The 72089-nt window shown below is 39.4% G+C and overlaps 4 protein-coding genes and 2 long non-coding RNA genes across 7 annotated transcripts; 3 read left to right on the top strand and 3 right to left on the bottom strand.

Annotated features, from left to right (window-relative positions):
• Positions 1–13594: 13594 nt before the first annotated feature.
• Positions 13595–15056, top strand: LOC135717717 (uncharacterized). The gene is made up of 3 exons (XR_010520351.2): positions 13595–13852; positions 14368–14461; positions 14559–15056. It is a non-coding gene; the product is annotated as an uncharacterized lncRNA (long non-coding RNA).
• Positions 15057–33625: 18569 nt separating this feature from the next.
• Positions 33626–44577, top strand: LOC135717718 (uncharacterized). 2 transcript variants are annotated; one of them, XM_065239901.1, is made up of 2 exons: positions 33626–33686; positions 42715–44577. In XM_065239901.1, exon 2 carries the CDS (start codon positions 42743–42745, stop codon positions 43916–43918), a length of 1176 nt encoding a protein of 391 aa, XP_065095973.1. In that variant the 5' UTR covers positions 33626–33686; positions 42715–42742; the 3' UTR covers positions 43919–44577. The 2 variants fall into 2 exon arrangements, with proteins under 2 accessions (XP_065095973.1, XP_065095974.1); XM_065239902.1 differs by lacking the exon at positions 33626–33686 and adding an exon at positions 34888–34957.
• Positions 44578–49937: 5360 nt separating this feature from the next.
• On the bottom strand, positions 49938–55201 carry LOC135789161 (protein rapunzel-like). Its single transcript, XM_065298840.2, has 2 exons — positions 55117–55201; positions 49938–52534 (listed from the first exon to the last, which is right to left on the bottom strand). The coding sequence occupies exon 2, from the start codon at positions 52497–52499 to the stop codon at positions 51318–51320; it is 1182 nt and encodes a 393-aa protein (XP_065154912.1). The 5' UTR covers positions 52500–52534; positions 55117–55201; the 3' UTR covers positions 49938–51317.
• Positions 55202–57828: 2627 nt separating this feature from the next.
• On the top strand, positions 57829–58946 carry LOC135717719 (uncharacterized). Its single transcript, XR_010520352.2, has 3 exons — positions 57829–58077; positions 58354–58415; positions 58575–58946. It is a non-coding gene; the product is annotated as an uncharacterized lncRNA (long non-coding RNA).
• A 3293-nt stretch (positions 58947–62239) lies between these two features.
• On the bottom strand, positions 62240–71299 carry LOC135717721 (protein rapunzel). The gene is made up of 3 exons (XM_065239904.2): positions 71269–71299; positions 68217–68254; positions 62240–63252 (listed from the first exon to the last, which is right to left on the bottom strand). The coding sequence occupies exon 3, from the start codon at positions 63213–63215 to the stop codon at positions 62532–62534; it is 684 nt and encodes a 227-aa protein (XP_065095976.1). The 5' UTR covers positions 63216–63252; positions 68217–68254; positions 71269–71299; the 3' UTR covers positions 62240–62531.
• Positions 64041–67505, bottom strand: rpz2 (rapunzel 2). The gene is made up of 2 exons (XM_065239903.2): positions 67403–67505; positions 64041–65036 (listed from the first exon to the last, which is right to left on the bottom strand). Exon 2 carries the CDS (start codon positions 64996–64998, stop codon positions 64315–64317), a length of 684 nt encoding a protein of 227 aa, XP_065095975.1. The 5' UTR covers positions 64999–65036; positions 67403–67505; the 3' UTR covers positions 64041–64314.
• Positions 71300–72089: the final 790 nt, after the last annotated feature.

Here is a 72089-nt window from a genome sequence, read left to right as displayed (position 1 = left end):
GTATGCAGCCTGGAAATGCGACCTCTGGAGGCTGCAGCCTTCAGATTGAGAAACGGTCCCTGCCAAACTTCGTCAGGCGCCCGCGCGATCAACCTGCACGGACCATCAAAGGCTGGGGGGCATACTTTCTATACTAGAGCAATTAAATTATCTCGTTCCCCCTTTTTTGTAACATATACATGGATAAAAAGTGCCAAATAATATTTCTACAGGCTAATGAAATTCTATCAGCATTATAATTTTTTTTCATTAGGCTATTATTTTTGGTGCCCTCTCAGGACCTGGTGCCCTACGCACAGCGCGTGATGCGCGTTATGGGAGCAGCGGGGCTGTATATATATATATATATATATATATATATATATATATATATATATATATATATATATATATGTGTGTGTGTTTGTGTGCGTGTGTATAATTTTAAATGTTTTACTTTCCATAGAATTGTATAAAATTGTAGGGTTTTTATCCTAGGGTTTTTTTTCAACCCCTGAGGAGTCAGCTGACATTGGCTTAACTTAGCACGCTCTTCTATATGTTACATTATTATTATGCTCGCTAGTACGGTTTAATCTTAGCTGCTGTATTCTGCTGCTTATGTTGTCCATCGATTTTTCTGTGTTTTGTCCTGCATCTATTAATGTAAAGCTGCTTTGAAACAATGAAACAATTGTAAAAAAGCGCTATATAAATAAAATTGAATTGGAAAAAAAATCTACTACTACTACTTCAGTCACAATACTGTAGTGTTTTGCATTTTGGATATTGCCCTGGCAACTAATTAATGAGACTGATTAAGAAATGAGAAACACCAGGGCGCGCGCCGTGTTCTATGAGATGGTGTGGGAGAAGTTTTAATAGGAGCGGAAAAGACAATGCGAGCGGCTCGGTTCTAGTGACAGTGTGGATCACAAGACGGCGGTACTCACCTTTTGTTTGGGAGGGGGGTGTTGTTCGCGGTCGGTTAGGGCCGCCGGCGATGAAGATAGATAGAGAGAGGGTGCGGGGAAAGATTAGATAGAGATGGGAAGTTAGGAGTGCCGTCGTTATTGTTTTGATTCCGAATGCTAATATTATTACGAGCCCGGCTGGAGTTTGCCTTTTGGAAACGGACTTACGGCGGGATTTTCTATTTGTGAATTACTCTCTTATGCAAACGTGAATGCTGGTGTGACGACCCACCGCGGCGATACTGTTCATACCTCCCAGTTTATGAATGACTCCCCAAGGTCCACGTGAGTTATGATGTGACAACGACACACCGCAGTGATATTGTGTACTTTTTTGAACGTGTGGGAAATCCCCCCCCCCAGTAATTGGGAGGGGCAACGTCGCTGTGGGCGAGATAAGTGATGTTTTTAATGTTTCTACTTTTGACGTATTTATTAAACTGATGTATTAAATAAAGTTGTGCTTATAGTGATCGAGGGGGGGTAGTAAGGAGAGGTTGTACTAAATCTAAAAAGGTTTAAGGAACAGCCGTGAGTACCCATTGGTTTTGTTTGCACATGCATGAACTTGATGTTTTAAATAAGTTTTGAAGTGCCACTGTAATTGATTGTGGGTGTTGTCACCAATGAAATGAGTGAATGCACGTAGTACTCTGTGTAGTTCTACGGCTTTCTAGGTTAGGTTAGGCCTGTCCTTCTGGTCCCCTCTATTAATAAAACTGTATATTGTGATTAAAGCAGGTGGTGTGTTGTCTTCTCTTGCCAGACCATACTGGCTATAAATATTACACTGGTGGCAGCGGTGGAATACTTGTGTCCGTTATGTTAGACCAGGAGGGGGATAGCACACCATCAGCTTCTCATGATAGGGTGCCGGTTGGGCAAAGTTCGGGGTCTAGGATGGCAACAACACGACCAGTTTTTATGCCTGAAACATTTATAGGAGTCAATCGTGATTGGTCAGATTGGATAGGACAATTTGAAATGGCCGGAGAGGTGAATGGCTGGGATGATAGCTTGAAATTGAAGTTCCTCTCCTTATTGTTATCTGGTAGGGTTCGAGACATTTATTGTGGATTATCCACTGAGTCTCGAAGCAGTTATGCAGTATTAAAAGCATCATTAGGGAGGTGTTTGGAGCCATGTGATAGTGATTATTGGAACCGGGCTAGTTTTTTAGCCGTCGGCGATTGCATAGTGAGACTGCAAGGGAGTTTGGGAATGCTTTGCGTCGTTTGATTACTAAAGCTTACCCCTCTGCGGATAATAATACACGTGATCTATTTGCTCGTGACCATTTTATAGAACATGTGGGAAGTGGGGATTTGCGCGTCCAGCTTCGCAGTGCAAAACCATCTACCTTAGAAGAGGCCGTTAATTTGGCTTCTGAATTAGAATTGATTCAAAGTTTGGAGCGGAACTGCTCTGTTGCAGATACTAAAGTGCGGGCGGTGGCCGAAAATTTTACAGATAATAAGCAAATGGAGACACTTTTGGGAGTGGTTGAAGGGTTGAGGCAGGAAGTAAAAACCTTGCAGCAGACAGTTCAGTCACTACAGGCTTGTGTTGAGAGGCCACCATCTGGGAGGAGAAATGGTTCTCAGGAGGCTTGGGGACAGATAGGTGGAGCTATGGACCGGCCCTCTCTTGAGCGAGAGGCTTGTTGGGAGTGTGGGTGTAACCGCCATTTACGTCGAAATTGTCCCTATTTGCAGGGAAACTAGAGGGGGCGGACACAGAGGGCCAAATGCCTGGCCCCTCATTAGTGAAGTCAACGAGATTGGCCCGGTGTAACCAACCCAGTTCTGGAGTGTATCTCAATGCTAAGATAGGTGGGTCTGATGTACATTTGCTATTGGATACCGGGGCACAGGCCTCAATTATCCCTAAGCATGTGTGGTTACAGTTAACCGAGGGGGGGTGTAAATTGTTTGATTATGGGGGGGAGGCTTCTGCCGCTAATGGGGGCACTATGTACATTCTAGGCCGGTGGCAAACTATTTGTCAGTTTGGTTCCCTAGCGTTAATAAATGAGTTTCTTGTAGCTGACATAACTACTCCTGACATTTTGTTGGGGATGGATTTTTTGATTTGAGGGAAAAGTGCTGTTCAGTCATGGGCAGAAAGTTCCCCTTAATTTTATCGACTGATGCTGGACAGCCTAAGGCTGTCACTGTTCAAACAGACTCCATAATACAGCCGCGTAGTGAGGCTATTATTTCTGGGGTAGTAGAAGGGCTCCTTGCAGGACAGGTAGCGGGGATGGTGGAGCCCTCCTCCTCTTTATCAAAACACTGTGACCTTTTAGTGGCTCTAGTTGTTTGTAATGTGGGGCAAGGGGTTGTTCCTGTTAGGGTGATTAATGTAACTGATAACCCTCTCACCCTTAGACAGGGGACAAAGATTGGGACCTTGTCGACAGATGTAGTAGTTGGCTCTGAAGCAGTGGCTTGTAGCCAACAAAATGAGTTAGAGGTGCCTGAAAAGGGGTCCGTGGATGGTCTCTTAATGCAGTTTGGGTTAGATCAAAAGGGGCTTTCTATGGTTGAAATGCAGGCCATCCGTGAGTTGCTGGTGCAGTACGTTTCAGTATTTAGCACTGGAGATAATGACCTAGGGCGAACCCACTTGACCTTGCATCAGATTAATACAGGGGATGCAAAGCCAATTAAGATACCTCCACATCGGGTTCCATTGCATTTGCAACAAGAGGTACATGATTATATTAACCAAATGCAAGAAAATGGGATCATACAGCCCTCATGTAGTCCATGGGCCGCTCCGGTTTTCCCAGTAAGAAAGAAGGATGGTAGTTTGCGCTTTTGCGTAGACTACCGGAAGCTAAATGATGTTACAGCTAAAGATGCCTACCCCCTTCCCCGAATAGATGATGCCCTTGATAGTTTGACTAATGCAAAACTATTTTCCACCCTGGATCTGGCCAGTGGTTACTGGCAGGTCGAGGTAGATGCTAAAGATAAGTGCAAGACTGCTTTTTCCACAAGACAGGGGCTATTTGAATTTAACGTCCTAAGTTTTGACCTTTGTAACTCACCTAGCACTTTTCAGCGCTTAATGGATCTGGTCTTAGCTGACTTGCAATCGACTACATGTTTAGTATATTTGGACGACATTATAGTGTTTGGTCGTTCGTTTCAGGAGCATTTATCGAGATTGGGGGAAGTATTGGCTAAGTTGAAGGCTGCAAATCTGAAGGTAAAACCTTCTAAGTGTGATTTGTTTTCCTCCCGTGTCCAGTATCTAGGGCATGTCATTTCTGCGGAAGGAAATATGGCCGACCCTGCAAAGGTGGAAGCAGTGAGGGGGTGGCCTATCCCAAGGACGCAGACTGAAGTTAGGAGTTTTTTAGGTTTGGCCTCTTATTATAGACGGTTTGTAAGGGGGTTTGCAGATATAGCACGTCCATTGCATCAGTTGACCGAGAAGGGGAGGACTAATTACTTCCCCTGTGCTCGCTTATCCTGACCCCAATAAAACCTTTATACTGGACACTGATGCTAGTGATGTGGGGGTAGGAGCTGTGCTTTCACAAGAGGAGGGTGGGCTGGAACGAGTAATTGCCTATGCAAGTAGGGCCCTTACAAAAGAGGAACGCAAGTATGCTACTACAATGCAAGAGTTGTTGGCAATGGTGACTTTCACAAAATACTTTAAGAATTTTTTGTTAGGTAAGGAGTTTATGTTGCGCACAGACCATAACTCTTTGAGATGGTTGCATAACTTCCAGGGGTTAGAGGGACAGTTAGCTCGATGGGTGGAGCAATTGGCATGTTTTCAGTACAGAATTGTACATCGTCCTGGGAAGCAGCATGGCAATGCCGATGCCTTGTCACGGCTACCAGCTTATGGGGAAGCTAAGGAGCAAGAGGGTTCGATTCAAGGTCCAGCCATATCAGTGTGTGTTGTTAAGGAGGGCCCCCAAGTGGTGCTGAAGAGAACTAAGGTGGGGGTGGGTGATGATTTAGCACAGGCCCAGCAAGATGACCCAGAATTGGCCCTCTTAATTAATCTTAGACAGGACCCAGTGGATAAGGCAGTTGAAATACAACAAAATCCTGCCCTGAGGAAGTATAGCTTTGTTTGGGACCAATTGCGGTTGGAAGACCAGCGGTTGGTACGAGTGCCCCCTCCTTACTCCGATGCGTCTTCAAAAGTACAGGTGGTTCTCCCTAAGGTGCTGGTGGCATCTGTGTTAAATCAACTGCATAGTTCGGTTACGGGAGGCCATTTGGGTATTCAAAAATTGCAAGAGAAAGTAAGAGATCGTTTCAATTGGCCAGGTTGGTTTGCAGATGTAAGACAGTGGTGTAGGCAATGTGTTGACTGTGCTTCACGAAAGACACATGGGAAGGCCCCTTGTGCTCCAATGAATTCTTCAGTTACATCTCGTCTTCACGAACGTATCGCTTTGGACATCTTGGGACCTCTACCTGAAACACCTAGGAAAAATAAATATATCCTTGTTGTAAGCGATTACTTTTCGAAATGGACTGAAGCCTTTCCCCTTCCCAACCAGGAGGCACAGTCAGTGGCTTGTGTCCTGGTGGAGGAGTGGATATGTCGTTTTGGCACTCCCCGTAGTATTCATTCTGACCAGGGGCGGAATTTTGAGTCGGCCCTGTTTAAGGAATTGTGCCGACTGTTGGACATGAGTAAGACCCGTAGCTCCCCATACCATCCGCAATCGAATGGTTTGGTGGAACGGTTTAACCGTACCTTGCTGTCGATGTTGAGTTTGTTTGTGGACGAGAATCAATCTAATTGGGACTGCCTGTTGCCATATGTGTTGATGGCTTATCGGAGTAGTGTCCATGCCAGTACAGGGTTTACACCTTACAAGATCTTGTTTGGACAGGAAATTGTTCTTCCTCTGGACGTGATGCTGAATGTAGGTCATCTTGGGAAGTTTGTGTCCGCAAGTGAATATGTGACCGGGTTGGCGGACACATTGTCCACAGTGGTAGAGGCAGTAAAGAGACATCAGGCTAAAGCCTCTGGACAGCAGAAAGGGTCATTTGATCTTTGGGCTAATTTTCAGTTTTATTCTGTGGGGGAATTGGTGTGGGTACGGAATAAGGCAAAGAAAAAAGGCATTTGTCCGAAATTACAAAGGCGTTATCGGGGCCCCTATAAAGTTGTGGAACGTGTCTCGGATGTATTGTATCGTTTGGTGTCAGGAGATGGTAAATGGTAAATGGACTGCATTTATATAGCGATTTTAACAGACCTATGGCCATCCAAAGCGCTTTACAAGTTTTGCCTCACATTCACCCATTCACGCACACATTCATACACCAACGGCGGTGTCAGCCATGCAAGGCGCCATCCAGCTCGTCGGGAGCAGCTGGGGTTAGGTGTCTTGCTCAAGGACACCTCGACACTTGGTCCGGTCGAGCCGGGGATTGAACCACCAACCTTTCGGTTTGTAGACAACCTACATGAACCACTGAGCCACTGCCGCCGAGATGGGGGGGCAGAGATCGTGGTGCACTTTAACAGACTTAAACCATATGTTCTTCCTTCTCTCTTAGAAACCGCTGTACCCTTGGTCCTTCCTCAAGAGGGAGCTGAGTCTCAATGCTCAAGTCAGAGGGTGGCCGGCCAGCCGGATGTACCATTGGGGGCCAGCTGGGTTTCATCAAAGGTACTACTTCTCCCTCGTAATACGGAAGATCCAAAGGAAGGGTCAGCATCAGGGGCTACTGGTCCTGAACAACAGCCTGTCCAAGGGCCGGCTATACAACAAGAACCGGACGGACTGCAGGAGGGCTTTATGGTGGTGTTGCAGCAGCCAAAGTTGCGACGGCCAGTGCGAGAGTGACGTCAACCTGGGTGGACACAGGACTATGAGATGGATTTAGTATGACTCAGGGACGAGTCTGTTCCATTGGGGGAGGGGATAGTGTAGTGTTTTGCATTTTTGGTTTTTGCCCTGGCAACTAATTAATGAGACTGATTAAGAAATGAGAAACACCAGGGCGCGCGCCGTGTACTATGAGATGGTGTGGGAGAAGTTTTAAAAGGAGCGGAAAAGACAATGCGAGCGGCTCGGTTCTAGTGACAGTGTGGATCACAAGACGGCGGTACTTACCTTTTGTTTGGGAGGGGGGTGTCGTTCGCGGTCGGTTAGGGCCGCCGGCGATGAAGATAGACAGAGAGCGGGTGCGGGGAAAGATTAGATAGAGATGGGAAGTTAGGAGTACCGTCGTTACTGTGCTGATTCCGAATGCTAATATTATTACGAGCCCGGCTGGACTTCGCCTTTTGGAAACGGACTTACGGCGGGATTTTCTATTTGTGAATTACTCTCTTATGCAAACGTGAATCCTGGTTTGACGACCCACCGCGGCGATACTGTTCATACCTCCCAGTTTATGAATGACTCAAGGTCCACGTGAGTTATGATGTGACGACGACACACCGCAGTGATATTGTGTACTTTTTTGAACGTGTGGGAAATCCCCCCCCAGTAATTGGGAGGGGCAACGTCGCTGTGGGCGAGATAAGTGATGTTTTTAATGTTTCTACTTTTGACGTATTTATTAAACTGATGTATTAAATAAAGTTGTGCTTATAGTGATCGAGGGGGGGGTAGTAAGGAGAGGTTGTACTAAATCTAAAAAGGTTTAAGGAACAGCCGTGAGTACCCATTGGTTTTGTTTGCACATGCATGAACTTGATGTTTTAAATAAGTTTTGAAGTGCCACTGTAATTGATTGTGGGTGTTGTCACCAATGAAATGAGTGAATGCACGTAGTACTCTGTGTAGTTCTACGGCTTTCTAGGTTAGGTTAGGCCTGTCCTTCTGGTCCCCTCTATTAAAAAACTGTATATTGTGATTGAAGCAGGTGGTGTGTTGTCTTCTCTTGCCAGACCATACTGGCTATAATAATTAAAGGTGGTGGCAGCAGCTTATTAATAAGGACAAATATTATAATACTCCTTTTATGTTACTTGAAGGGCATATTTAAAAATATTTGTTTCTCTAAATCTGGTAAACACATTTTGAATCCTCATTTTCCCACGTCATAAAGAACATGTCAGTGCATGAGCTTTAATCAGAAGCTTGATGATGATATGACAGGATTGGTAAGTCTCAGAAAAACACTTTTGTCTGAAGTGTGAAAATTGCATGCATATGTGTCAGGCATACATGGTTTATGGGGACATTCCATAGACGTAATGCATTTTATACTGTATAAACTGTATATTCTATTCCCCTTACCTACCCCATTCCCTAACCCCAACCATTACAGGAACCCTTCTACTACTTCACATTTTCAAGAAACATCATTCTGTTTGATTTATAAGCTTGTTTCCTCAAGGGGACATAAAAATGTCAATTGGTCCCCACAACGTGATAATTACCAGGTACACACACACACACACACACACACACACACACACACACACACACACACACACACACACACACACACACACACACACACACACACACACACACACACACACACACACACACACACACACACAACACACACTCAACTCTTATAAACTTTCAAAAAACAATCACACTTCCACACATTGAGAAGGTGTTGGAAGTAGGGGTGTCAACAATAATCGATTCGGCGATGCATCGCAATGCGTGCATGCCCAATTCAGCATCGATGCAGCAAAGTGCCATAATCGATTATGTCACTGTTTATTTTTTGGCCTCGAGTGGACAATAAAAACGCACCCTTTTCCATAGAAAGCAGACATATGGGCACATTTCGGATTCTACGAAGTTAATGGGAAACTAGACAAGACTTACGCTGTGTGTAAAATTCTCATCTCAGGTATATAATTGTCATTGTCTTAAAGCTGCTAAGCTTCCGTTTTTGTTGAGAATAGTTGCACTTGACTTTACTACTTGACTGATGAAAAATTTGCCTTGTTGTGTACAGTAGAATTCTGATGCATCGCAATGCATTGTAGAATCGAATTGAATTGAATCGTTACCTGGTGAATCGTAATTGAATCGAATTGTGAGCGCAGTGCCAATGCACACCCCTAGTTGGAAGGGAAGTATATCTGTTGCAGAAGTGGCGTCAGAGCCACAGGTTAGATAAAACAATTGGCAACAAAAAAGATAAGAAAAGACCCTAAACTTATAAGAAAAGTAATCGTTTTTAAACATATAAATCAAGGGTTATGAATCAATCAATTATGACAATCATACATGAAGTATATGTTATAATGGGAACCAACACACAATTTAGGAATTGCCAGAACATCAACAGGAACAAACAATTTCGAACGGTTACTATAATGTCAACTCAACCAGAGGTCCTTAGCTTAAAGTTGAGATTTTAATAATTATATTTCTAAAAAAAATAAGCGTAAAAATAAAATCATTATGCTGCCATCAAGTCATTTTCACCTCCGTAATTTGGCTAAAGAAAAAAAGTATAGCTAATTTAAACACAATTGGTTAAAGAGGATTTACAGTTCCCAGCATGATTTTCCTGAGACTGCATTACACTCCTTAAATAAAATAAAATATAAAAAGAAAATAAAGGTGCTTAAAAGGTTCTTCACAGTGCGGCCATAAAATAATAATTTATTTTCTTTTCATAATTTAAAAAACCTTTTATAACTTTTTTGAAACAGAAAGTTTCTTTGGATGTAAAAGGTTCCTTAACCATTCAGCCGTATGGTTCTTCTATGGCAGGGATGGGCAACTTCGGTTCTGGAGGGCCGGTGTCCTGCAGAGTTTAGGTCCAACTTGCCTCAGCACACCTGCCTAAAAGTTTCTAGTATTATGCCTAGTAAGACCTTAATTTGCTTCAGGTGTGTTTAATTATGGTTGGAGCTAAACTATGCAGGACACCGGCCCTCCAGGACCGAAGTTGCCCATCCCTGCTCTATGGAATTGTGAAGTACCTTTAAGAGTGTATGAGAGTAAATGTGGGTGTCACATGTTTTTCAAGAAAAATAGACTTTCACAGTGCTTCAGAAACCATTTAGCTACAGCTTACCAAACATTTTTTAAATTAATCTAGGATTAGGCCATAGCTATATAAGCACATTTACAGTATACTGTAAAAAATTCCGTAGAAATTTGCAGCTGGGTTGCTGGTAACTTACCGTAGATTTAAATGTATGTTATTACTGGCAACATTTTGTTCAAAGTTAAATGAACATTAAACATTTACAAGTCTTTGTCTTTACAGAATAAAACTAGAAAAACAGCATCAAGCAAAACATTCTGGGAAACAAAATCTGAAGCAAAAAACTGAAAAAGTTTTATGATGATTTCTGGTTCCTAGAATGCTTTGCATGAGGCTGTTATTGTTATTGTATAGTATAGATGAAGACTTGTTAATATTTAAAATTTTATTCAACTTTGAACAAACTCTTGCCAGTAAATAACATAAATTTAAATCTACAGTAATTTACTGGCAACCCAGCTGCAATACCATTGTAATTTCTATGGATTTTTTTACAGTGATAGATTTTACAAACATACATTACAAAAAAAAACCAATACTGGTGTGCATCTTGAGACAAAACAATGGAACCAAAATATATTTCACATGATACATTATGTCAGTGCAAGACCTTAAACATGCATTTTAGTCTGGGACTACAATAACCCCTGTCCGCCCTGGAAACCTTTAGTGTCATTTCATGATTACTCCTTTGCAAAAGAGCATTGCTTGGTTAGGCTGTGGGATGTATATTGCAGCTGTTTGGCAGTTACTTACTGTAGATTCAAATGAGTTATTTATTGGCAACAGTTTGCTTAAAATTAAATGTGCATTAAACATTAACAAGTCTTTACAGAATAAAACTATAAAGTAACAGCTTCATGCAAAGCATTCTGGGAACAAGAAATCCTTAACAACCTTTTTCTTTTTGTCCTTTACATTTTGTTTCCCATAATGCTTTGCATGAGACATGCATTTTAGTTTTATTCTGTAAAGACAAAGACTTTTATAGTGTAATGTTCACTTTGAACAAACTGTTGCCAGTATATAACTGTACATTTAAATCTAAGTACAGTAAGTTACTGGGAAACAGCTTAACAGTGTACTCTAATAGGCAGCTTACATTAACTTAACTTATTTACAGTTTTTTTCAATCGCTAACAAGCGCTTACCCATACTTCAGATAATTTTTCTAAACACTTAACACAGAGTTCCACCTACAAAACACAATTGGCCAAATGCATAATTTTCTTCTCAAAAAGAAGAAATTAATAAATTAATAATTTTGTTAAATTAATACTAACTCTTCATTTATCTGCACATAATAACTTTACCAAAACACTGGAAATCTGACTCAAAATAAAATTATTCTTTCAAAGAATAACACTTCTTTTCACTTCACAAGGTACATGCAATCAATTAAAGTACACCAGGTTTCAAAATACTGGCTATTGTTGACATTACAAAACTGCATAGACTTTTATGTTTCAGTTTTACAGGTATTTGCATGCAAACCATGTTTTACGTTTACGTTTTTACGCTAAATGTCTTGGTTGGGAACTGTGTGCCCACGTGTACAGCAATGTTCACATTCAAAAGCATTTCAGTAAAAATCAGTTTTTCCACTTACTCTTGACTACAGGAGGTAAAGTAGAAACACAATATGATAGAACAGAAAAAAGTTTTACAGTATTGATCTTGATCATTTTTGAGGAGCTTTCCTCTTCTCCCAGAGGGTGGAAGACGTTGCATTCTTTAGAGGGACAAATTTTTTTACATATGCATTACTGTATGACCTTATTGACATGTCAAGTGAGAATAGAAACAATCCATGTAAAATGCAATACTTACCTGTTGGTTTGTTGAAAGATGTGTATAATGGAGGCAACCTCCTAAAATTGGGCTTCACTCTTTCACCAGCCTCTCTTACTGAAATCAATGAATTTCATCACTGACTACTGTTCTTGCAGCCCTTGGAATGCCACCAACATGCATTCTTACACCTCTACATTTCGCTCTCCTTGGGTCTGCTCTTCTCCCTGGCCCTGCTCCTCTCACTGCTCCTGCATCTCTCACTGCACCTCTCACTGCATCTCTCACTGCTCCTGCATTTCTCACTTCACCTCTCACTGGGCCTGCTCTTCTCCATGTGCCCCTTGCTTCAGGGGCGGAGTGGCAATCGGGAAAGTCGGGACTTTTCCCGGTGGGCCGGTAGTGTTTTAAGGCCGCGAAGGCGGGTCTGGTAATAGCCGTGCTTTCAGTCTTTAGTCGTGCACTCCGGCCACACTAAAACCTATTTATCATATATTTAATATGCTTCAGCGCTCAAAATGTATCTGGCCGCACCGCTCTCTCTATCAAGCCCGTCTCCCCTGGAGTTCTATCAGCCAATCAAAAAATAAAGAAAGAGGCTACACAATAGCCAATCAGAAAATAGGACTGTTGTATCTGGGTAAGATTTAACGCAACAACCAATAAAAAGCATAGCCTCGCACATCCATCGAGGAATGGAGCTCCGAGCATCACTTTGAGCAGCACAGAGTAAGTCTGATCTCCTGTTTTAATGTTACAACAAATGCACATCTTTGACACAAACAATGACAACTTGACTGCTGTTAGAGAATGTTTCCCAGATAATCAGCATCAGTTTTTCACGAGTGTATGTAACTTAGCCAACAGTTTACAGCCTGTTCACTGACAACACCTGCTCAGAACACGCAAGTTGCGTTATATTTTCGTTATCACACGATGACTGACATTTTGTCACATAAAACATATCTCTCCAAACAGGCTTAATAATTTTATAAGCAACTGCTTTACAACCATAGTAAGCTTAATCTTACTTAAAACTAGGGAACTGTTGTTGACTTTAAGATCTTTTAAATAATAGTTATTACACTTGGTATTTCATGTTGTTGTACAGTCATTTTATTGTAATTTTAGATTTCAGCATTTGCTTATTTTTTTTGACCATGGAGGGCTGGTGGTCTATGAAATTTCCCGGTAGATTTTTGGGTCCCACTCCGCCCCTGCCTTGCTTCCTCGTCCAGACATAACAGTGTTTGTCTGTTTCTGTTTTCAAAAACATCACTCCTCAAACTCCTGCTTTTACTGTATACTGTAAGTATCAATGTAAAAGAAAAAATAACCTAAGCCAGACTGGAATCAGCTGTGGTTGGCCCATTTACCCAATATAAAGGTTTTTATACTGTATCTATGGTTTGGAATATATTGGAAAACGACATGAAATGAATTAATGGTATGGCCACAAAAGACTGATGCTGTGCTAATTGTGTTTAGAGTTTTGAAAATGTGACAACTGATTGGACAAATGCTTGTTAGCGACTGAAAAAAACTGTAAGTTAATCACCTGAAAAAAAAAAGAATTAAAGAGCACCAATTATGAGAGACACGTTTTTAAACATCCTTTTGTGTGTTAGTGTGTATTAGTACATGCTAACGATATTCAAAAAGTACATACCTCAAAGAAAACGATGACGCGAGTTATCGTCTCTAACGTTCGAGGACTACAAAAAACACTCGGATTGTAGGCAACAGTTTACTTCCTGGGATTAGTGACGTAGATAAGACCAACATTATCATAGTTCAGCCCTCTCTGCTTTGCTTGGGTACGCCCTCAAAGACGGCGAAGAGAGCTAAAATGGCAGAGGTTGGGAGTCCCTGCTTTGACTCTGTTTGCAAACTCTTGTTTCATCGTTTAAGCGATTAAATCTCTCAAGTAGACACTGTCTCTTTAGATGTGAGGGCAAAATAGCACTTTATGGACTTCCACAGAGGACATCATGTTTAATACGGTTCCGGAAAAATCCAGTCAGAAGTTGTTCACGGAGTTTTCACAATAACTGCTTCTCATGAACCGAAGCTGGATTTGCGCGACGTCTCCTCCTGAAAGTTGGATTACCGTGCACTTCTGGATCACAGGCTGTAAGTATTCATGTTTATTATTTGCCTTTTACTGTAAGTTACGTTACCGGTATCTGGAGCTTAACATTATGTGCGGGTAGAGCTAAGCTTGCAAGCTAATTGCTTTGTGTTGTATAATGTATTTCATAAACAACGTACCATATTTACACACGTGTATGTTGAATTATGCAGACTATCGTTTTTATCGATGTTTATTTAGACGTGTTTACAAACTTGCTAAGCTGTTCCAGCTAAACTGTTACCGGTAAAGTTTGTTCTCATGATCAAACTCAAGAAACTCTAAGTACAGATGATTTGTTTAAAGTTATATGTATTTTACTGTTGTATTTACTTGAAGCTTTCTTAGATTTTGAAACGAAGTAAACACGTAATGTGTGTTGCTAATGTTGGGCCATGTAATATGTAATACATTAACGTTTTAATGAATAGTCTAACGATTTATAGTCGTTGTACTCTATTGTTATAATATGTCTTTTTGACTGAATACATGTTTGTTTTATTTGTCTATATCCTAGATTCGCAGCTGGACACATCCTTCTACACTGTATGCAAACATGCAACATCATTACACACAGTACAAGGAGTTAGACTGGCATATGAGGAGCAAAGGTATGTAACACATATGATGTATTTAGCTAGTGAAACCCCTACCAGTCTTAAATGTATAACTGATGATGACAAAGTTTTTTTCTCTGCATAATCATAGGAACCCAGGCAGTAGCATCGTTTCACAATGTTTCCATCACCATCATCAGTGGATGCCTTTGCCGTCCGTAGCCTGAGATTTCAGATTTGCAGCAAAAAATTAGATTTTCCCATTTATTGGAATGCTGTGCAGGTATTTAAGTATTTTAGTAACTGTGTTAAATAAAGTAGTATTTACTTTTACAATAAATGTATTGCTTGATGTAGCAATAAATCCATTACAATGTCACCAAGCCGTAACAAAAGCAGGAGAGGGAAAGTACAAGGCTATGTTCCCAAAACACACAAGCTACATACTGTAAGCAGTAATGTTTTATTTCAAATACATTCATAATTAAAAACTCAATGTATGAAGCAGGGAAATAAATGATCAAAACAAAAGATTTATTGACTGCAATATTTGTACAGTTATGTGGATGATGTGATCAGGCTTGTGTTTGATGAGGTATTTGAAGATAAGCTGAAGTAATGGACCTGGCATCACAGTTTGAGAGACCTTCAAAGGAGGATGTGATTGCATGCCATCTTCAGTGCAGGGGTCGTCGGAAGCCAGCATTGTGACCGATCTGATCAGGAAGCTCCAAGCATATCTGGAGAACAACACACGACAGGATGATAACCTTATAGTGTCGTCTTAAATAGCACCAGCTGACAAAGCTTTGATATGCCATTTATCTGAATAGATAGCTGTAAGAAATGAATTGAACAATTTTTGAAAGAAGAGCACAATATGGTTACTAAAGTATGTTTATTTGTATATTGTTTAACATTTAAATATATATTTGTTATAAATAAATAAACTTTTGACTGACTACTATATTTTCTTTAAAGTTACATCTTTTGTTCTTTTGGGTACTTTGTTACTAGCCTAGAAATCTAGACGCACCCTAGCGGCCGCAAAATATATTTGCTGCCAGGGTTTAGTCTAGGCACTCACAATACACTTAACCGGTCCAAAAACCAAAATTTGGTCAGGCCAATCACATCGTGTGTAGCGTCTGTGGGGCGGGCTTAACATGATGACGACAGAGCTGCAACGGTTCCTACTTGAAAACAGAGAATGGCTGCTGCTGCTGGCGAACAGCTATCTTTTGAAGCGGCTTTGGCCGCGACTCTGGAGGACTTAGACTTATGTTTTTCTTTGAGAGAAGAGCAAATAAACCCTACTGAAGTCCTTTTTAAGCAAGAAAGATGTGTTTGGAGTTTTGCCGACTGGTTACGGTAACTACGTCACCTTCTTCGTTGCTCTGATCCGTCATAGCGCTATCCTATTGCGTGCAGAGGCATTTTGAGGGACAACCTTATATCCCGCCCCTTGCATTGAGCCGTTTGTGTGAAGAGTTGCCAGACCTTACATCTTGATGTAGGTCTGGCTAACCAGGCTACTTTGTTACTATAATGATACTTAAGTGTTATTGGTTTAAAAATGTAATAAAACTTACTCTAGTCCTGCGCCTCAAAGGCTTATAGTCGGTACAATAAATGTTCTGTATGTAGGGATTTAGACAATTTGTGCAAAACCTTGATGATGAATCATGCAGGTAAGAGGCCCTGGAACCTGTTGCATTCTCCTTAAAACCTAATAAGTAAAAACATAGCACTTATAAGTAAGCAGTCTTTCATAATAAAGTTTACCATAGTGAAATAATGTAGAACATTCATTTCAATTAATACTTTCTTTGTGCTACATTTGGTGTTTCCATATAGTTTGCACAGTAAAATAGTACGTAAGCAGTCTTTTATAATAAAGTTTACTATAGTAAAATAATGTAGAAATTACCAAGTGAAATTGTTTTATAATCATTTCAATGAATACTTTCTATGTGCTACATTTGGTGTTTCCATATAGTTTGCAAAGTAATGTAGTACGTTATAATTACCTTTTGGATGTCTTTGCAACACATTTTCTTCTTCGTTCAGCATTCTGGCAGAGCTAAGGACACCTAAAAAAGTTAAATCCAATCGCGTTCATCGATGGAGATCGTTTATATCGTAACGGCCGTCTGAACTCTTTGGATCGAACTCGAAGTGGTAAGGCAGTACAGACACCATTGTTTATAGAGAAATATAACGCTTGTTTACGTTGCCTGTGACTCTCAGTCAGAACCGGAAAACCCACGCGTAGTCAGGGGCGTAACCTTTCAAACACACGCCGAACCCAGTTGACCAATAACAGCAGAGTTGGGTATAACGCGTTACTATGTAACGCATTACTGTACTCTAATTACTTTTCCTGATAACGCAGTAACGTAACGCTTTACATTTTAAATGTATGTAATTTGATTACAGTTACCAATGACAACAAAATTACGTTACTAGCGTTACAAATTAAGTGTTGAAAAATTAATTAAAATGTATTTTAAAATGACGTTTTGCCGTTGCTCAGCAACGTCTGTTAACGAGCATGCTCGCAGAGTCTGTTAACGAGCATGCGCGCAGCGTCAGTTAACGAGCATGTGCATAATCACTCGTCGGAGACGCAAGAAAATGGATGCTGTGTGAGCGGTGGTTGATCATTCAAGTGGAATACAGACAATACATGCCCAAGAAAGTGGGCTTTGCGCGATGACATCTGGTCTGCCAGAAACGATTGTAAAGGTGTGTTTTTAAATTACTAATGTACAATAAGGTTTTCTTTGTTAACATTATTTAACTATGTTATTTAATCATGAGCTCAATGCGTGCACTTGCATTAATTAATCATATGTTTATTTAAACAATTACCAAAACAACTTTTGATTGTTATATTTAACGAACTAACAGGAATATTACAGTTTTTTTCAATCGCTAACGAGCGCTTATCCATACTTCAGATAATTTTTCTAAACACTTAACACAGAGTTCCACCTACAAAACACAATTGGCCAAACGCATAATTTTCTTCTCAAAAACACATTTTGTTAAATAAATACTAACTCTTCATTTATCTGCACATAATAACTTTACCAAAACACTGGAAATCTGACTCAAAATGAAATTATTCTTTCAAAGAATAACACTTCTTTTCACTTCACAGGGAACATGCAATCAATTAAAGTACACCAGGTTTCAAAATACTGGCTATTGTTGACATTACAAAAACTGCATAGACTTTTATGTTTCAGTTTTACAGGTATTTGCATGCAAAACATGTTTTACGTTTACGTTTTTACGCTAAATGTCTTGGTTGGGAACTGTGTGCCCACGTGTACAGCAATGTTCACATTCAAAAGCATTTCAGTAAAAAGCAGTTTTTCCCCTTACTCTTGACTACAGGAGGTAAAGTAGAAACACGATATGATAGAACAGAAAAAGTTTTACAGTATTGATCTTGATCATTTTTGAGGAGCTTTCCTCTTCCCCCAGAGGGTGGAAGACGTTGCATTCTTTAGAGGGACAAATTTTTTTACATATGCAGTACTGTATGACCTTATTGACATGTCAAGTGAGAATAGAAACAATCCATGTAAAATGCAATACTTACCTGTTGGTTTGTTGAAAGATGCGTATAATGGAGGCAACCTCCTAAAATTGGGCTGCACTCTTTCACCAGCCTCTCTTACTGAAATCAGTGAATTTCATCACTGACTAATGTTTTTGCAGCCCTTGGAATGCCACCACCATGCATTCTTATACCTCTACATTGCCCTCTCACTGGCCCTGCTCTTCTCCCTGGCCCTGCTCCTCTCACTGCATCTGCATCTCTCACTGCACCTCTCACTGGCCCTGCTCCTCTCACTGCATCTCTCACTGCTCCTGCATCTCTCACTGCACCTCTCACTGCACCTCTCACTTCTCCTGCTCCTCTCACTGGGCCTGCACCTCTCACTGCACCTCTCACTGCACCTCTCACTGCTCCTGCACCTCTCACTGGGCCTGCTCTTCTCCATGTGCCCCTTGCTTGTATGCTTCCTCGTCCAGACATTACAGTGTTTGTCTGTTTCTGTTTTCAAAAACATCACTCCTCAAAGTCCTGCTTTTACTGTATAAGTATCAATGTAAAAGAAAAAATAACCAAAGCCAGACTGGAATCAGCTGTGGTTTACCCAATATAAAGGTTTTTATACTGTATCTATAGTTTGGAATATTGTTTTTGCTATTGTGGGATGTTGTGTGTAAGCATTTGTAAATACTACAAAAACAATCCATAATTTTGGTGGGAGGTATAGCTTGTCTGTTATGAAAATGTAAGCATTGTGGAAATGTGTTTACTGACTGCATATTGTGTGAAAACGACATGAAATGTGTTAATGGTATGGCCACAAAAGACCGATGCTGTGCCAATTGTGTTTAGAGTTTTGAAAATGTGACAACTGATTGGAAAAACGCTTGTTAGCGACTGAAAAAAACTGTAACATTCTTTAACTTGACCAAAAAGCCCTCGCGAATGCGATACGTGTTAAAACTCTAGTTTCTGTCTCCGCGACCGCGAATGAATGTGCATAGATAGATAGATAGATAGATAGATAGATAGATGTTAATAAATGTAGAATGTTTAATGAGAAATGTTAAACATGTGTAACTTATTATAAAAGCTACAAATATTTCTGCATCATTATGGCCAGCAATTTTAGGATAGTGCAAATCACACCAAAATAGCTTTAAGCATTCAAATATGACCTTCGGTGTCTCGTCTCTTGTCTCCGCCCCCTTCTTCTCCCTGTTAATAAATTAGTTCATTACCCTCACTCGTTTTCTCCTTATCCTGTTTAGTTTTTCATATTTAATGCCATTGTGTTCTTAGTCCTGTGCTCGTTCATTTTGTACTGTTACTGTGTGATTCTGTCTAGTGTTAGAATCATAGTCAAGTCTAGTTTAAGTCATTTGTCAGTATTCCGTGTTTGTTCTGCCCCCACGTGGGCTCTTGTCTTGTCTGTGTTATAATAAAGTGTTTTCTGTTCACCCCCTTCATCGCCTGCGTTTGGGTTCATCCGTCCTTGTTTCTGACAGTTTCACTTTGTAGCTTTTTTACATTTGATGTTGTCAAAGTAACTTAAAAATAAAGTAATTAGTAATTAGATTACTTTTTGCATGTAGTAATCAGTAATGTAATCAAATTACAATTTTAAAGTAGTAATTAGTAATTTGTAGTGGATTACTTTTTTTAAGTAACTTACCCAACACTGAATAACAGTTGAGTAATCATCTGACCAATCCGAGTACACTAGACATTTTGGGAGGCGGAGACAGGAACTAAATCCGAGCGTTTTCCAGACAGGGAGAATTCGGTGAGGTATGTAAGCAATTTATAAGACTCACAATGCATTAGTTCAAGTTTTAATAACATGTATGTACTATGGGATATTACAATAACGTGCTAACGTGCTAATTTATTAGCATAATAGGTGCTCTTTAATAAAGAAAGCTTATTGGCTTAAATTTATGGCGTAGCAAAATTGCATAATCTGAACACCCCTATTTATTAAGCTAAAATGGTAGAGACTTGTGTCACAGAGTGACTATTGGAGGGCGGAACCAAAAGTGACAGAGATTGGTTCCGCCTGAAGATGCATTTAACGACACACCAGTACTTCCTGGTTTCCAGGGCAACACAATCGGGACCTTACGAGCCACAGGTGCAACAAATTAAGTATGCAAATTGTGATTGGAGGCTGCGTGAGGATGAGGCACATAAATAGCTCTGCAGGAACACAAAGAGGCAAGCGATTGACACGGGGAAAGCTCCTTTTGCCAAGGGCAGATTGAAGACACGCACCTTTTGAAGAGCCCGAAGGCTCTGTTGATCCGGGTATCGCTGGGAAGCGAGCGGAAAGAGGACAGAGCCACAGGAGGCGAAAGAAAGGCATGCTGTGGACTATTTAAAGGAGCACCCCGAAAAAAGGTTCGAGGTTTGGTGCTGTTGTGCTTGTTGTTGTGCTGTTATTCTCTCAGGCTGAAAGCTGGCGTGGCTGTGTGGGACGAAGTAAGCCATAGTGGCTGGAAGACGATTGGAGACTACTGGAAACTGAAACGAAAGTAGAAGCGGAGTTAGCGTGAGTGTTTGCTATATTGAGGATATTGTGATATAAGTGAAATCATTGTGCAACCCTGTTGGGGGAAGAAACGCCTTGTTTTGTGGGACCGGAAATAATCGCCTGTGTGTATCAAAAAGGAGAGCATTAGAGAAGATCTTGCAGTGATTGTGAGTATGAAACCTTGAGTTTGGGACACACTGTATACTAACCTGTTTCATAGCGAACGACTCCAGGAAAAGGAGGAGGACGGCCCTACCCCTAAACAGTGTGGTGGGTGAGCCGGAGGAGGACAACTTGGGCTACTACAGCGGCGTGAATGTTTGACTGGGCCGTGCAAACAACGCCTAATGGGTCCCGGTGAAGTGGAGGAAGACAGGGCGTCCTAAGTGTTCACTTGAGTGCGGTGGGTGAGTCTGTGTTTACTGTGAAGAATACACTTTGAAGTGGTGCAGTGTCTCTTGCTGTGTGTGTATTGTCAGAAGAAACCCCCGCCTCCACCCCTTCGTCGTGGGAGCACGAAAAGGCTGCCGGTTTCAGTTGTTATTACCTGGCCTATGCTGTGAGTGAGCTCTGCTGTGGATATTACCGTGGTGATAGTCGGCAGCCTGTGGAGAGAGAGAGAAAGAGAACGAGGAAAACTTTTTCCTGTACCGTACTTACTGTACGTCGTCCCAAGTCGGGAGAGGTGAGAGAAACCAGCAGTTATAAATATCTGATCTTCTGTGTCCCAGTCAGCAGCCTGTGGAGAGAGAGAAAGAGAATGAGGAAAACTTTACCTGCACCGTACTTACTTCAGCAGCCTGTGGAGAGAGAGAGGAAGAGAGCGAGGAAACTTACCTGCACCGCACTTGTACTGCCTGAAACAGAAGAGAAAGTGAATCTGAAGAGGCCGATATTTTAAGTTCCCCTTCTTCCCTCCCCTATTTATCTTTTAAATAATTTAAATAAAGTGTATTTTAACTCTTTCCCCGCCATTGACGAGATATCTCGTCAATTAAGAGAAAACGCTTCCCCGCCAATGACGAGATTTTCCGTCTTTCCGCAATACCGCTATTATCCACCAGGTGGCGCCCTTCCGCAACTTTTTAAAACCGGAAGTATTGCACTATGGCAAGCTGCTGCATGTCTGTGTCTGTTTTAAAGATCGCTCTGAATGGGATCTCTATGAAAAGTCCGTCATAAAAATGGAATTATCTCTGCTTTTTGCTCAAAATATGGTGTTTTTGCAAAAACCTACCCATATTCAAAAGCTGATTGCAAAAGAACCACTAAAGGTAGGATGAAACGGTTTTTTTTGTTTGAAAGCAGAGGGTCTGTTCTTTCATTTGGTATATTGTATGTTTATATATTTAAAGAAGAACATTTTCTGGAAGGCATTAAACTTTGGTGAAAATCATGAAAAACGCTGGTGCTGGCTGGTAACTTTTTTAAAAACGCTGGCGGCGAAAGAGTTAAATTTTACTCTTACCTTGTATGTCTGGTCATTGGGGTGACTTTGGGAACCTCCTCGAGGTGGAACCTAGGAAAGGGGCGTGACCCTTTAGCTATCTCGGGTCTGCCCCCACCTGTGACACTTGTATTACTGGTTATCGCTCAGTAGACGTGCAGTCGTGACAGAGACTTTGGCGAAGGTGCCAGCAATCTGAGGTAAGACGAGTTGTTTTATCCAATGGCCAGGTCACTAATATACTGTATGGATGCATCGGATAATTTAGATGCACATTGGCTCTCATGCTTGTCAGCACACTTTAAAAAAATGAATGTGCTACAGTGCTATAGAGAAGAACCATTTTGGGTTAAAAAACCTTTAACATCTGAAGAACTGACATGATTTGAGAAAACAACGTTGTATGGCTTGATTAAATTGGGCCACTTGTTTTTTGTTGTACCATTGGCTGTTTTTGTTAGCGAAGTGCCTGTACTGACAAAGTCAGTACATGCAAGGCTCTGTGAAAAATAGAGAAAAATGTTAATAATAGAAAAATAAAACATTTTACATTTTAACATACTATAATCATAAAATATGTGGTTTCATGCGGTTTTAAGAGATTTTGGTTACACTTTCTTTTTTCATGTCTTTGGTACACATTACATGAGAAATGTGCCAAAGCACATTCTATTAATAGTCTAAATTGTAATATTTATTTATTACATATTTTTCACATTTATGTATTGTATTTAAATATGTTTACCTTCTGAAATTGAATTTAAGGTTTAAATGTTTTTTCTTTAGGTGAGCATTATCATTGATTCGTCCTTCTTCAGTCACAATGTCTGACGAAAAAAGCAGTTGGACAGAGAACCATAAGAAGGTTTTAAAGTTTGTATCCATGTTGTTTACAGCAGCCGCTCCTTTCTGTCCCATCATCGGTTTAGCTAAACCTTTCATCCAGGAAATACTGAATTCTGTGGACAATGGAGCTCTCAAGAAACTCAAGGACGAGTTCGGTAAAATGAATGATGGCCTCGATGAAATATTGCAGAACAGCTCAGAAATCCTGGAGGAGATCCAGATTGGCACAATTAAAACTCAGTTCAGCGATATTGATGAAAACAATATATATAAATATAGTATATTGAGCTTTGACAACTTGATTAGGTATTCTGATATCCGTTTGGTTCATAAAATTCTTAATGATGCTGCCCCACCACCATTAAAAACATTTGTACAGAGACGCTCGGAATTAACAAATAGAACTTTGAGGTCTGTATCTAGAGGTGATTGTGATGTTTCAAAAAGAAAGTCGGTTTTCTCTCAATCAGCCTTTTCGTATAAAGCCGCTAAGGAATGGAATGGTCTTCCGGACACTATAAAAAACAATGCAGATTTTTATAGTTTTTTCAAGGGCAGTTAAAGACTGGCTTTTAGAGCACCAGTCCTGCTCTCACTAATTAGTATTTTAAATTATTGTACTTAAATTACTGTACTTTTTATATTTATGTATTGGATGCTTGTGGTCAACAGCATTTTATTGTATTGATTGTTCTTGTTATATGAATATTTTCTATACTTAGTGTTTTGTTAGGTATTTTTAATTGTGTGATGTAATTTTAACTGTGTAGGACTACAGATGGAAAGTAGCTTTATGCTAAATCTGGTGCAGCCATCTTTTTAATGTAACTGCACATTGTCCTGAATAAACAAACTCAAACATTGTCTATCAGTACAACAAATACAAGGAAGTCATAATGGCAGAGCCAGGCAATCTGAAAAAGAAGATGGCGGAGTTTGTAGAATGTTGTGAGAATAGGAATACAGACAATAACATGCGCAACATTTACGATGTCGTAATGGGGAACACTATCTTCGGTAAGTAAAAAATATGCAGCATTTTTGTTAAATCAACTAACATTTTTTATGTTACTCTAACTTAAAAAAATTAAGTTAAACAATTTCAACTTGATTTTATAAGTTATGTCAACTTTTCACAAGCCAAAACTTAAAATAGTAAGTTGCAAAACCAAGTTGTTTTAACTTGCTGCACTTTTTTTTACAGTGAACCTGGAATATTCACATGTTAAAAAGGATGCAATGCAATACCTCTTGAAGCGCCTCAGCTGCCTCTTCTTCATTGGTTTTATCGCTATAATGGGCTACTATGCAGCCAAAGGAATTAACATTCAGTTTCAACGTGATCAGTGGCTGAAAAAGATGAGCGAAGTGCAGCAGAAGTTGCAGGAGAGAATGCTTAATATTCCAGCACGTATGCAACCAATGTCGTAAACAATCATTTTGTTGCTTTCTTGGATCCATTGACCTGAGGCATCTAACACAGCTTTACCCTTCTGGTGACTACAGGTTATGCAGATACACATAATGATGCGTCTAATTTACTATCCTCTATTTTTTCCTGATTAAAGATTTACCTTGGCTCAGTTTAACACTTTAAGACAAATACTGTATATTTTACACTTTATATCTAGCTACTGTTTAGTTGAAAATCTTCTGCTGTATAAGATTAATAACATCACTCAAGTGCTCTCTTGGTTTTAGCTGACAAGTCAGCTGGTCTTCAAGCCTGACCAACTAAAAACTAGCAAAACGAGCTGTGAAATCCCATGCTAAAACCAGCCTCCTATACCACAAACTTTATTTTGGTTTTGTCAGCATCATATTGCTTTAAAACTACATAACTATTTTATACACTGAAAAAATGGTCCCGTTGGTCGCCTCATTCACGCAGTACCCTGTCAAAAAGTACACATTTGCACCTAAAGAGTTCATATAAGTACCTCAGAGGAGGAAAAAAAAAAGGATCTCTACCTGGCTGTTCTTTTTTATTTACTTATAGAGGGAATATTGTGGGTTTTTGCATTTTAATTTTGCATTTTAAATGTTTTCAAACTCATCGAGTTTTGTTACAATGATTTTACAATTTTCAATAAAGATACATGAAAAAAATACTTTTGTTGTGAGTTAGTCACGTGTAACCTGGTGCACACGGCAACTTACTTTATGTAAGTTTTGTTAGTTAAGACTGATTTTGTTATTGTGATTTAGTTATCCGTTGTTTATTTTAAGATATTAAAATAAAGCGCAAGTTCCCTCTTACGTCACTCCTCCTAGGGATTCCCCAGGGTCTTAAAGCTCGTAGGACTGTTTACAAACTTAAAGACGTAAAATAATGTTTTATATTTTTAGAATAATGGATATAGTAAGTCTACATTTTATAATAACAAGGAACTATGCTTCTAACGACAGGTGAAGACCGTTCAAACTACACAAGTTTGCGATGCAGTTTGCGAATGTTCGCTTGAACTATGGTTTCGGGAAACACCAAATCGTTGAACTTTGTCAGTAACGACGAAACTTACGACAGTAGTTGGCTAACGATGCTTTCAGGAAACGCACCCCAGGTTGATTCTGGAATGAATATATATGTAGATACAGATGTCAGTGAAATACCCCAAACTGAGTTCAGTGTTTAGTCCACTACAGTCAGTGCTTAACCAAAAAGTGGGGCACATAACCGAACACAAATTTTGTTGAAAAATAAAAGTAAAATTAAATTGGTGAAGAAATACAACCAAGTCATTACTAAAATGCGCAAAATGTAACAACTTGAGAGCTGGACAAGCCAGATAAAAAAGAAATATATTTAAATTGTATTTTAGACAGTAATATATTTAAATGATACTATATTAAATGCATATTAAATGTATTATTTTGAAACAACTTCAAGTATATTAAATGCATTTCAAGATATATTTAAAATCAACTTTATTTGCATTATATTTCATATTTTGAAATTGTGTTAAATTGTAACAACTTTAAATACATTTAGTGCAATTTAAGTGTACTTCTTTAAAATTCATTCGAAATGTACTTCTTATACACTTGAAGTACAGAATATATTTAAAGCTTAATTTTATTGTGCTTTAAGAACAGTTTAATAGTACTTCAGCATATTAGACATATACTAGCATTACACTACTAGATATACTAGCATTATGCTACTGTACGTACACACCAAAGGCAGGGCATCGCATTTCTCGCTCTAGATTACTCGCGGGATTTAACATGCACATTTTTCGCTCTAGTTGAATATTTTCAACTTTGGCGAAGACGCGTTTCAGGCGAATAGTGCGTGTTTTCGCAGCAAACGCGCCACCCGTATATTATAATTCGCATCGCCCCACGCGAGGACATGTCTGATCGTGTCTCTGCATTGACTTAGTATGTAATCTACTCTCTTAAATCGTTGAACTCGCGTCTGGTGTGAACTAGGGTTGTTGCGGTGACAGAATTTTCCCACTGGTTAATCAGCGCGTGACAAACCCGGTGTTACCGGTTTCACCGGGTGGGAGGGGCTTATAAATGGACAGAAGTGCTCATTTTTTTTTCACTTTTGAATTGGATGCAACTGTTGTTTAAATCCAGCGCTTGCGTACGCTGCGTTAAATCGCGTATGAATTTGCGTGTAAATGCGAGTGCAACAGCTGGTTTAAGTGCTTGAGTCAATGTGCGCAGGTACTTCTGACAGAAACCCGCCAGTCCCAATCAGAGCAAACGGCTATTCCTCCATAAAGCGCTGCTTGAATGATGGGTTTATTATTATTCTTAATGAAAAACACAACAACAAAACGATCTCACCTACATTAAACATCATATATGCATCTTATAACAAAAACGAGTAAGCACGCGGCTTCTGCCATCGTCTGCTTGCCGCAGTCTGAGGAATAAATGAAATCTGACACCCGCAGCTGCTGCTCTGTGATGACGCGCGTTCAGCTCCGTTGGATTCAGACAGCAGACACATACAGTTGTAAGTGTTTGCTCTCTCTAACGAAACTAAATGATTTAATTACAAGAAAATATCAAAACGACGGTGAAAGACGGTGTCGCAGTGGGCAAGTGATCTAACCGGTGAGAGGCTGAAGCACCGGTAATCACCGTTTCAACGACTATCGCAACAAGCCTAGTGTGAACCCACAGTTACACTAATAGAAATATATTAGCATTTCACACAAATAAATATATTAGCATTACACTACTATTTTATTATAAAGCTGTTTTTTAATATTTAAAACACTATATTACATGAATTTACATGCAACAGGCTATATCATCTAGTGGAAGGATGGAATAAAAAAGAAAATAAATTTTAGCTGGTTTAGCTGCTTTTTTCACACTGTAAAAAATTTATATAGAAATTACAGTTCCCTTTCAGTCGGTCCCTACGACATCACGTGCTCGACTCCTGGATGCGACAAGTACATGATTTCTCGTGATGGACACGATCACTGTCTCTTGTGTCTGGGTCTCCAGCACGTTGAGGCTGCTTTTGTGGGAGGGAGATGCTCCGCTTGCGAGAGCCTGACTCTTGCGGATCTGTGGGGTCGTGTGGCGTTTCTCCGGGAATGCCGCCCTCCGTTGCTGATCGCCCCTAAGAAGGCGGCTGTGAAGCTACGGAGAGACGACCTCTGCCTCACGGTGCTGAATCGGCGAGCTGGCCCGTCCAGCAGCCCTCAGCCACCGGATCCGCAACCATCCGAGGTTCCGATGGAGACGGTGAGCTCACTTTGAAAACTTTGACGCTCCTCGCATTGGCTTCTGTTAAAAGGATAGGGGATCTTCATGTATTTTGTCAACGATTCGTGCCTACAGTTCGAGCCGGCTGAATCCAGGGTTACACTGAGACCCCGGCCGGGCTACATGCCTAAAGTTCCCACCACTCCCTTCAGATATCAGGTGGTGAACTTACAAATGCTGCCTTCGGAGGCGGCAGACCCAGCCATGGCTTTGTTATGTCCTGTTCGTGCACTACGTGTGTATGTGGATCGTACTCAAAGCTTTCGGACCTCAGAACAGCTCTTTGTCTGCTATGGTGGTCAGCAGAAAGGGAAAGCTGTCACTAAACAGAGGATGTCTCATTGGATTGTAGACACAATCGCCCTGGCGTATGAGAAACAGGGCATTCCTTGCCCTTTTGGTTTGAGAGCCCATTCAACCAGAAGCGTGGCTTCATCTTGGGCTTTGGCTCGTGGTTCCTCACTTTCAGATATTTGTAGAGCTGCTGGTTGGGCGACACCTAATACGTTCACTAGATTCTACAGTGTTCGTGTTGAGCCGGTATCCTCTCGAGTTCTCTCGTCAGATCAGTGAGAACATCGAGGAACGGCTCCTGTGTCGGCTTGGAGCCTTTCTTTTCGGTGCTGCACGACCGCACCATTATGGAAGGCAGTTAAGGCAAAAACGTTACAAAAAACTGTTTTTTGTCTCCTCCACCACTTGGTGGCCGATGTTGCGGAGCATCGGCTGCCAGCCTCTCACTAGATGTATCCTTAAGAACCTGGGTGAGTCTAGCGCCCACATTGCGCCCCCTAGTGGTTTCTTTGTGAGTATTTCCGTGGAAAGTTCTGATTTACCACGTTTCCCTTAGCGGAGTTCATTCCGCGCCTCTCTAGTGTACTAAGAGAGAGTATTTTTTATAGACCTCGTGTCTTTCTATCCACCACCTTAGTGGTAGACCGTTAGAGGGTTTCTTTCCGCAGCAATCTTAGTCCCGCCTGACGAGTTCGCTTCCCAGTTCGCCCTAGTCACTATCGTGGGTTAAGGAACAAGTAGTGACCGGCCTCTGCTTCAACCCCATTTCCGTTCCCTGAATAGGGAGAGTCGGAGGGTTTTCGGAGGCACTGGAAGGGTCAGCTTCAGTGGCGCTTTGGTAGGGATTCCCAATTCTGAAGGAAGGGAACGGAGACGTCACGTCCCGTCGCCACAGTTTGCTGTTCCACTGCTGATACCGGCCGGACCCTTTCCTTCTGTCCAGCTTTCTCAGCAAAAAATAGCTGATTTGATAACTGCACCTGCCGCTCATTAAATACCTGCGCGGCGGCGCCGGCAGATGCAATTATCTGCATGCCAAGTTCATTGGCGTTTTAAAGGTTTCTCGAAGCAGATAGGTCACCCGCGAAGCGGTTCCCAATTCGTCGGTCACGACGTGACGTCTCCGTTCCCTTCCTTCAGGGAACGAGGGTTACATATGTAACCGAGACGTTAGCCAGTAACTTAATGTAGATTAAAAATGTATGTTATTTACTGCCAACAGTTTGTTTAAAGTTAAACCAAAATCTGAAAGAAATTAGAAAAGGGTTGATGAGGATTTCTGGTTCCCATAATGCTTTGCATGACGCTGTTATTTTATAGTATTATTCTGTAAGATAAAGACTTGTTAATGTTTAATATTTATTTAACTTTGAACAAACTGCTGTCAGTAAATAACATCAATTTAAATCTACAGTAAGTTACTGGCAAACAGCTGCATAACTACAGCATTTTTTTACAGGACTGTCGCTTTTACTTTATTGCGTAAATCTAATGATATATTATATGAAGCATTTTCCTGTCCTATTGTGAGTTGGCTATATGTACTTATATGTACCAGTTTCCGATTGCTCAGTAGAGTTCCATGGAAAGATCTTGGAATGTGTAGTCCTACACATCCAATTTCCTTGTTGCATAAAACATGTGGCATCTTGATATTTAACATGCTAAAACCCGTTCTGCACAGTTTCTTCTAAACTATCACATAGCAAATCAAAGCATACCTATAACTAACACAAAAGGTTTTCCTGGAATGAAGAAGAGTAAAACAAATGTGGTGAACTGGGAATGTTCTAATACCACAAAAATACTGAAGAAAACCATACAGCCCACAGCCCATTGGTTCTTCAATGAAACTTTTACAGTCATACATACAGTATAAACATAATGACTATATAATAATGACTGAGTATTTGGGGTTGATAACTTAACAATCTTAAGTTCATTGAACATATTCATTTACAAAACTTAAAAGTTCAAGTGCAACACACTTAAAATTACCAGTAAAATTTCTCATAAAGAATACCCATAAACCCTTGCACATGAAAATGTTTGTTGTTTTATGCTTGGTCAAAAAATAACTGATGGGACATATAAACAGTTGTTAATAAAATTTATTATAGTTTTACACTCTTTGTAGTATTATTGATGTTATAAACTCATTTTATACAGTATCTCTCCAGTCTAATGAAAATACATGTAAACAATGCAATTTGTTGTGGATTTCTGTGGAGAATTGAGCTCATTCGTTGATTGGCATAGAGTAATGAATTCCTTTCGTTACACCTTGTTACAACATTAAAGGGGACATACCATGAAAATCTTCCATGTTTAAGTGCTACAATCGGGTCCACAACGCTTCTATCAACCTAGCAAATGTGAAAAAGGTCAACCCAGTAACTTAGTTTTGGTAAACTATTCTCTGCAAGCATGTGAAAAATAGGTAATTAAAATATGGCTCCCCTTGTGATGTCAAGGTCAAGGTCAAGTTTATTTATAGAGCACATTTACAAGCAGTCACTATACTGCCCCAGTACAGACATTAGATACTAATAAAACACTTAAAAGCAAGATATTAGGTAGGCTACAGGTAGGCTGTGTGTAAATTTGGTACCAATATTGAGACTTTTTTTCAGGTAATTCATTTGTCATCTATTGGATCCAGTAAATGTAAATTTATAATCAATGTAATGACCAATGTGTGAATGGTGTCTCAACTATTGCTGCATAATGTGTCAGCATGCACGCATTGGCATATGCCTATAGTCATACTGTAGTTTTAGATAGTACTTTTATATTTATTTATTTGTTCATCACATAGATAGTGTTAATATTTGCAGGGGCGGGGCCAGGGGGGGGCAGGGGGGCACGGGCCACCCCCACAATTTGATTGGCCACCCCAAGTGCCCCCCCTCCCACTTCATCAGTCTCGTCAGTATTAATTATGTACTAGTGGTTTTGCTTTTCTTAAAATAAAACTTCATATTTACAGGGCTTTGATTTATTTATATTTAAAAAAATTTATTAGCTTAAAATATTAAAAGGCAACTCCGCATTGGGGAGGAACCACTCTATCATGACATGTTGTTATCGGAGTCAATTAGTAGGCGCACACTTAGAGTAACGAATGGTGGTGGCACCAAGAAAAACAAGGAAAAAAACAGAGGACGGAGAAAGGAGTTTTATGCAGATGGTGAAAAAGGACAACGTCATAAGTCAGCTGAGTTTTGATATGTTTCCTTAAATGTGGAAAGCTACGATTAGTAAGTCAGAGCTAAGTCCTCTCTGTTACTGTCGAGAATGCTCATTACTAAAGTTGAAGACAACCTAACGGTTCGTTAAAATTCTATATAAAGTCACGTTTGCCTTTGCGTTTGTAATAAATAGTGGTGTGACAGATCGCAGTTTATCCATACGGATCACAACCCACGTTTCGACCCGCATGCGATTCGATCGCGAGAGTTGCGCTATTGTGTCTCATAGTGTATGGAATAGATCAATGAAAAACAACGTAACGTTTTTATGTGGAGTGACTGTTTAAGCTGCGCCGTCTGTTTGTGCGCGGGTTTATTTAAGACGACAAGTGCTCTCAATAGTCGACACACGGAGAGAGCTTTGCGTTGATTCGGCGCATGCAAAAACATTAACATGTCATAAGACTATGAATAAACGTTTACAATTTCCTCAGCCTCTAAACTTTCATTGCTATAACTGTTTTCCTTTTGTTAACTACATTTTCTGTTGCATGAAGCTGGTTTCACTTTCAGGCAGGGGCGGCGTTTGCGTATGGCAGTTGCCATACCCTAGCATTCAGACAAAACACCAGAAATCAACAGGCTATAATGAAGCTCATTAAAAATAATGTTAAATATTTTCAGTAGAACATATCTGAACATTGGTACATCACTAATATGGATAATTTACGGGTGTGCTCGACTTCATGCTATAATACAGGAACCGACATGTGGATGACATCAACGTGCCGCGAGAGCGGTCTGAAAGCAAACTCTTCCGATGATTTCTCGCCTCACCCTCGCGGTATACTTTGATGTCATCAACCTGTCGTTCTTGCAGCGCAGTTTGAATTGTGCAGGAGGTTTCATGATGACCGCTGTTGTTATAATGTTTTTGTTTTAACATTCAAACAGACTCACGGTTCTCCCCCACACTCGCGCAATGCATATTGCATACATAATTCCAGAAGTAAAATGATTTGTTCTCTGTGGATAAATAAACATGTTCTCTTACACTGGGAATTGTATTAATTATTTGCGCGCGTTTTTGAATATGGCGACTTGTGGAATAAAAACTGCACAACAACAAAAGGCAAGACTTGTTTTTGCATTTAGCCCTGTTTTACTAAGAGTTTTATTTGATGTTTTAGTCTTAGTTGGTTAGCTGGCTGGGTTAACTATGTGTGCTCCATCACATCATTAAAAGTCTTTATTGTGTTTTTATAAGTGTTTATTGGCGGCTGTCATGACAAGATTTGTGAAGGGATGTTACAGTTTTTGATATTATCTTGTTTTAGTTTATCTGTTGCTGGAGTTGCACTTAGTTAAGAATGACAACATTTAAAAAGCATTTTAAACAACCATGATTTCTATTTTGTTTTTCATTTGTATTGCTTCCGTATTGTTGTCAGTAAGTGTACATCCGTGCAATCATAGTATGATTTTATACAGGTTGGTGGAGTATGTACACATATGGATATAATGTGGTTTCATAGATTCGTTATTTCAATGGCCTTTTGTACGAAGAATTTTTGCCATACCCTAGGTTTTCGTGAAACGCCGCCACTGCTTTCAGGTGCACAGGCTTTGCAAACTCTGGATAAAACACAAAGTTTAAACCAAGCATTGTCCAACATCTGATCCTGATCTAAACCAGTTTGGATTTATCTGGATTTGTCGACTCCAAACTTACTCTGAATTCTGAAAATTAAGAGTTTGTTGTTCAAATAGCTTCATGCAACAGACCACAGCCTCAGTAGCATATTTAAAGAAAACAACATAGGAAACATTATTTTTTTCTATACATTAACTCACTGGGGCTCTGTGCAATATGCCATGTAATACAACCAAATGTAATATCTTTATTAAGATGATATGCGGACAACATTCAACTTTAGGAAATAAATTAGTTTATGACTTGACAAAGTAACTGAGAAAAATGCATTATTATTTCTTTAGGGACAGACAGACAGTCAGATACAGGCAATAGGACCAATGAAAAGGTCTCAAAAAATTCAGAATTTCTTCATTTTGAAGAAAAAAAAGAGATAGAAGCAGAAAGGCATGAGGAGAGGGATGAGAGGAAGACGCAGCAGTAGTCCACTGACTTTTCTGCAAACCAAGGTATGAGTATCACATGCAGATACCAGAGGGAGGTTAAAACAAATACACATCAGGAGGTTTAAATGTACTGAATGTATCAGGATACAGTATACAGTATTATTACCTTCAATGTAGGGCAAGGGCAAGTTACACTAATTCACTGTTTATATGTATTTAAATGTGCCACCCCTCTCTAAGTCTGTGCCCCAGTCCGGCCTCCCCATGAAAAATTGTCTAGACCCGCCCCTGAATATTTGTCACAAGCAAATTGTCAATCGGCAGAAAATCACTCCAATCCATTCAAGACAAAAACTGGAGTAGATTTAATATTAACAATAATGCTCATTTTTTTGTGGGGATAGGTTTTCCTATGAAACACAAATGGTGTTTTAAAAAAGCCTTGAACCCGCCCCTTAATGTATCCTTAAAAATGTGCCTGCCAGGCTTATTTTTTGAAGTTACTCAACACAGATCAGTGCAAACGTTTGTTCTTTGGCATTTGATACAGATTCAGGGTGAGTTTTGTTTTTTAACTGTAATTCTGTCATTTGTAATATGTTAATATTGTTTTTCTATGTCTTATGTTTTTGCTCTTGTAGTGTTAGGGTCTTTGTCAAATCATGAGTAATTTACAGATTTCCCTTTAAAACGGCATTAATTTATTCGAAAAACTAAAGGTTTATTTTAAAGAAATGAATATGTTGGATTTACTGTATTTGTGTGTGTGTGTGTGTGTTTATTTGTTTAGTATAAAATAATTAAATTCAAGTTTATTTATTTAGGGTTTTTCACAATTTACGTTGTCACAAAAATCTAGAGCAGATAAATCAATCAGAAGAAGTGTCTAAGGCTGTCACAATTATGAAATTTGGCTGACAGTTAATTGTCTAATAAATTGTGATAATTATGACGATTAATTGCCTGTTTAAGGACTTTAACATTTCGTTGTCTGTTTTATTGCTTTGACATTTAATTCTCATACTTTTTTGTTTTTATGTTCATGAAATAATTTTCACACATTGTTGTGATTACTTAAATTATATATTTTGCAAGGTTTACCTGGCAGTAAATATTAATACACATAACACATATTTAAAAGTAATTATTTAATGAATATATTTAAAAAACTGAAAATTCTTCATGTAAACACAATAAAGTGTCTGAAAAAATAACTAAAAATAAAAATGCAATCAAAACAAACTGACTATACCAGAACAGGCCTTAAATAGTTGCCAATACTAACAACCAACATGTCTATAGTGGCTGCAAAAAATAAATTCCTTAAACCCTTAAGAATAACATCCTTCACTTCCCTAAACCGCCTAAATTGATATTTTTCCTGGCAGTTCATACTGCTTATCAAAGTTTTGCAGCATTTCTTTAAATAGATTTTTTCCACTGTGAATGGCTGTGCAATGTACCGCGTTAAACTGTCAGTAAAAGAGCGCCATCTGATACTGTCTCATTTATACAGGCACCGCAGCTCCCCAAAACAATTTGTTTTGGAATATTGTGATATTTCTACTTATCTGTGAGCTTTATTATAAAAAAAAATTGTGCCCATCTCTTTTTACTTCCGGTCATATGGGTATTGCATGTATGCAGGGTCCAGGAAAAGACGGCAGCAATTATCAAATAGCAATATGACCCAACTTCAAGTAATCCAATCAGTTCTTGAGGGACAAATTCAAGTCCAGTCTACCTTTTATAATTTCAGAAGCAGTTTTACTCCGATATACGTCACCACGGGGAAATACTGTAAGACTATCACTACTTCAGTTTCATGGTGACTTTAATTTATCATAAATTATGTGCAATTAAACATCCGAAAAATAAAGCTACCAACCAACAGCACTACACTGTATAATTGAATATTTGTTTTGTTTAATTCAAATTCTAAGTTTGAGATTGTTTTATGTAATGAATTTTCGTTCGCAGGGACGCACCCTACTGGGGGATGAAGGGGGCAAAGCAAGTTTAATGGACCACTGCTAGAACTAGAGATCTTAAAAGAGCCAGTACTTTAATATTAATGTGAAACAAAATACTTAATTTTTCCTGTTAAAGGCAGGGTCCATGATCTCTGAAAGCCAATGTTGACATTTGAAATCACCTCAACAAACTTGCCCTAACCCCATAAGAATCTGGACCTTCTTTTGATAGAACCGCCCCACATATACGCAACCCAAGCAACGAGTTTTAGTAGACACGTCCCTTACTGCTGATTGGCTACAAGTGTGTACAAATGTACCTTTGTTCCAATACGTATGGAGGGTAGTGTAGTTATGCATTTGCATTTCTGTCAAGAGATCCTTTTTAAAATTTACACATTGAACCTTTAAAGAGCACTGCAAAAATTGTTACTTTGTCTATTTGGTATAAAACAATGTGTTCCCATGGTTTATTAACATTATTTTCCACATACCGTACATTATTGTTGCTTCATAAATCCATTTCTTCCTCAAACGCTCTGATTTTGTACAACACTCATCGTTCTGAAAAGCATTGTGCCTTCTATTGGTCAGCTAACCAGTACGGTACGTTGTGATTGGCCTGAATACCTCTGACGTCAGCCAAAAATGTGATGCTCCTCAACATGTTTTGAAAAAAAAGCTCACAATGCAATACTAAGAGGAGTTAATATTGTCTTTATTACCTTATCAATACGAGCCGAAAATGCAGATGACCAAATTGACGATCAACTTTGCTAGCACGGCTTGAGCAGTACGTAACAGATTGGTAAAATAAGGATACTATAACATAAAACCATGTCTGCGTTTGTGATCGTAGAAATGACAAATAAGCAGCGCGATCATGGTGTAGAAGTAGTAGTGAATTCTTTAAATATGAAAACATAGACTAGTTACAGGCTGTGAGTCAGAAGTGGGAGGAGTTATGATAATGAGCGTCGTGTCCACATCAACCGGCCCAGGAAGTAAACTGTTGCCTACAATCCATGTGTTGTAGTCCAAGAAGAGAGATTAACACTGGAAACGATAACTTGCGTTATTGTTTACTTTGGGATTTGTACCTAGCAGTTCCCTTTCAGTCGGTCACTACGACGTCACGTCGTGACCGACGAATTGGGAACTCGCTTAGAGAGACCAATCTGCTTCGAATACTACTAAAACGCCAATGAACTTGGCATTGAGATATTTGCATAATGCTGGCGCCGCCCCGCCAGGTGCGTATATAAGCAGCAGGTGCAAATAAGGAAATTAGCTTTTTATCGCTTCGAAAGCCGGCAGTATCTGCTACTGAGAAGCTACTCTACTCTGGTGGGATTCGATTGCTGAAGTTGGTTGGACTAGCAGTACCACAGCGGACGCTTCGCTTAATTCCACGACTCTACATCTTTATTTTGTTTTGAGTTTAGTGTGTGCGTTGCCTTCCTGTGCGCTCATCAACTAAGCATCTGAGTGAATTTCCCTAAAAGAGTGATACGAGAGAGCTTTGTGCCTTGTTAAAGGCAGCCACTCTCTCGTATATCCGGACATCAGCGTCCTTTTCAGGATGGCTTTTCGTCCGTGCGATCTTGGGTGCGGCAAATACATGGGTCCGAAGGACGGTCACGAGCGTTGTCTTTCGTGTTTGGGCATCGAGCACGCAGAGGCAGCGTTCGCTGGGGGTAAGTGTTCTCACTGCGAGACCATGTCCCTTGTGGATTTGCGCAGACGGTTGTCTTTCCTCCGGGAAAAACGCAACCCTCGTCATGCGAGTGCTGAACGCCGCCACGGTGCGGCTGTGAAGCTCTCAAAAGACGACCTGCGCATCACTGTGCTGAGCCGAGCGGGGGATTCGTCCTCAGGCTCTCAGCCTCCTCATCCACAGCCGGTTGATGTGCCGATGGAGACTTCAGCGTCGTGTTCTACGATGTCTCTAGAATCCATCGTGCCGCCCTCCGGGTCCACCGACGCCGCAGCATCCGAGGGTGGGCCTCCTCCCCCTGACGTGGACCCCGACGCCCTTCCTCCCTCTGGTCGGGTTGGGACGCCGGAGTTCGATCCAGAGATGGTGGCCGTGCTCGCTCGAGCGGCGGAGACCGTAGGGTTAGAGTGGGTTCCCCCCCCTCAGCCCGAACCGTCCCGCCTGGATGATTGGTTCTTTGGAGCTGCCCGGGTTTCACAACCCTCTCCACCGGTGCCTTTCTTCCCCGAGGTGCACGAGGAGCTGACTAGAACCTGGAAGTCGCCGTTTTCCATGAGATTACGGCCGTTTCAGCCCTCCCCCCTCACCTCCCTCACCAGCGGAGCCGCTAAGGGTTATACGGGGATCCCTCCCGTGGAGCGTGCTGTCGCGATGCAGCTGTGTCCGGCACACGCTCCCTCTTGGAAGGACCGCCCAACCCTCCCCTCTCGTGCCTGCAGACAGTCCTCCGGTTTAACGGGCGCTGCCCACCAGGCATGTGGAGAGGCGGCCTCAGCCCTGCACGCAATGGCGTTGCTGCAGGTTCACCAAGCCAAGGCTTTGAGGGATCTGCACGAGGGAGGACACGACTCGCCTGTCCTTTCGGAGCTCCGGGCTGCCACTGACCTGGCTCTTCGCGCTACGAAGGTGACAGCGCAGGCGATTGGTCGTGCCATGTCCACGATGGTGGTCCAGGAACGCCACTTATGGCTATGTCTGGCTGACATGTCGGAAGCGGACAAGAACAAGTTCTTGGACGCTCCAGTGTCACAGGCTGGCCTCTTCGGTGAGTCGGTGGAGTCTTTTGCCCAGCAGTTCTCCGCCGCCCAGAAGCAGACAGAGGCGATCGCACAGATCATGCCCCGGCGCAAGCGACCTGCATCTCGCCCTCCAGCGCCGGCGGGCCCGTCTGCTCCTCGCCGAGGGCGCCCTGCGGCGGCTGCCTCCGCCCCCCCCACTAGAACATCTTCCAGGCCACGGAGGGGGAACAGCCGTCGACAGCCCGCCCCGCCCGCCCCACCCGCTTCCCGTGGTAAACGGAAGACGAAGCGGCCCTGAGACGGGCGACCTGGATTTGGATGGGATCACTCTACGGGAGACGGTGATGGCATCGCTCCCTCCACCGGTAGAGGGCCGGGTGGAGAATCTTTGGTTTCCTTTTGTTTCTGTTCCGCCGGCTTTTCAGCCGGCACCCACAAAACCACAAAAAGAGTGCATTCCTATTCCTTCTCCAGGTCTTCAGAGGATCGAGAGAGATGTGAGCGGGCATTCACATGCTCTTCCTCCCTCTCCTCTCTCGCCAGCGGGTGTTCTGACGAGTTCCAGCTCTCCGCTGAAGAGACGGGACCACCAGCACCCTCCTCGGAGTCTGTGCTCTCCGCTGAGGAGACCAGACGACCGTCACCCTCAGCGGGCTCAGGTCAGTGTCACACACACACATACTGTAGATACTTATGCTGTCTCAGCAGACGTACCGGCAGTACCACCTGTCCCGCTCAGCCGCCCCACCGCGGGTACCCCGACAGTGCCGTTAATTCCCCTCGTACGGTCCCTGGGGGCGTGGCTTCAGCTTCCCAGCCCGTCTCGTTGGGTTTTACGCACTGTTCGCCTCGGTTACGAAATTCAATTCATCCGGCACACACCCAAATTCTCGGGCATTCGTTTCACCACGGTGAAAGCGTCCGATGCACACGTACTGCGTGCAGAGGTCGAAGTCCTGTTGGCGAAGGACGCGATCGAGCCGGTCCCTCCAACCGAGATGAGATCGGGCTTCTACAGCCCGTATTTTATAGTACCCAAAAAAGGCGGCGGGTTGCGACCGATCTTGGATTTGCGCGTTCTGAACAAATCTCTGCAGAAGAGGTCCTTCAGGATGATAACACCGAAGCAAATATTCAATTCAATTCGCCCCCAAGATTGGTTTGCGGCAATAGACCTGAAAGACGCGTACTTTCATGTGTCCATAATCCCTCGTCACAGACCGTTTCTCCGGTTTGCGTTCGAGGGACGGGCATACCAGTACAAGGTTTTACCGTTCGGGCTATCCCTCTCTCCCCGTGTGTTCACGAAAGTAGTGGAGGCGGCGTTAAAACCCCTCAGAGAGAGTGGCGTTCGCATATTGGCTTACCTCGACGATTGGCTTATAATAGCGCATTCTCGACGGACGCTGTGCGAGCACAGAGATTTAACGCTTCGGCATCTCGCCCGTTTGGGTCTTCGGGTCAACTGGGAAAAGAGCAAACTCTGCCCCACGCAGAGGATCTCTTTTCTCGGGATGGAACTGGACTCGATCGATTTATCGGCGCGTTTGACAGAGGAGCGCGTCCAGTCAATTCTGACTTGCCTCGGTTCATTCCGAGGGAAGAATGCGGTCCCGCTGAAACAATTTCAGAAGCTCCTGGGGCATATGGCTGCAGCAGCGGCCGTGACACCGCTCGGACTGCTCCATATGTGACCGCTTCAGCGTTGGCTTCACGATCGAGTCCCGAGGAGAGCGTGGCGCGCCGGCATCCATCGTGTAACCATTACACCTGCGTGTCGCCTAACATTCCCCCCGTGGTCGGACCCCGCGTTTCTCAGGTCCGGTGTGTCCATGAGACAGATCGCTCAGCATGCTGTTGTACACACAGATGCGTCCGACACGGGCTGGGGTGCCACGTACGACGAGCTTACGGCTTCAGGGGTGTGGACAGCACCCCAGTTGCACTGGCATATCAATTGCCGAGAGTTGTGGGCAGTATATCTGGGACTCGTACGCTTCGCTACGGAGCTGCGAGGGAAGGATGTACTAGTACGCACCGACAACACTGCGACCGTTGCGTATATCAACCGTCAAGGCGGTTTGCGCTCCCGTCACCTGTCGCATCTCGCTCGTCATCTCCTCCTTTGGAGTCAGAAGCATCTGAGGTCCCTTCGTGCCATTCACATTCCGGGCTCGCTCAATACAGCAGCGGACGCGCTTTCTCGAGCTGCGCGCCCCGGCGAATGGCGACTCCACCCCCAGACGGTCCAGCTAATTTGGAAGAAGTTCGGTCGTGCGCAGATAGATCTGTTTGCGTCGCCGGACGATACCCACTGTCGCCTGTTTTATTCACTAACCGAGGGCAGCCTCGGCGTGGACGCATTGGCACACAGCTGGCCTCGGGGGATGCGCAAATACGCATTCCCCCCAGTGAGCTTAATCGCACAGACACTGTGCAAGGTCAGGCAGGACGAGGAGAACCTTTTACTGATCGCCCCATATTGGACGAGCAAGAATTGGTTTCCAGAGTTAATGCTCCTCGCGACAGCCCCTCCCTGGCGGATTCCCCTGAGGAAGGACCTTCTTTCTCAAGGAGGGGGCACATTATGGCACCCGCGCCCCGACCTGTGGGATCTCCATGTGTGGTCGTTGAGCGCGCGCAAGGTTTAAGTGATTTACCACAAGCGGTATCTAACACAATCAACGCGGCACGAGCTCCGTCTACGAGACGGGCTTACGCGTTTAAATGGAACCTTTTCGTCACCTGGTGCTCTTCGCAACGCGAGGACCCCAGAGAATGCCCTGTTAACACCGTGCTTTTATATCTTCAACATAGGTTAGACGGTAGGCTGTCACCCTCCACCATTAAAGTTGATATCGCTGCTATTTCTGCTCATCACTCACTTATTAACGGCAGAACAGTTGGCCAGCATGATTTGGTTGTTAGATTTCTAAGAGGCGCTCGTAGGCTAAACCCCTCGCGCCCTCCTTCTATTCCTCCCTGGGACCTGTCCATGGTGCTGAAAGCCCTTCAGGCCCCCCCGTTCGAGCCTTTGCAGTCTGTGAGTCTGAAGCTTTTATCAATGAAAGCTCTGACCCTGCTAGCTTTGGCCTCAATGAAGAGAGTAGGGGATGTACATGCATTCTCTGTTGACGACTCGTGCCTTCAGTTTGGTCCTGCTGCCTCAAGCGTAACATTGAGGCCCAGACCAGGCTACGTGCCCAAAGTTCCCACGACTCCTTTCAGAGACCAAGTGGTGAGCTTGCAAGCGCTGCCTCCGGAGGACGCAGACCCAACCGTGGCTTTGTTGTGCCCCGTACGCGCACTGCGACTCTACGTGGATCGCACGCAAAGCCTCAGGACCTCAGACCAGCTCTTTGTTTGTTATGGTGGCCAGCAGAAAGGGAAAGCTGTCACTAAGCAGAGGATGTCTCATTGGATAGTTGATACTATCGCCCTGGCTTATAATCTTCAGGGTATTCCTTGCCCCTTTAATTTGAGAGCGCACTCCACACGGAGCGTTGCCTCATCTTGGGCTCTAGCTCGTGGTTCCTCGCTAACAGACATCTGTAGAGCTGCTGGTTGGGCGACACCTAATACGTTCATTAGATTTTACAGTGTTCGTATTGAGCCTGTATCCTCTCGTGTTCTTTCCTCACCAGGGGGAGCACGGAGAACAGTCTCACAGGTCGGCTTGCAGCCTCCATCTGATGCTTCATAACTGTGTCAGTATGGAAGGCCTTCAGAACAAAAATGCGTAATGGTTTGAATTGTTCTTCCTCCGCTGCCTTGGCAGCCTTTGTTGCGGAGCATTGGCTGTCAGCCTTCACTAGCTGCATCCTCGCGAACCTACGTGTTGGCTCGGGCTCCACATTGTGTCCCACCGGGTTCCTTTGTGAGTATTTTCCGTGGGGTTAATCCTACTAGCCCACGTTTCCCTTAGCAGAGCACTGCTTTGCTTACACAGCCACGGCTGTCATTTTACCTCAACTACGGTTGACTTTCGCCCACCATTAACCCTTAAGACGGGTGGTGGCTTCCGCAGCGTTCCTATCCCGCTCAGGTAGGGCGCTTCCCAGTCGCTGGCACTTCTGTGGGGTTAAAGGAACATCTAGTGCCCGGCCTTCTGCCTTAAAACCTAATTCTCCTTATCCTTAAGTGGAACCGGAGGGCTTTACGCAGACACTGGAAGAGGTCAGCCCCTAGTGGCGTTTTGGTAGGGATTCCCAATTCGTCGGTCACGACGTGACGTCGTAGTGACCGACTGAAAGGGAACGTCTCGGTTACGGATGTAACCCTCGTTCCCTGAAGGAGGGAACGGAGACGTCACGTCCCGTCGCCACAGGTGCTGCCACCTGCTGTTACGGCCGGTCACACTCTCCGGCTTTCTCAGCGAAAAAGAAGCTAATTTCCTTATTTGCACCTGCTGCTTATATACGCACCTGGCGGGGCGGCGCCAGCATTATGCAAATATCTCAATGCCAAGTTCATTGGCGTTTTAGTAGTATTCGAAGCAGATTGGTCTCTCTAAGCGAGTTCCCAATTCGTCGGTCACGACGTGACGTCTCCGTTCCCTCCTTCAGGGAACGAGGGTTACATCCGTAACCGAGACGTTTTTCTACTAAAAAAACTCCTTTAATTGGGTGTGCTGCAGGGCCATCATTTGGCATTACCACACACAAAAGCCTTCTTTAAATACGAGTGTGTTCAACTATTTGTATGCGTGGCATACAAATAATAGTATGCCACAGTTGTGTTACAAAATGCAATTTTTTGTGTTACAAAATACCAGATCATGGTCTTAGTGTTAAAGCTGCATTAAAAGTATAATGTTGAAATAAAAATTATTGTGTTTTGAGTCCTGTTTCTAATGATATAATCTTATTTTACGCAGACATTTTTGGCAATCTATCTCTTAAAAGATGACTGAATTTCTAAAGATACTTTCAAACAAGAATGTTATTGAGGCTTTGCTGGTTGGTCTTGAGAAGGTTATTGGAATGGTGGCTGGAGATAATTTCCCTGTTTCCTCCATTGCTTCTTTGGTGAGGCTGGCAGTGGACAAGGTGGACAGCGAAGAGTACACGAACGAGCAAATCCAAAAGATACAAGATCGCCTCAGTGTCATTACTAATAAAATGAGTCAGATAAAACTGGAGATTGAGAAAAATATTATGAATATCCAATACTTTAAAGAGGAGCAGAACCTGAGGAACCAGTTTTCAAAGTTTATGGAGATATTCAATGTCAACCCTCCACACAGAGAAGCCTCAAAAAACTTGTTCATGGATGATTTTAAAAGGTCAGGTGAGGATATAAATCTCCACAAGCTCTATAATGCAGTAACAGGAGATAATTTGTCTAGAACGTCTGTGCTAGAGATCATTCTGGATTGTGAGCAGAAGAGCCTCAGGCAAGTGGAGAATTTTTGCACTAAGCTGAAGCATCTGTTCTGCATCGGTTTGATAGCTTTTCTGGGATACTTAAGTCTGAAAGGCAAAGATGAAGAGAAGTTGCTTCAAGAGCAAGAAGAGTGGTGCAAAAAAATGGAAGTGGTCCAGTCTAAAATAAATGAGGCTATCAAACAGTGCATCAACAGCTTTCCCACACAGGCTAAGACGGATACTGAAGGCATTGTGTTAGAATGCAGTGACAAAAACAACCAGGAACTGGCTGACACATTAATTGGCCACTTAAAAACGAAATACAACTGGGTGAGCTGGATGGTCCGTGTCTTTAACTCTCCTACAGGCCTGTTCACCCCCAAAAAAGATTACCAGGGTTTGATGGGAAACAGTTGGTTTCAGGTGTTGGCATCGGGCGATAAAAATGTTGTGATCTCGTACAGCACCTCACCAAAAAGCTTCGATAAAACCTTTATATCTACGCTTGTAGTGGTCTTGGAACACAACAGATGTATATGGAAAATGCCCTCAATGACATTGATGAGCAAAAAGCTTTTTTTGACAAATCCCTTTGGTGTTGTTCATACAGTCAAGAGCTCATGTAAAAATCTGGGCTATTCCTGCAACTTCTCTGATGAGCTGCACTACTATGAAGACTTCAAGGATTTCTATGTCTTTTTTCATTCTGCTTAATGCTGGCAAGAAAATAATACCAAGTCAACCATAGTTACACTGATTGATGCACATTGCAATGTTATGGATGGATGCTATACCAAATAAAAATAAATGTTTGAAATCTTCTTTTAAAATATATACTGTATTTCATAGATATGTTGTATTTCTGGGATTTATTTGCACATTATTCTTATATTTACTATTCTTTACTCATTTTATGAAATCAGATTATGTATTGGTTTTAATTATGTATTAATTTACCATTTCATTTTTTCATTCATTATTATTCTTTCATTATTATTTTTCAATACAATCTCTTGCTGCAATATATTGTCTTTACAAGTACACATAAGGAAATGTCCCAGGAGAATGTTGTGAACATTTATACTGTCTATGCTTGGAATAATAGCACCTACTGAATCTTTTACTAGTCAAACAAGTCAAATTTAGAATTGAAATGCATCTAAGATCATTTAATAAACTCTGCTCATTTTATTTGTGGCAGACAATTTTTGTGGCAGACAATTTTTGAAGAAAGTAACTTTATATTACTTCATTTATGTTTGTGATGGCAATGCCTGCTTCATAGTTAAACTCATCAAAGCTAAAACATTTTTATTGGATGTCTGTGTAGATATTTTTCATGCAAGTTGTCAATAAAAATTAAATCAATTAAACTGTTATGACACACATTGTGCAAGATTATTGTGGCCAATTACTATCACGGTAACAAATGTGCACACACACACGCACGCACGCGCGCACACACACAAATTATGTTTAAGTCAGTATTGAATGAAAAGCTTTCAAAATACACTTTTGACATAATCCTTATCTCATAATGTTACACATTACCCCAGTGAATATTTTTATGTTATGTCTCATTCCAGGCTATGTTATAATGAACCCGGAGTAGGGGTGAATTGTAACATTTCACTTCTCTTGTTTGAAACTAAACCATTCATTTTCTGCAGTTTGTGCAGTAAAGATAACATATATGTCATTTAATAGCAGACACACTGTAAAAATGCCTTGTTACACTTTTTTTTTAACTTAAGCTAATTCAACATTATTTTATAATTTATAGCAACCCCTCACTAGTAAAGAAAGTTGAAATTAATTGTATATTCAAGTTGATTAAATTAAAAAATTTCAGTGCAACAAGGATTTTATTTTACAGTGCACTTGTAACTAGTCTGAAACACATTTGAATGCACTGGCTTAAAAGAAAATACAGAAACAGACAGAATCGTCAACAATGTTGCAACTATTTCCGGTATAACACAACATGTAAATTATAAAAAAGTGCAGATACAAATATCAAATTATAACAACGTACAGTATGCTGGAATTTTCTAGACTGGCTGCATCAGCTGGATGTACTGTACACTCGGCTGTAACTAGACTGGAGATAAAATAAGTCTTATGTAAAATGTAAAAACATAAAGCGCACATAAAAATAAAACGTTGTGAAAATGACGTGATTGATATACAGGCTACAGAGCAGCACTGTTGCTAATGGTCTCTAAAAACGTTTGGTTATTTGTTTTACCCAAACATATTGGGTTGTTTTGTTGGGTTATTCCTAGCCTGTATTGGGATATTTCTATAACAACTCAGCCAGTTGGGTTAAAATCGGTCTCACGTCACGAGGCATTTTAAATTTTAACGGTCGACTGGTGCCACTGCTGACAGAAGAGAGGTACGTTAATATTAAAATATATATCACTGTGTAATGTTTTCTTTTGCTATATGTGTCTATAAGATGTAACACATAGTAATATATTTACATTTTCTACAAATATGAGTACAAAACGCTGTTGTTTTGCTTGTTACATCTGTTCCCTTGATTACCAATGTCAAAACGCGTTTTTAAGCTAAAACTTGCTTAATTTTCTACCGACTTTCAAACTGTTTGGTAGCCACGTTAATAACGTTTGTAAGAAACCAAACCGTTTGATAATTGGTAGAAAATTGAGCAAGTTATGGTCATTTAACTCTTTCACCGCCAACGTTTTTTTTTTTAAAAGTTGCCAGCCAGCGCCAGCATTTTTCATGATTTTCACCATAGTTTAATGCCTTCCAGAAAGGTTCTTCTTTAAATATATAAACATACAATATACCAAATGAAAGAACAGACCCTCTGCTTTCAAAAAAAAAAAAAAAAAAAACGTTTCGTCTTCCCTTCAGTGGTTCTTTTGTAATCAGATTTTGAATATCGGTAGGTTTCTGCAAAAACACCACATTCTGAGCAAAAAGCATAATAATTCCATTTTTGTGACTTTTTATAGAGATCCCATTCAGAGCGATCTTTAAAACAGACACGGACATGCAGCCGCTTGCCATAGGGCAATAATTCCGGGTTTAAAAAGTTGCGAAAGGGCGCCACCTGGTGGATAATAGCGGTATTGCGGAAAGACTGAATATCTCATCATTGGCAGGGAAGCGTATTCTCTTGATTGACGAGATATCTCGTCAGAAACCTACCCATATTCAAAAGCTGATTACAAAAGAACCACTAAAGGTAGGATGAAACGTTTTTTTTTTTTGTTTGAAAGCAGATGATCTGTTCTTTCATTTGGTATATTGTATGTTTATTTATTTAAAGAAGAACATTTTCTGGAAGGCATTAAACTTTGGTGAAAATCATGATAAACGCTGGCGCTGGCTGGCAACTTTTTTTAAAAATGCTGGCGGTGAAAGAGTTAAAAGTACCTGCACCATTAAAACTCAATGCTACGAGTGAGCGAGCTGCCTGTGGTAAGATGGCCACCAGGTGAGGAAGTTAGAGACTCCGTCGTAACACATCTCTTTATACATATCTATGGGTTTGGATAACAGCCCTCTACTTCCCGATTGAATGACGTCAATATAAGAGTTTTTTTGACTAACCTCTGCCCACCATAATACGTCAGTTGCCAGCTAAGCTCAAACTGCACTGCTAAGCTAAGCTGCCACAACAGCTGAATCACAACACACTAAAAAAACTATAATGAGAATTCGCTCTGTAATTCCGAAGGAGCGACTTCATAGAACAAGCAAGACATCAGCCCGTTTTTTGGACAGTGAAAACAGCGATTTACAGATAAGTTTGTTTACACTTGATACATGAACACATGTTATATTGCGCACTGCAGTCAAAGCTTCAAAAACACAGAAAGAACGGGACCAATAATACCAAAGAGCACCCACCACACGGCCCCTAATTTCTGCTCTTGAGCGCCATCTACTGTCAAAGAGTGAATTAGAGTTTTTATTCAGTTTGTGAGATGTTTTTGCTTTGAGATTAATTAATTATTCTTTCCTTTAAATGTAAAAACATTCTTGAAGATGTTGCATTAGAAACCCTGAAAAATGGTTCGCCCTTCCTACCAAGAGGCAAAGCAGGCATTTATTGATTTGCAACCTGTAAGTATCATTTATGACACGTTTTTATTCTGTTTATGTGTGCATATTTACATTGTGAAAATTCTGTCTTAAGGTCGGAAAACAAACGTAATTCAGTATTTGGAGGAGGAGGTGCTACGAAGACCTCATGTCCTGCTAGGAGATGATTTCGACTGCTCACAAGCCTTTGTTATCATGGGGAGGCATGGCCCTGGAGCAAGACATGCAGTTGACACGTGCTTTAACATTTTTTTACATTTTAGACAGAGTATCCTAAGCCTTCCACTACTGTTTGGCACACAATATATTTTGTGCCAGGTGATGTTCCCTCAACACACTGTCACCTGCTTAAAAGGATAGTTCACCAAAAAAAGAAAATTTTGTCATAATTTTATCACTCTCATGTTGTTGCATAAATTTCTTTGTTCCAATGAATATTTTGAGGAATGTTTGAAACCAAACTATTTAGAAGCCATATTGCCTGCCATAGTAGGAAAAAATGATACTATGGAAGTGATTGAGGCTCATGGTCCACTAGAACCCCTCCTGTCAGGTAAACAAAACATAGGTATTTCATGTGTCATAGGTCATAGTCCCAAGTAAGTGCTCTTAAACCGCTTGTGTTTTTTAAAATTATATTTTATGCATATGCAAAGTAACTTGTTTACAGAAATGTTGGTTGTTTGGTCCAAGTAAAGGGAGTAAGGTGAGTTACCAATGTCCTGTCGAAGTTCATCTCTAAAGTATGGTGCCAGAACTGACTTAATGATAGCTGTACATTTTGTTCTGTGCATCTGAAATGCTCTGATCTCATTCTTCAGTATGTCCAATAAGTCCTCCACCGCATTAATGGATGTGTGGGAAGCAATATATGTTGCTATTCGAAGTTCGCGTCGCTTCTGGTTGTCACAAATAGATGTAACGTTACTTAGGTTAGCTTTACTCATGGTAAAGGCCTTAACTGTAGGCAGGCACAGCATCTGGTGACTCATCAACTGACGAGCTGTTAAAAATTTGATACAGCCTGGTCTCACTGTTAATACGTAGTAACTTTAAAAACAAAAAACTTTTTTTTTTTTTGTACGTATAAATAGATGCTACAACGTACAATGTAGATGTATTTACAATATTTAAACGTAGCATTATTACATTTTTACAGCTAAAAAACGTAACACTTGGACATATCTTTCATTCCAAAAGGTTGCTGTATAATTTCCGTTTAACCATTTTAGTGATATGTACCACCTAAACCCTACCCCAAACCTTACCCTAAACCCAAATCCCTACCCTAAACCCAAACCCTTTTTATACCAAATGTTTAAATACATAATGTATTCTTTTTATATTATGCAACGTAACAGACAGATATGTTTAGGAACATTTTAGTAACAAAAGTAAAAATATAGCATTCAAAAAATATTTTAAGCCAATACAGTTCTACGCAAAACAGTTTTTAAAATCATTTAACGTTACTGTTACAAAAAGCATAACAGACAGACAAGTGTAATCACAACAACTTATTTATTGTGAATATTAAAATCAATACCAAAAGTCGTTAAAATGACAATGTGCTGCAGCCAAGGTCCTCTGTGGAGTATATGAAGTAAAGAGAATTAAAGTTATTAATCCAAGAGAACGTTGATCTGGCTTCCCTCTGTCACGGGGCATTTTTTAAATTCCAAACGTACGGAAACGGAAATTACGCAAATATGTCACGTGGCATGCAAAGAGCCAACTAGCTTTTGATATCACTGCCATAAAGCAATGTGTCGTAAAGCTTCTTGAGGCACGATATTTGAATTCAAATTTATATAACCAACGCGCGATCTGACTTTACTGTTGCTGATTAGAACTTGGATCAAGATCGCTGGATAAAGGGCTGAATTTGGATCTGTTCCTCGAGCAAATTAATAAAAGTAACATATTTTGTGAATTCATGTTGTATTTTAGTGTAATAATTGCTTAGTAGTAATAATAACGCATTGCATAGAAGACAGCATAGGAGAAAAAGCGTTTTTGTGTGTCTCATGAAAGGTCTCATGAAAAAGTAATTTTGCAGAGTTTACTCAATGCACGTAATTGAAAACAAGTGGAAAACTTTAAGTTTTGATTTCCATTGTAGGAGGCAATAAATTGTGTATTCCAAAGAAATTATGGCGGCATTTTTGGGTCTTAAATTATATTTGGCGAGGTCTTAAAAGGTTTTAAAAGCATTACATTTTACTTTTTAAAATAGTACAAGAACCCTGGTTTACCCTTAACAAAATCAACCATGGTTTTACTACAGTTAAAACATACAAAAAAAGCTTGGTTACCTTAGTAAAACTATGGTTACCACAAAATAACTACGGTTTTGAAATAATGGTATTCAAAAACCAGAGTTCAACCATGGTTACTATAGTTTAACCATGTGTTAGATCAAGTCTCTACGCTAGACAAAATATTTAGGATCCAGCCCCGGACGCCAGATCCTGGTTACTCAGCAGAGCTGTAAATACTAAAATTAGCGTTTATCCGTCTACTGTCAGTCAAGAGGTTGATCGATTAAGCCAGAGAAGAGCACAAACCAAGCACAAGACAACGTTTATATGATGGTAAATAGGAACATAGTTTTATTGAACAAGCTCAGTTGCATACAGTATGTCTCAATGTTCAAACTTTGTCTAACCAGCATGAACTCAACATGCACTGTTATACCAAAACTGCTTAATAGCAACATCCCATAAACCTTGAGCTTTCATAAACATTCTCTTTATCTATCTCTGTTTACACAGACATGACAGCTCAACTTCACAAATATGAGATTGAACAACAATGAAATTAATAAGACATATAAAATATACAAATATAATGAATGAATTAATAAACAATATAAATGAACAATCATAATATAATGATAAAAAAGATAATAATGAAATTGATAATAATAAAAATAATATTGAATAATCAAATAAACAATCATATGGATAACTAATGATTACAAAATGATTATGATGATTATGTAAATTAATGATTAGGAATAAACTAAAGAACACAATAATAAAAACATTCTGCACGTGAGGATCTAAGGTATGATCCATCACATGGTTTTGCCAATAGCAATCAATACACCCAAAAAACAAAAGAGTAACCTTGATGTGTGGTAAAACTACGGGTATGATAATAAACATAATAATCAGTTATCCAAAACATGGTTGCTATAGGCTACTGTCCTTTACCATAATACAACTATAGTTATATTTGATAAGGGTGCCCTTACAAAAATTAACCATGTTTTTTTTGTGGTAAAAGTGTAGTAACCATAGTTTTTGATGTATTGATTACTATTAGCAAAACTATGGTTTTACTACAGTAACTATGGTGTAACTTTGGTTTTAGAAAACCTGTTTAACTGTAGTAAAACCATGGATAATTTTTGTAGGGCGTTATTGTAACTGCTGTATAGTATCAAACTGCAGAAAATAACTATCACTTTGTTGAATTTGAGTCTTTTATGTCAGTAGGATAATACCAAATTATGTGTTTCATTGTAGTTACAGTTTCTGCTTTAGCAGAAACTATGGTCATATGGTACATTATGAAGTCCCCATGATATTTGGGTTGCTAGTGATTGTTTGAAACAAAATTGTAGATTATTTTCTATTATTTTGTGATTAGACTATATATATTTCAGTAAAGCCCTACATTCTCAAGTTTAACTGATATGCTTTCTGATTGTAAACACCATGGCTAACAATAAATGCCATTATAATGCACCCAGCCACTTTCTTGTTAGCCACAAATGGCTTTTTCAAATCTGTTGTAGACCAACTGATAAAAAAACATCTAATGACCATTTTACATAATTTATGTATGATGAATGCGTTAATGTCACAGGCATGTCGCAGGTACGCAACAAAATAAAGTTTCTGCGAGAATTCCCAGGATTTTTGTCTTATCTAATGCTGTGCAGTTTAATACAATCATACTTTTGATAACAGAAATATATTGAAGACTGATAGCCATTTGTATGTTTCCAGTCTTCACACATCTATTCAGAATGAATGCAGAAATATGCATTTTTGTGAATCCCAAAGTAGTAGCATTCTGGCTGAAAGTTGTTTTTCTCCTCTACGTTCTTATAGCGGCTTACGGTATAAACCACGGTGTTGGGAAGAGAGTCGCACAGGGTCTGAGCCACAGACATCATGTTACCCTTTAACTTCTGAGTTTCAATCTGTTCAAGCACCTGGTTCTTGTTGATCGGTTTCGGGTCTGCACTGAACGACACAACGATTCTGATGCCGTTTTTGGTCAGAATATCAAAAAAGTTGCCACTTCCTCCCCTTCCGTGGTACGGTTTGCCCGCGAGCCAGTTCCAGAAGAACCAGCCACTGTGGTTGAAGACCCGAACCGACCAACACACCCAGTCGTATTTCTTGGCCAAGATGTCCAGTATACATGCAGTGAATTCTGGGTCAACCGAGTCTTGACGCTCCCCAAGTTGCTGCTTCACATCCATCTCAGCCTGCTCTGGGTAATTCTCGATGCATTCGTCCACAGCTGCCTTCATGCGTTTCTCGACCTCTTCCATGCGATCCTGCCATTTCTTGACCATGGCTTCGCCTACAGCTCCCTCCTTCAGGGCAGCGTGACCCATGACTGCTATAATTCCCACAACGAACAGCTTCTTTAGCCTGGCGCAAAACTCTTCCACCGCCCTTCTGCTCCGCTGCTCTGTGGTGACCACCGTGTCCAGCATGGGATCTCCAGAGGTGTTTTCTCCGATTACTGAGTTGTACAAGGAATCGATGTTCAGATCTGCACCCGTATTCTCGTATTGGCTCAGAAACTTCTCCCTCTTTTTAGCCTTGAACTTGGGCTTAGCATTGACAAAGTCTTGAAACTTCTCATACTGGCTGACCATCTGCGCCTCCCAGTCAAAGTTTTGCTTGTTTATGGACATCCGCTGCATCTCCAAACCTATTTTGTCGATTTCATTTTGGATGCCTTCGAGTTTCTGGTTGATCTTCTCGAATTGCTCGGTGAGGTATTTGGCCTCTTTACCCTCCGGGTTGCTGAGGAGCTCGGCTGAGACCATGAACACGGCCTCCAGGATGGGGTGCAGTTGTCCCACGGTGGCTGCTAAAACCTCACACCCCTGCCCCATGATTTCCACTCCTTTCTCGATCTTGCTCCTGTTCTCCAGCACCCATTCTTCCACCAGATTCATTCTGACTCAAAGGAGAAAGTCCTTCCTATCCTTGTCTGTAACAGATCGAGGCATATACAGTATATCATAAACTGGAAGCCACAGCATCAAATCAATACCAAAATCAATGCAGCCTTTCCAAGGGTCATATTTGTTTTCCTAAAACGAGAACTTTAGAGTAAGCCAAGATGAATTGGACAGTTAGACCACAAGGGGGAAGAAAAGATATCCGTGAAGGTACTTTAGCTTGTTTTTTTACATGTTTTCCATGGACCTGAGCCATCAAACACCCCAGAAAAATGTTTGGTCTTGTCCAGGCTTGTCCTGAGCCACATTACACCCCCCCCCCCCCCGTAAAGTCTCAGCAAATTATACAACAATAAAAGCAGATCAGTAGGATCAGGTGTCTACAAAGTAAGAATAAAAATCAAACACTAATGTGTACAATGGATCAAAGTGCACATTAAATAGGCCTGGGGCGGAAACCGGATTACCGTCATACCGCGGTCACGTGACCCATGGTCATTGGTCTGCACTTGTGTGTATATGTGGGGATGTTATACACGCAGCTTGTTAACAACCGCAACTTATTAACTGAACATTAACTGATATGATTTTAATATTAAATTGTCATTGAGTAGAAATATAGGTGACGTTGTCTGTCACTCGTTAAAAGTAATACAAACATTTTATCTAATTTGAACATGCAAACAACCGCAACAGATCAACAACAGAATCAGGTTTCATACATTATCAAATTTTCACGCAACATAAAGAGCACGCGATCAGTCCGAGGATTAATATCCAAAGAGGTTAGAATTGTCTCTTTTTTCATCTAGCCTACAACAGTGGCCATTTCTAAAGCAGGACACATTTCAAAAAGTTTTGCTTTTGCGTCTTCTTTCTCTGTTTGTGGAAAAATACAGATGTTTAGGTAAGGGTCGAGGACAGAAGCGTTCTGTCCGAGCACGCGCAACAGAGGCGGACTGCCCAGGCGCGCGCGAGACAGACGCGGACTGCCCGGGTGCGCGCGAGACAGACGGACCGCGTCATCTTGCGCACACATACGCGTCTTAGTGCAGCTTCCCAGCTATACTCAAGCACATACACATATGCAGTACAAGTGATTTCTCATACAAATTGTTATTTTACCAGACCATCAGGGCAGCAATAATTCGCGTCATTTACAGGCTATTCACAAATTAAGGATAGAAAAGTGGCGAAATGTCTGTAGGACGTGTGGACACGCACAATATGTTAACATTTTTTTTAACTGATAATATTAATTGTTCAAGTTGTTGAATGTTGAAATTGCAGAAATGTGGAAGGAAATAATTTTCACTTTACATGTTCCTTAAAGGGATACTTAACCGATTTAGCATTCAGCTTTGTATCTGTAGAAACCCGGCAGTATTACTGAATGACCATGTTTCCCTCCCTCATTTCCCCCTGAGAGGAGAGATATCTGCATTTTGGTTCTGCAAAAAAGTCCTCCGATGATGCAAAAATCGTCATATTACATCATCGGAGGACTTTTTTGCAGAACCAAAATGCAGATATCTCTCCTCTCAGGGGGAAAGGATGGAGGGAAACATGGTCATTCAGTAATACTGCCGGGTTTCTACAGATACAAAGCTGAATGCTAAATCGGTGAAGTATCCCTTTAAGTAATTTGCACGTGTTTTGTTTTGAAGATAAATAAATCATGCATGTTATTTAAATCGTTGTCTTGCCAATAAACCGCAAAACCGCGGAAATTTGTTGATTACCGACCGCGGTAAAAAAAAATACAAACCGGCCCACCCCTAACATTAAAATCTAATGAGCACCAGTGGCGGCCGATGACTTCTCTTCCGAGGGGGGCAAATTCAAAATATGCGTTCGGAGTGTTGTATGTTGATCGTGTTTGTTGCGTCATGTAAACCATGTGCATCATGTGTTTTGTCAAAATTAGTGCCTGCTGCACACGCGTGAAAACGATAAATAAAAAGAGACCCTTATGTAAAAAAATACTCAGAAGACACTCACTTAACAGTGAACTCTGATTACGAATGAGATTAAGCAAGTATCTGGCAAATGCAAGCGTCTCTGTTATCATAAACCTTTAGACGCATCTACATGAGGCACTTATTTGACAAGACACGTGATGCACATAGGACGCGCCGAACACATATTTTAACGCCACTGATGAGCACACAATCATTGTGAAAATAAGAGCTGTGCTTTCTCTCTAGTTGGAAAATAATTCAGCATTTACGGTAAACCACGGCTGTATAGCAAGGCAGATGTTTTCAGGAGGGGTTGCTGAGAAAATATATTAATGCTCTCTGGCTGTTTAAGCATTTCAGGACGTTTCTGGGCACTTTGATTACACAAGAGAGATGATTTCACACTGATATCTAATTTCCCAAAACGCAATATACAGAAAAAAGTAATTTAAGATTTCATGAATATGTTATTTATATGTCGATGATCTTACTTTAGCTCTTTTATATAATAAGATTAGAGATTATGAGAATAGAGATTAGGATAATTCAATAGGATTTAAAATGATAATCATGGAGGCTCAACAATGCATCTTTCATAAGAGCTTGCAGATCTTAGATGAATTAGGAGCAATAAATAATAAAATACTTACTGAACAATACAACAAAGTCCTCCTTTTCCTTTTCAATTATGATGATTTTGAAATTAAAACTCCAGGGTGTTTTCAATTTGACACAAAAATTACTAGAAATTCAGGCTAGTATTAGGTATAGGAAAATAAAAAGAACCAACAACTGGTTCTAAAAAAGAGAAAGCTATCAACTGTTCTTTAAAAAGCTGAAAACCATCTCCCTTATTTGTAATCCTCTGTAACTCAGAGATCCATGAAAGTCAATATTGACTTAAGCACAACATCCTGCTAATAAAATGTTTAACATAAAGTATCCTTATCAAATGTTCATCAAAATTGTGAACAAAATATGAACAAAAAGGTTTAATTAGTATTATCTTTTTGCCTTTATGGAAAGACTGCCTTGGTACAATAAAGTTTTTTTTTTAATTGTGAAATAAAAAATAAATAAAAATATTATTATTATTTGGATTATTTATGTATTATTTATGCAGACCTACAACTGTATCTCAAATCACTGGATATAAAACAATTAGTTAACAACATATTTGTGCATAATGTATTGCACATGGTGTTTTATTGCTGCAATGCATGAGAGAAACCACTAACCTTTATTTGTTAATTGTTTAAGGATGGTGCATGTCCAGCATGCTCAGAATATTTATGCATACTTTAGTTTGCCAAGTGTGTCACCATGGTTGCACACAGATCTTGTGTGCATGTATACTCAACCACAAGAGGTAACTTTAGTTCAAGATGCCATCATTAGGTAAAGCAAAATCTGATGTGCAAGACTTTTTATACTTTATGAATCTCTGCAGAAGACAATGAACGTCAGTAAACTTAGTCGTGTGGTTTATATGAATGTCAAGCATCTGCAAGTCATTGGGAAAGTTTAAGGATAAATGTTGTGAATTAATTTTTGTGGGAATTGGCTTCAGGCTACACTGTTAGATGTCGCTGTAGATTTAGCAGTACATTACTGTAAAAATCCACAGTACTATACTGTATGTGTACATTACAGTACAGTACTGCAGTTCATAATGCATTCTGGGTAAATTTGTTTGAGCGGGAAAATTTTACAGTATATTTTGGTCTTGATGTAACCTTGCTGTAGCCATTGCTGTAATGTGCCAGGTGTACTTGCAATAATCAGAGAAAGTGCGCCAACGTCAAATCACACAGAGGGAGGGAGAGCACAACTCCTGGCTGCAGCTGAAGGAGGACGATTGATTTCTGGCAGTTCGGTAAGTTTGAAATATTTCTGTTTCATGAAAACTTAATTTTTAGTTTAAGAATGTTGTCAATAGTTTGTCACAATATTGTTTTAAACGTGCAATGAGAGAGAAAAACGGTCGCCAACAAAGTTTCAATCTCCCTCAGAAAGTAAGCTTACACACAGATGTCTACCGCTGCTTTTACTCGCTTTACACCTTTATTAATGAATATAGGGTTGTTTTAACTAAATTATGAGGGTTTTGGTGAGTTTATATTGTGTTGAAAGTGTGGTGACAATGAATATTTTTAACGAAATGGACAAAGACAACCCGCCAGCGCGGTCTTGCGGTCCCAGCATAATGGTCGTTTATCTCGGCGTTTCATCCCTTCAGTTAGCGTCAGAGAAAAGTATTAAGTTCGACTGTTTGGCAAGGCTGACTCGTGGTTGTAAACAGTCAGGACTTGACACGCCGTACACATCATACTGTAGTACCGAACTCCTCCACAGAAGTGAAAACAAGAAACCTCATATTTAACTGGATACATACATCGAACTCATCGCAGCTTTAACTTCGACCAAATATAATTCAGACCTGGGCTCATCTTAATATCAGATGAACGTAAGGGATTGCCGCGCTTATTGTTGTTGTTATTATATTACGGTATATCAGCAAAAGCAGAGAATATCTTCTCTAAAGCGTTTTACACGTCCAGTAAGTTGTCCAATACATTTTTATGGCATATTGTTTCCACCACTTCAGATGCATTACATGCAGTATATAAGTTTCCAAAACACATCAAATCAATGCACGAAAAGAGAATGGGCTCCGCATTTACGTACCTTTGCCTTCTCGTCTCTGTCATCTGATCCTTCATCTCTGGATGTAAAATAGTCCATTATAACATCGTGTAGGAAACTGGCATCACCAGGATTGCTCAGATTTAGGCGATCATGTTTATCTTTAAAGTGAGCAGCTAGCTACTAACTTAAAAAACTTTGCGTGAAATAGCGTGTTACACCGCAGCCGGTCCGGGTTAAACATTAGAGGAAGTCTTTTTACCTTGTCACTATAAATCGCTATTTTCTGCACTAAACGAGACATTTTCAGATATTTTCTGTAGACAAGATGTTATAGAATAATAATAAAAAAAAGACTTATTTAGATATTTATATATAATATATAATATAACAACTAATATATATATATATTTGTTTTACAACTGACTAAACACTTACAGAAAGGTTTTATTTGTTAGCATAGCATGATAATTAATACATTTTTAAATCAATCACTTTGTCTCTGCACAATGAACATTATCAAATATTATTAATGTTGTAAAATATATTGTTCATTGTTAGTTCATATTAGCTAAGGCATTACCAAATGTTAAGGAATAAACTATTGTAGTAAAGTATTACTAAATTTTCTTTTTCCATTTCCTTTACAATGTCTACTTATTTCTATGGCTAACAGATTTTGTAACATTTGTATTTTTTACAGTCTTACCATTGCTTGTAAGCTGGATTGGGTAAGATGGATCATCTTTAAAGGAACCAGGCAAGTACATGACGTACAGTTACAAGTCATGTATTTTTTTGACTGCAATATTAAATGCTTTCACGTCACATGTAAAAGTACACAGGAATGTGGCTAATCACTTTTTATTTGTAGTTTACTTGAGTGTCCTTGCACTTTTCAGGAGTTAAGGCAGATGTGGAGGCACAACGGGTGACACCAGACACAGCCAAGCACATTATGTTCGGTAAGTTTGCACTTTACCACTACAGCTTCTTTAAATGTATACACTCATTCACAATTCCCACACCCAACACTGTAACACGACCATACACAACATGTACAGAATTGTCTTAGTTTGCCATGTAGAAATATACAAACAGAAATATTCAGACTTTGGTTATAAGAAATTTAATAATTGTATTTATTTAGCAGAGGTGTCCCTGGACTTTATTGACAAAAGATTTTGTTTTCAGAATAAAAAGTTGTGTCCAAATCAGTAACAATTGTACTTTCTGTTCAGGACATTCAATCATGACAGGATCCAGGTGGATGCTGTCCATTGAGGAAAGAGTTTGTTCAGCGGTAAGTGAATCTTCTGTATTTTTATGTAATTAGGTGTGGAACAGTAGAATAAGAGTAAAAGGTTTCAGAATAGGAGTAAGTTCAAGGCTGGGTTTAGTTTTTTAAAAATCTTTTTCTATCTTATATTTGTTGACTTAATGTTTATGATATTTCTAACAGGTTTCTGGATAGAATTAATTCCAAAGATGGGAAGAAGTGCACATCCAGACAAGGAGCAAGCAAAAAGACAAGGAACTTGGTGCAGAGAAAAGCTGTGGCCATTAACCCCTGTGAACAGCTTCATGCAGTCGCTGATTGAGTTCGAATGGACGACTTCAAAGTAAAGGCCACTGTGGTCTGTCTGCCACAGTTTAATTTTAAATTTATTTTTAGTGTTCAATGAAATTCAAGTAGAATATTTAAAACTATGGGCCAGTGTTGTTTTTACCACAGTGAAATGTTACCTTTTAGTCGATGATGGACTTTAAACTGAAAACTTCAAACTATGGACCAGTGTTCTATTTGCCAGAGTTAAATATGTTACAGCAGGGGTCTCCAAACTTGTTTATACTTGTTGATTTTATTTTATTTAACTTGTTTATATGTTTATTACTGTTTAAAATCTTGTTTTAAATATGTTTTGTTTCAATTAAATGTTTTTTTTTAAATAAAATTTTGATACATACATTGCTTGGATTGCCTTTTAATTCATTATGTTTTAATGTAGCATTTTTACCATATTAATAACTATAGATTTAAACCTAAATATCTAGCTATTATATATAATATTATTGTATTAACTGTAATAAGTAATAAATAGTATTTATGGGTCAATATAGACATTACAGTAAATTACTGTAAAAATAGACTACTGTAATAAAATATTGTAAAATTACAGTACAGTACTGCTTTGTAACTATACAGTACTGTAAAACCAAAATACAGTAACTTACTGGCAACCGTGCAGCCAGTACCGTACTGTAAAAATACAGGGAAATCGTTAACAGTGTATGTTCACTAACCATAAAGTTGAGATTATTCAGAAAGGTTTGTCCTCTTCACTGAAATAAACGATGATTTAGGTGGGCCTTGCTTAGGAATTACATCACATGGGTACTAAAATGCATTTTGGCACAACCGTCGCAGTTGTAAAGGTTCAACGCACGCATCATTTAAAGGCTCTCTAAGCGAATTTGCGAGACGTTAGTTATTGTTGACGTTTGAAACTGTTTTCAAACAGACGGAGCGTAGCTAACTCCTCCCCCTCCCTTCCGTGCTTTCATGAACGCGCCCAACCCCCACCCCCAAATCCTTTTTGTCGTTTATTGGCTGGAATACTTTGTTTTGTTTTGTGATGCTAGGTTTGGCCACTTGTTGAATTTTTCCGTTTGTGAAGCCTGGGCTGTCTACAGAGATTGCGTTTTTTTACAGTTTGATCAGCGGACAGGCAGCAAGCAGATAGTGAGGAGATGTTTCTGGTATGTAACAAAAAATGTTTTATGGTCTAAAACGCTTCAATTCGCTTAGAGCGCCTTTAAAAGTGTCAACAAGCAACTTTTCACATTACAGGGAAACCAGATCTGCTGTATCTTTCAATAAGGGATTTTTGCTAATTATTACTGTGTTGTGTTAAAGTATTAATTGGTTAAAAACTGCCCATGTGCTGTCAGTTGATTGTGTCAGTATTGTTGAAAGGTTGCCGGAGCATTTTTAAGTCTGAACGGCATTACATTGAACTTATATAGCCCTAGTGGATACACAAAGGAGGTCTTGTCATTGCTTTTTTTGTCCATAAGGACCTGCCAATATCCACTATGTAAGTCTAAAGTGGAAAAAACTGCAAAGGAAAAGGATGCTGAAGATGAAGGTTTGATGATTTTGTTTTTCAACGTGTCATTAATGTGTTCTTTCATAACCCTCAATTTGGATGGTGAAACACGATAAGCCTTTTGCTTAAGCAGCATTTGCACCAGAAAGATTTTATGAGTCAGCATATCAGTGCATTCCAGCTTTGTGGTACAAACATCAGTGTTTTTAAACATTTGCAAAAAAAAAAAGAAAAACATTTATGGCCACGTCTTCGGCCCTTGGCCAAGTTGAAGCCAGCTTCATCCACAAACACGAGGATGTGAGGGGTCTTGTTTCCTTCCAATGCCATTCACCTGACTGTCAATTGCTATAATAAATTTATTAAATGTTCAAAAAATTCATATATGGTATTCATGGTATATGTTCTTGACTAATTTTGACAATTGAACAGACCATTGTGCATGTGATGACTTATACAATGAAATGACGCTGACACGTTTTGGAGCGAACAACCATTAGACTCAATCAATGAGTTTAGATCAACAAGATCTATTCACTTGGAAATTGTGCTAAATGTAGGCTACCTGTACTTAATCATTTGCAAAGATGTACTGTTATATTGAGACATGTACTTAGACATTTTCAATTTGAGAAATTCAATCCTGTTGTGAACAATTGCCAAGTGGTTTGGAGGTTTGTCCATGTTGTTTTGAAAATGTAATTCTGTTTCAAGAAATGAGTCAAAGCAATTGAGGAAAAACTGCAATCTAGGACTAGGCTTTAGTTTTAATACGACATTTGCTGGTGTGCATCTTGAGATAAAACCAAGGCACTGAACTTGATCTTTTACTGACATCTAGCGGTAGAAGATCAAACCAAAATGACATCAAATATTGATTCCCAGCTATCAATCAAAAATAACTTAAGACAATGAGTGAAATGAAATATACATATATAATTTGTATAAATTGTTTAACTTTAGGTCAATATTAATTATATGGGTGGGCCTTATACAGTATGCATTAAAATGTATGTCTAAAGTTTTGGGTCACTTGACTGAAATGTGTATCATGATTTAAAAACAATTTAATCTAAAGGCATTTGAAATTCATTTTGTAGAGAAAATTACCGAAAAATGTATTTATTACTCAACAAAAAGCTGGATTAAAAAGATGGATGACTTTGAATAGATAGTGTAAAGCCAGCCAATAAGAGCCCAGAATAGATGGAAACTAGATGGACCTCAACAAGCAAAGTTTCCGTAGTTTTGTGACATATTTTGAATGTTTTAATCAAATAATTCCAATTGTTACATCTGTGTTAGTCCATACACTACAAATGGTGCTTACCATTTTAAAAAGTACATATTTGAAAATAAAGGGTGCATATAAGTACCTCAAATGTACATATTGGTCCCTCAAATGCATAGATATCTTAATGCTTCAAATAAGGACCTTGACAGCTTTTGTAACTTTATTTCTGCCAGTGTGGAAGTTTACAGTTATTCTTTAATGTAGAAAAACAAATAATTCTTGAATATTAACTGTACATAAACTACTAATATTTATGTGAAAAGTAAAAACAAAAATGTGGACCAATAAATTTAGAAAATTGCTTTTAAAGTGGTCAAAATGAAGTCAACACATATGGTAAATAATTTTTTTTATACATTTATGGAAGGAAACAAAATATCTTCATGGAACATGATCTTTAATGATTTGTGTCATAATAAGATAATTTTGATAATATTGGTACAAATACCTGTGCTACTTGGTCCAGGGTCACAAATTGTTTCGATAAACACTTGCTTTAATATCCTTAATATTTAAATCATGAATTCAGTATTCCGGGGTGCTTGTGCCTCCATTACACATCAAGTTACGCATGATATTAAGAATTCAAGCATTATTTTTATTCTGTATCTTTATTGAAAACCTTTACAGCATTATACAGAAGTACTGTAAACATTCCAAAAGTTACAAGAAGTGTCTGGGAATGATTGTACAGACATTCAAAAAGCACATGAACACAGTAATTTATGGGTAAATTATTGTGCAAGAAACACGATGATCCATAAAGAAATCAAAGAGACGCCATTATTTCCTTTCAGATTTTATCTTTATATAAAAAATTTAATGTAAAGCTGACTATAATAAAATATTTGTGTCACATGAGTGATTTTATGAATCTAATATTACTTCTTCAGCCATTTTCATTGATCTTAATGTTGATGATTATACAGTAGTTTAAATTGCAAACAGCAAGGAAAGTATGCCAGCAAAAAGGCATCAAAGAGATTGGAAAAGGCATCGTTTTGTGCTGAAGAAATCACTTGCAGCTCTTCAGCACCTCCTGCATCTTCTCCTGCACATCCTTCATCTTTTCTTCCCACTCCTTATTCCGAGATTCCACGTCATCTTTTATGAGGGCATAGTAACCCATCATAGCAATGAAACCGATGCAGAAGAGGTATGCAAGTCGAGTGCAGAGGTTTTCCATGACGCTCTTGTCATTCTGCGAATGCTTCATGTACACTTCCAGAATAGGCCGGCTGAAGAGTTTGCGTTTCCCCATCACGCTATCGTAAAGGGTGTGCATGTTTTGGTCTTCGTTGTCATTCATGTAACTCTCAATGAAATCCTCCTTCTTGCGTTGCACGTGCTCTGGGTTTGCCTCCACGATCTCCATGAATTTGCAGAACTGGTTGCGAAGGTTTTCTTCGATCTGGCCGTACTGTTTGTCCGCCGTTTCCTTACGGATCTCCTGCAGGGCTTGATGGTTCTGATTTGAAATGGCATCCAGTGCTTGATTCACGTTTTTAAACTCATGCTTGAGTTTCTGGAGATCTTCGTCGTCCACTTGGTGAAGCACAACCCGGATGAGAGATCCAGCCACACCGAAGATGGGATTGACCACCGCTGCTGCAGAAGAGATGGTGGCCACACATTCAAGAACCTTTATGAGACCTCTCTTCAGCTTCTCTGGGTCATTAAATAGCTTACTGTCAGCCATTGTGTCTGGAGAAAGACGTCACAGTGATAATGTTCACCTGAAGAAAGAAACATATTTTAAACTGAATAACTTTAAGCAATTTTATATAATTATGTTTTATTTACACTTTATTACAAGGCTTGTTGGAATGCTTGATTCTGATTGGCCAGTTGCGACCTTTATTCCCAGATAACAACTGCTCAAAGCTAATAACGCATGGGAACCTGGATGCTGCAAATTATTTTGACAGGTACAGTTTAATATTAAAAAGTAAATATAAATGTCCTTTAATAACATGTAAGACATACATTTACATATGATTAAACCAAATAGTGTGTTCGTGACATTTGAACATCTTTAAAACCAAAAGTAAACAGGTTTTCCTTGTGGAAGGTCTGCATTTGTTAAAAATGAGCAAATATTTCAAATCAATATTTAATGCTCCTTACCTTACTTATTTGAGCTGGTTGTTATCACGAAATAAACACCTGATCACTGTCTGGGCTTATTTCTGTGATAAAAACCGGTTGCCTATACATTATCCATTATATAATACATTTGTTATATTTATTCCTTATATGGCTTAGATTACATTGGCCATATACAGCATACCTAACTCTGAAAATGTCCACAAAAGTTTGCATTTACAGTATGCAAATCAGAGAAATTTCCATATTCACCTGGATTTATGTGAAATCACAGCTCTTTGTTTCCTCACATCATGAATTGACTTGACAGGAATCACATTTAGTTCGGCGAGATGACACAAAAAGATAACACAAACACTGATTCGAGAGAAAATATTTACATTTATTAAACACATTACTCAAGAGATGGTCCACAAAACATGAGATAATGATTTTAACAATGTTTAACTTAAATATTTTGATGTATTGCTAGAAAGCTGCTTTACATTACATTCAGTCACACTATAATGACTCGCATACTTAAAAAAGACTTTGGTTGAGATATACAGTATTAAAAGCTTTGCAGTATAGGGACTTTGAAGTATTTTCCATTTTATACCACACACTTCCTACTTCAAACTCATTTATCACATTTAACTGTTCAAAACATAATATGGAATTATCTCAGCAATCTTTTAGTGCAACATCCCGCATCAGTTTCCCTGTTCACATTGGTCCAGAGCTTCTTGCATCTTGGCTTGAATATCAACAACCCTCTTTTCCCATTTGTCCCTCACTTCGTCCTCATCGTCTTCTGTGACCGAGGTGTAGGCCATCAGTGTCATAAGACCGATGTAGAAAAGATGAGCAATGTGTGAGCATCTGGCCTCCATCACTCTTCTGTTCCTATCGCAGTGCTCCAAGTAAACCTTCAGCAGCGGCCGTCCGAACAAAGCCCCGGTGCCCATCACTCCACGATAATACACATCTAAGCTCAGATCACTCTTATCCCTCTCGTAGATCTTCACAAAGTCCTCCATGTGTTTCTCTGAGTTGTCAGGGTCAAGCTTTACTCTCTCCACCATGGTGTTAAAGGCTCCGTACTGATGCTTGATGTACTCCTCGTATTTACCGAACGTTTCGTTGACTTCATCTATGCGGATCTGCCGAAGGGTCTGCTTGTTCTTTTCCGAGATGGTTTCCAGCTTCTCATGGATTTGTTTGAAGTCCTGGGACAGCTCATTGTCCTCCTCGGCCACCAGGCCTTTCCTGACCACCCCAACTACAGATGTCACAATCCCAAAGAGAGGATTGATAGCAGAGGCGAAGGAGGAGACCTTCTCTACGTAGCCCAGCACTTTGACTGCGGTCACTCGGATCTCTTCTTTATTTGACATTGTGGGTCTGAACGTTGCTGTTTGAGTCTTGTGCGATTCTGAAATGAATGGAAAATTATTTTAAGAAACAGCAGAGACTATGATCAATGTTTTAGTTTCTGTCCTTAAGAGTATTTCAGTTTTTAATCCTGACAGGCTTTTTCTGACATTATACACAATATTAAATTTTAATAGAGCCTTTGCGAAATTTTATTCAAATAAAATCCTTCTTTAGAGGGATAGTTCACCCCAAAAATGAAAATTCTGTCGTCATTTACTCACCCTCATGTTGTACTAAACCTGTATGAGTTTTTATTTTATTTTGATGAACACAAAAGAAGATATTTTGATAAATGATTGTAAGCACACAGTTGATGTTACCCATCATAATTAGTTTTTCTACTATGTAAAAGTCAATGGTTACAATCAGCTGTGTGCTTACCATCATTTATCAAAATATCTTATTTTGTGTTCATCAATATATATATATATATATATATATATATATATATATATATATATATATATATATATATATATATATATATATATATATATATATATATGGGATGGGACGATTACCGGTTTCACGATTAACCATGTGAAAATGTCCTGACGTTTAGTATTATCGTTTAAAATTTAATTATCATAACAACCGTGTTTGATTACCGTGATTTTGAAAACTCGCGGTAAATCATGTCCAGCCAGAATCAGCTTGACGCAGGCACGCATGCAACATTGGTTTTTGCACGAAAAGGTGCGGCAGAAGGCCGTAACAGGTGCACTGTGTTTAAATGCGTTGCTAATGTGTGCATTTGATGTTAAGGTACTGTTCATTAAAACAGGTTCATACATCTCAGGGCTCCATGTTAATGTTCATTTAATGCAGGGGTGTCCAATACGACCAGTCGATCGCAAATGCAATGCCGGTAGATCGCACATAAGTTAATAACTGTGTATGCTGCTCCACGTCTCCACAAGCTTTGGAAAACAAAGCGCCAAATTGGCATTATGGTCTTAGAAACAAGTCTTTTGAGGTGCTGCGCATTTCTTCATAAGTGTGTTTTTATAAACCTTATGCCTGCCCGCTGCAGCGGAGTCATCTAACTTCCGAAATTGGGAGGAGTTGATCCACACGCACGGTGTATGTGCGCGCGATCGATCGATCGACCGAACGAGAGAGAGAGAGAGAGAGAGATGCTTCTGATCATGTTGTCATTTTCTAGTTTATTTCATCAAAACCGCATCTCCGCTATTCCGCTATAAGGAGTACTCGGCATGTACTCAAGGATTTTTTTTAACTCCTTAAAAAGAATGGAGTAAAGGTGACAGCCCTAAATTCAACGTAGATATAATATGCAATATAGTCCTTACATGCTTTTAAAGTGTTATTAAAAAATGTATCCGTGTTTTGTTAAAAAATGTTTTTTAGCAGGTAGGTCTTGTCGGCTTTATCATTTTAAAAGTAGATAGGATTGCCACACAAAAAAGTCTGGACACCCCTGATTTAATGTTTATGCTTAAAAAAGTGCATATAGCTGTTAATTGTATTTGTTGTTTGCTGATTTTCAAAAATAAAACTTGTTAAATTGTTTTCAGTGTGTGTATCAGTTCTTTTTGAACATTTCCATCTCATTTTAAGAAAACCATGATAATATTGATAACCGTGATAACTTTGGTCACTATAATCATGATATGAAATTTTCTAAATTTTCGTCCCATCCCTAATATATATATTAAGTTATTTTCTCTCTCTCTCTCTCTCTCTCTCTCTCTCTCTCTCTCTCTCTCATTGTTATACACAATAAACACACATATGTAAACAAAAACTTTTATTCTGCAAACGATTAATCGCGACTAACCGTTTGGAGAATGAAAGTTTTGTTTACATCATATATGTATGTTTACAGTGTATAATAATGTTGTATATATGTAATACATAGTATCTAATTTTTTCTGTTTCTTTGTGTGTTTATATATATATATATATATATATATATATATATATATATATATATTTCTCTCTCTCTCTCTCTCTCTCTCTCTCTCTCTCTCTCATTTTTATACACAATAAACACACATATGTAAACAAAAACTTTTATCCTGCAAACGATTAATCGCGACTAACCGTTTGGAGAATGAAAGTTTTGTTTACATCATATATGTATGTTTACAGTGTATCATAATGTTGTATATATTTAATATATAGTATCTAATTTTTGTTCATGTTGTGTGTGTGTGCGTGTGTGTGTGTGTGTGCGTGTGTGTGTGTGTGTGTATATATAATTTTTTATACACAATAAACACACATATGTAAACAAAAACTTTTATTCTGCAAACCATTAGTCGCAATTAATCGTTATGCAGCCCTGGCACGTTCAGTAAAAATGAAAAGCAGAAAAATGGGCCGAGTGATGAATCTTACCTGTAATGCAACCGTGGTTGTTCTGTATCTAATAGCACAGCTGATGTATTTTAGCGGCAGCAACCAATTCACGGTCGGCTCTGAGAAACACAACCCCTCCCTTTTTGTCATATTATGGGCAGGATGAGGGAGTGACTCATAGTAAAGCAATGCTCATTGGCTTAGAAAGAAAAAAAAACACTCATACAGCCTTTCTGCAGTACTATCGTTTGATCAAAAAATATAATGCATGTATAATAAAAGACTAAACACATTTCTCTGTAAATTCTTTTGGAAGCCAATATAATATTTAATTGATTGCAACAATAAAGTAAATCACTTCCAAAGAAATGCATTCTGATAATGTTTTATGAGTGAAATCCAATGTGTAAAAAAATCGGGCTGCATGTATTTCCCGTTAAGTAAGAAAAATAACACTGAACAATAAGCAAAAGATGAACAGAGGTTAATAATTGTAGGAGAGGACGCTAGTTATCACTACTAACTAAATAACTCATAAACAAGTTAGACAGAAAAGAATTTTAATGTCGTTCTGTATGTAAAAATATTTTGGTTGCAGATATTCCTGCAGTTGTGGCTTTTTGGTTACATGTATTGTTTGCCTAAAAATGTCAATTCCCTTATCATTTGCTCATGATCATGGGAATTTTAGTTTTGTTTTTATAAACTATAACCTTTAAATTAAAAACAACACAACAGATGTGGCTGTGATGTTAGACGGCCCTTTTGTAAATTCATTTTGCAACAAAGTAACGATAATTTATTCTGTAATACATGTTTGTAACAAATAGAAGGAAAGAAAATAAACTCTTACGTTGCAGTAAAAGATTGCAGTTTTTCCTTTCCAGGTATCTGGCAAAATTGAGAGAAAAAAACGTTATCTAGCAGTCTGACATAGATATGGTTCACACTAAATGACTTGTGATAGTTTAGGAAAAAACTGTTTGAAAGGGGGTGAAAATATACACATTATGTAAATCAGTTATGCTTTGCATTACATCGCATTGTTTCCCAGCAAAAGTGTGTTCATCTATAGCTGTCATGAGGTTAAGATATAACCTAACACTTAACACTTATATAGTGGAAATGGAAATGTTTTTTTAATGTAACGGTTACATTATGACTCATTGGAGAATATGACTTTGGTTCACACTAATATTATAGGGTTAAAACCAAAAATAACACCTACATCACACCTTCCTAACATAAAAGTTCATTAAACAAAACAGTACAATAAAGATTTTGTTTTAGTCCACAAGATCAAATGGAGACTTTATAGAGTTCAGTGTCCTTGAAAGACCTGATTGTATCTTTAGAATTCTTATCTCTTGCTTTTTATCTTTTTTTTTTATGCCAGCTTCTGACTTAATGGCTATGTCCATGGCGAGAGTCAGGTTCAATTATAAAGAGTAAAACCAAAGTTGTTTAAGATTCATTTTTTCTCTAAAACCTGTAAAACTATATTTGAATAGACTTGGTAAAAAACTATTTTAAAAATATCAACAAAATAAAGCAAGCTCCTTACAGGCTCTCTTGTTCAGCCAGCCTATAACTTTCTCTGACGCCTGTTACAGATATCCTCTTGATTTTTGCAGTCAAAATTACCCTGCGTCCAAATTCAAAAAATATCAGTACTAAATAGTAGTCACAATTAGACTTAGTAAGTCCCGTCTTGGTTAAGGCAATCAAATGGACATACTGTCCCATTATGCAGTAGGCGAATTGGGAAGCAAACTGTGAGTTAATATTCTTGGCAGTACTGCTGTTAAACAACAGAAGGGCATGAACTACAAATAAAACAGGAGATTAACTATGTTTACACCACTGTTTCATAGTTAGGCTCTTTTTCTTACCTTTAATTATAATAGCAAACTCATCAAAACTGTGCACTCCCAGAAAAAAGGTAGAAATGTCACTGGGACGGTACCTTTAAAAAGGTCCTAAAATGTGTCATTTGGTACAGATGTTTCAGGTATCAGTGTGTTCCTCTAAGGTACAAATATGCACCTTTTAAGTACAAAAGTGTACTTTTTGAGGTACTGCCTCAGTGACAACTTTTGTACCTTTTTGTACCTTTTTCTGAGAGCGTGAAATAACATAAACTGAACTTATAAACTTATAAACTGGTAATTATGTTGTGCCTAAAAATAATCAAAACTAATATGTTAAATTTTAGCTAGGATTTGCAAAAAGTTCTCCTTCTCATTTTATCAAGTAACTTCTTGAGGTCTCACCCTGATATGGTTTTTAAACAGTATTGAAGAAATTTAAGATTCTGGACTCTTATTGATTATTCAATACAAGTCATACATTTCAAAACATGTTTAATAAATACATTCAGCTTTGTAATGAAGAAAGCTAAGATGTTTTGTATTCAAAACTTATTTTAACATTATCAGATAAACAGGTTTGTAATGTCAAGAGAAACATTTCACTCAAGTGACTCTAAACTGTTCAATAATATTGAATCTTTCACCTCTATACTGAAGTCATGAGTATTTTTCCTCATCCATCCAGATGGGACAGTAATTTACATTTTTAGATGTCTGATTAAAAACCTCAGCAAGTAACTAAGAATGACAGGATCCGATTGATTGTGGTACTCCAAAGAGGAGTATTTAAATGTAACCCTTTAAATGCTGGATGTTTTTAGACTGTTAATAGCAGAGTTGCTACAAACTACATAACCTGTGCCATTATTCTTCATTTAGTTTACCACTTCAATGTATCCCTTCACCTTTGAGGTTTATTTAAAAAATATATCAAATAATTATTAAAACAATTTACTTAAACTTATTTTGGTCTTAAGCAATGTCTCTATTTCCAGCAGAATAGCTGCCAATATAAAATGATGATAAATCATTATTTGTTGATATTAAAGTACAATAGTCAAACAATACACGGACCACATGCACCAAACAGTGTCTGTGGATAATTATAAACATAAACACTAATAAGCTGTGAAGAGAGGACCAAAAAGGAAATTTTAGATCTGAAGAAACCATATCCATACTCTGTGTTTCACAGATTCATAAATAGCTCAAAAACAGTGTCTGACCTTCAACTTAAAAGTAATTACTACTGTAACATAAAAAATAACAGTCTGTGATGAACTTCAGGCCTGAGTCTCATATCCTTAAGCTTCAGCTGACCCATAACCTTAAAGCTGAATTACTTCAAACTTTACATATAATGACCTTTCTTTACAGTTTTATTTGAAAACAGTTTAAAATGCTTAAGCACAATGATAATAAATGCAGAATTTCGTATTATTCAGAGTGACAGCTTTTACTGCTCAGAGGAGCGGCCATCTTTAAAACTCCATATCAACTCCCACAGAGTAGCTAATGTGTCAAAAATCTTATTTAAAAAAAACGCTCAAAATACACAACAAACATATAAAATGCATGATTATAGTATGTTTAAATGCATTTTTATTCTTCCTGAACCATTATTAACAGTTTTCTCTCTTTCTTTCACAGAGCCTTGCCTGTTTGTCAGCACAGGCACTTCCCTTAGAAAAGCAGCCAATGGTCCAACAAAAAACAACAAGTGGCCAACTTAATCATGCCAAAACATAACAATACATCATCTTTATGTGTTTTCTATCTTATTTTATAAGATTTAAAGCCTAAATGGAGTGAATCACTTGCAGCTACCTGGTGTCTCCACTGCTATACCTCCCTCTAGCAGAAATCTGTGTATTGTTCATGCTAAGCATGATATCCATTTTCAACTCTATACATATACCATGTAAAAACTTAAAAAATTCATATACAACAAGCATGAGAGCCAGTGTGCATCTCAATGATCCCATCCATCCATCTATTATTGACCTGGCCATTGGGGAGCATAGCTCCTCTTACCTTTTAAGATTGCTACCACCCTCTCCAAAGTCCCAATCCCGACTGCAGTTCTTCTTCCCAACATTCACTTAAATAGAGTTCCTACCATTTGAGCTCAACATGGAGGGGTGTTCAGATTGGACAATGCCATTCTGGGAGTATTTAATAGGCCCCTGGTGCCTCAAAAAGGGCCCTTTAGACATGACATCAATGCCAGCCTTCACTTGCACCATTATAATATCATCTATGAAGCCCTGTTGACCAGCCCCCTCCTCAAGGCACAGATAACCTCCCCCAATCACATTCAAATATTAAAGCCTTCCAAGTGTCATATACAGAGAACCAACTTTGATTCTGGAGGCAAATGAGATAGCAAAGTGTCTCCAAAGAAGCCAGCTACCAAAAATTGACATGGGTTAAATTAGGTGAAAGCTATTCATGGATGACTTTATATTAAAATTGAGTTTTAAATAAAAAAATAAGGGATGAAATAAAGTTAGAAAAAGGGTTATTGAAATATAAGCCATCTTATAGAGCAGAGTTAGGAATGATGTCTCCCCAATGGCTTGGTTGTGTGTCCACATTGGATAGCTATTTCCGACATCAAAAGAAAAAGCTGTTATGGCTTTTTTATGAAAATTTAAAAAAATACAGGTGCTGGTCATATAATTAGAATATCATCAAAAAGTTGATTTATTTCACTTATTCCATTCAAAATGTGAAACTTGTATATTATATTCATTCATTACACACAAACAGATATATTTCAAATGTTTAATTCTTTTCTTTTTGATTATTATAACTGACAACTAAGATAAATCCCAAATTCAGTATCTCAGAAA

Source organism: Paramisgurnus dabryanus, chromosome 13 (genome assembly GCF_030506205.2).
Source record: "Paramisgurnus dabryanus chromosome 13, PD_genome_1.1, whole genome shotgun sequence".
Taxonomy (NCBI): Eukaryota; Metazoa; Chordata; class Actinopteri; order Cypriniformes; family Cobitidae; genus Paramisgurnus; species Paramisgurnus dabryanus.
Note: the sequence above shows the minus strand (reverse complement) of the source record. Positions and strands in the feature narration are given on the sequence as shown.

Bases quoted from the DNA above. Each gene is read 5' to 3' on its own strand.
- LOC135717721 (XM_065239904.2), bottom strand. From the start codon at position 63,215: ATGGCTGACAGTAAGCTATTTAATGACCCAGAGAAGCTGAAGAGAGGT.
- LOC135789161 (XM_065298840.2), bottom strand. From the start codon at position 52,499: ATGAATCTGGTGGAAGAATGGGTGCTGGAGAACAGGAGCAAGATCGAG.
- LOC135717718 (XM_065239901.1), top strand. From the start codon at position 42,743: ATGACTGAATTTCTAAAGATACTTTCAAACAAGAATGTTATTGAGGCT.
- rpz2 (XM_065239903.2), bottom strand. From the start codon at position 64,998: ATGTCAAATAAAGAAGAGATCCGAGTGACCGCAGTCAAAGTGCTGGGC.